The sequence below is a fragment of the Pholis gunnellus genome (assembly GCF_910591455.1).
Source record: "Pholis gunnellus genome assembly, chromosome: 5".
In the NCBI taxonomy this organism is placed as follows: domain Eukaryota; kingdom Metazoa; phylum Chordata; class Actinopteri; order Perciformes; family Pholidae; genus Pholis; species Pholis gunnellus.
The window spans coordinates 1,789,539-1,861,627 of record NC_136531.1 but is presented as its reverse complement, the minus strand read 5'-3'; the positions used below and the strand labels follow the sequence as shown (position 1 = coordinate 1,861,627).

The following is a 72,089-nucleotide window of genomic DNA, read 5'->3' as shown; positions in this document are numbered from 1 at the left end:
TGCACTAACAACTCCCTCCATCCCTGCACTGGGCCTCAGTTTGCTTAATTCGCCTTTCAGTTATCGGTCGCGGTTCGCTGCTGCTGTTGTCTGACAGATATGTCGTCTGTTTGTCCCAAGCTCTTATCTGCTGCTCATATTATTACGATTTTAATTAGTATTTTCTTCTAAAAAAACTAAATTGAGGGTTGTCTTCTGTTACTCTTAATTAAGGCAGCGGGGATAGGATTTTAATTAAGGACCATAGTATATTTTTGTTTTTGCTGTTGATTGTCCTCGGTTTCTGAATCTCCCGCTAATTCCGCTCCACATCGTTCCAATTGCCATCTCCATCTGTACGCTCTGTTCTTTTAAATGAGCAATTTAATGGTGATATTCTCAGTTTGTTTCTCATAATGTGGTCGTTTCCACGTAAAACTTCAGGTCTCATTATGTGTCCTCGAAATCTACATTCATTCTAGGTCAGCTCCAGGTTCAGTTTCTTCAATTATGAACCCAGAGAATCTCTGGGTTCCAGCTCGGAGGGTAGATTGTGAAAAAAGACAGTCTCCTCCAACAATTACACGGAGAAATTAAAGCATTTAACCAAACACAGTTATTGTATATTGTTAATGTTTAGTGTTATTTTAACTGCAATAGCAGAAGAAAGTCAGGCGGCAACATCCAGTTCTGAAAAATCAAGCAAATGCTGAAGTGCCTAAAACCTTCTTTCATATTCTTTCAACACAGATTCCGGTCTCCGTATCAACTCCTTTACACCAAACATTGGCATTTGGGGTAAAACAGGAGATGCAGAATTGTCCAATATAAATGTAGTTTCTGGAGCTACTACGCTGTGGGCGAACTGCTCCATATCCTATTCTCTTTTAAAAACGTTCCTATAACTAAATATCAGTACATAACGCCGCTGTTCAGGCTAAGACTCTTTTCTCTGGGGTTTTGATATTTTGGAAGTTCAGGCTTTATTGCTGAAGTTCCACCACTGTTGTGGGCCTCACAGCGCCACTTCACAGCTGAGATCCCTCGTCAAGCTCATTATACCTGAAATCTCCCGCCACGCTCACTTCCGTTGCGTCTCTCTCTTTCTTTGTCTCGACCCATTCTCTCATCCTTCCTTCGTCTTATCTGTCCGTCTACATCAGCACAGGTCGACTAAGGGAAATGTTCTGTCTCTTCTTCCACTCATTTTCCCCTCCATCCTTCTTTCCTGCTGTTTCCCCCCCTTCCTTTTTGCTCATGGCCCTTGCATCAATAATTCACAGTCCCCTGTAGAGACACCCGCCTGGTGGACTGATTAAACATGAGAGAGAGAGAGATAGACAGAGAGAGATTGCAGAGGTGCGACGGAGATGCAGGGGAGCAGGAATGATGACAGGGAAGATGAATCAATGTTTGAAACTTTGAAATGCACTAAATACAGACTCGAGATGTGCAAGTGAGTAGAAATGAGTATATTGTTGATGTCACAAGACATCCAAACAACCTCTGTGAGGACATTTTTATGAAGTCAGTCCGGCCGATTGATTCATGGTGCGGATGAGTTCAGGGTAAACATTAGGTGAGGGTTACGGATCTGAGGTGAAGGGATGTAGATTGTGTGAGTGTGTGTGCGTGTGTTCTTGTACTTGCTACGTAGTGAGGACTAGTTCTCAAACCAGCAGAGTGAGGACATTATTAGTAAGCGAGGACATTTCACTTCATCAGAGGCCTGTTGAGTATTTAGACTTGTTTTTATAATTCAGGTTATAGAATAAGGTTCAGGTTAGGGTAGGGGTTTGGCATTTAGTGGTGATGGTTAAGTTTTGGGAATGCATTATGTCAGGGAGGGTCCTCACAAAGATATAAGTACAGAGAATGTGTGTGTGTGTGTGTGTGTGCCTCAATCTGTGCTCAACCCAGCCATCCAGAAAGCCCAATATTATCCCCGTCACAAAGTGGGCTTGGGCAGCATAACTCAGCCATCTCTGATTTACACAGCCTCGCTAATGCCCCGTCGTTAGGTGAAGGAGGCATCGCATTAATATTGTCTCCTCTCTTTAAATCTGCCACATCCTCTCCTTCCCATTTGCCAAGCAGTCACCCATGAAGGAGCTCCTAACTAAAATCTTGCAGTGCTGCAGTTATTTTCTGTACTTGCTACGATCGAGACAACTTCCTGTCGGGGGAGGTGATTATCTAAACGATGCATGGACGTGCAACATGCTGTACAGGTAGCTCATATGTTCGAGGTCTGTGATAGTCAAACATTCGGCAGCAAAGATGTGTCTGTCTTTTGGATGTGAACTTTCTTATTTTAATATTTACTATCATTGTGTGTCGTATTTTTCCATCCGTTGGACATTGATGCGGCTAAATGGCTCCATTTCTCTCTCATTGACTGTAAATCAAGGGGAATAGGGATGCCTTTGGTTGAAAGTAATTACATTTGAGCTTCTAATGATTTTTCTAAGATGTTTAAAATGTTATGATTTGAATGGTTTGGTGCCTCCCAACACCTTGAAGACCCACAGAGTCAGAAACATGTTTTATCAAGCCTCCGTGCCGGCGACAGCCGAGGCCGGATATATATCACAGAATTCATGGAGGGGATTTTTTCTCATTTGAAATTTGGCACAAACATCCACTTGGACTGAAGGTTGGAACTGACATGTGGTGGTCACAGATCAAAGGTCACTGACCTCATAAAACACGTGTTCAGCCATAACTCAAGAATTGAATATGCTAATTATGATGATTTCACACAAGTGATGATATTTTGAACAGACGAAACAAAAACTAAATTAAAGGTGGTCTGTTCCTCTCATTTAAGGCAGTTTGGACAGGATTTGAATAAAAGGCCATAATGTATTTTTGTTTTGGCTTTTTATTGTCCTCGGTTTCTGTATCTCCCGCTAATTCTATGTCTCGCAATCACATCGTTCCAATAGCCTTGTCTCTTTTAAATGAGCAGTTTAATGGTGTAATTCTCAGGCCTTGTTTTTTAATATTGTGGTTGTTTCCACAAAATCTACATTTATTCTGGGCAGAGAAGCTCCAGGTGAATTTGTTTCGATTACAAAGCGTCTCACAGAGTCTCTGTCTTTTTTAATTAACAATCTACCCTCCAAGCTGGAACCCAAAATCTCCTCCAATTATATGGAGGAATGAAAGCTTTTAACCAAACACAGTTATTGTATACTGTTAATGTATGTTTAGTGTGTGTTTGAATGGTGGACGTTGATCTCATAACATGCACAGTATCCACCGATTGAGCAACACAATTCATTTACATTGTGTGCTAATTTCCCCGTTGGGTCTACAGACACAACTTTAACTGCAAGAACAGGAGAAAGTCAGGCGGCAACATCCGGTTCTGAAAAGTGTCTTAAACCTTAATTTTTTCTAATGACCATCGACTCCTCTGGTTGTATAGAAGTCTATGAGAAAATGACTCTACTTCTCTCTTGATTTATTACCTCAGTAAACATTGTAAACATGAGTTCATGGTCTCAATCTCTAGTTGCTCTCATATCGACTGTGAATCCAGACGAATAGGAATTTCTTTTGTTCAAAACATTTGAACTTCTAATGATTTTCCTCAAATGTTAAATTATTATGATTAGAATCGTTTGGTGCCTCCCAACAGAATCAGTCAAATGTTTTATTCTGCGCTGGCGACAGCCGTCGCCAAAGAGATATCTCACAAATTTCCTGGAGGGAATTTCTTCAGATTTGGCACAAACGTCCACTTGGACTGAAGGATGAACTGACATGTGGTGGTCACAGGTCAAAAGGTCACTGACCTCACAAAACACACACATTTCACACAAATGTCTACAAGACTAAAATGATGAAGTGATTTTGAACAGACATGGATGTAAACTACAACTTGACTGGTTGGCGGAAGCATACAACTGCAAGGTGGTAATTGTAGTTGTACTTAATTAACCTGCTCCATTATTGGTACCAAGTTGTACCCACACCGCTAACATACCGGAAAAACCACTAGCCGCAGAGTGCCATGCAAACACCGCAAAACTTTAATAAGCAAGTATGCATATGGCTGAATGCAATATTCATCCTAATGGAAGAAGAGCTTTGTGTCTGGGAGCCTGGCAACTCCTATTTAATGAGGGGTTTTAAAACGTACCACCTGCTTGGGAGCCTTGGAGGCGAAGCACAGGGATTCATATTTATCGGTGTTGCATTGAAATCTGTGGCGGATGATAGAAGGTTATGTTTTCCCTCTGCCCTGCAAATTTGTCACCATGACTGTTAATAATTCAGCAGCACACACACACACACACACACACACCTCTCTTAAATGACTTGGAATGCACCTGTATTGTAACACACTTATGTGATAAAACATTCAACTTGATTTCTGTCCCTCACACACACTACACAGTTAAGCAATTACCACAAATAGATTGTCACACACACACACACACACACTGGTTTATACTACCAGGCCCACTTTTACGGGACTGTGAGAAGTCATTGGCCCTTAATGATTCCTGCCAATGCCCTAGGCTGCAGATGTATTAATGTCATATTAGGAGGAAATGGAAAGAATTCACCCAGGGGGGCTTAATATTTCCATTTATTTATGGGCCCGTGAGAATGGTAATATACTGTATCTGACGTGGAAACGATGCTAGAGGCAGGTAGAGTGTGTGTCTCCCTGTGTGTAACACTCTACACATCTCCGGTCTGATGTGTGTGTGTGAGTGTGTTTAGAGAGGAAATCATGATTGCATCTGATGGACAGACACAAAGAGGAATATGCACAATCCTCAAGATCAGACGTCTTCAACCTTTTTGAATTGAGACCCATAATGAATCTACTTGTGACCCCTTGTCAAAACCTTCATATGAGCATCTATCTGTGATTTGTTTTTCAAATAAATTGTATTAAATAATATCCAGTATTAAGTAGTAAGAACAAATATGAAAAATTGAATATGATTTTGTGCAGCAGAACATTCTTTTTGTTTGGTTTCTGTAGTAAACTGAGAGGAAGTTTCTGTCTCATTTGCATAAATACTCACAAGTAATATACTTCAAGTGATAAGCCACCCACAAAGTAATACGTGTATATATGTACTTGCATGTATTGTTTGTTGTGTGTGTGTTTGCACTTTGCTCTGATTCATTATTGAATAAATCCTGACGACCGCTATGGCCTTGACAAAGTATTGTAATGAATCATTCCCTCATCAATAATAGGTTTGTGAGGTCATCACTGTGTGCGAGGCTGCAGGACTCCGGGGTCCAATTGAAAGCCGAGAGATGAAAGCTGTTTAAAATGAAGCTACGGGAGGACAGAGGGCACAGAGTCATAGCTGTCCGCTTCATGATCAAACTCAAAACCTTCTGATGCAATGGCAAAATATATATGTAGATATATATTTGTATCTCTAATATTTTGAATGTTGTGTCAATTAAGCGGAATTACAAGTTCTGGACACGTGCTTCTTCAAAAAGGCAGAATTCACTGTTGCGCTGTCCTGCTGGAGGCTGACTGATGTGACAAAACTCTGGCTCAAAACGAAACATCTGTCAGTGCTTTAATGCCTCAACCTCTGAATAACCAATGCTCTTTCAAAGTCATCCAATACTAATTTTAAAATGGTCAAAAGTATCTTTCTCCATATTGTGCTTTTTAATGTCAGCATCTCTGCTTCACTGAAAGCACACAGTGTCAACAGCTCACTGTTTGTGGCGACTCACGCTTTGTACTCGATCGTCTGCCGGCTCGTACTTCTGCCGGCCGTGGCTCTAATAGCAGGTTAGACGGCATCAGTTAAAGTTATCCATAATTTTTAATTCCTGGAATGTGGGAGCTGGGTAAGCTGAAAGGTTGCAATTATTCAGCATATACAGTATGTTTAAATTGACATACATCCATTGGCCCCTGGCAGACATTGAACAAATACAAATCCACATCTTGTATCAGTCTGATCTGTATGCCCACAGGCAGCAGCAACAAGTATCCAATCTTCCCTAATGGGATGTAATAAAGCAGTTTTATTCAATTGACATTATGTGATGTTGTCTTTGCCAGTAATTCTTCTCTGGGCCAAGGCTCACCAACATTAGATGCACAAATGTGTATAATTAAAACGGGGGGAAAAAGTGCGCTTTCGTTCTCCCAGTAGCTTTCTATCCACAGTTACCAAAGAGTATCAGTGTAAGTTCTTTGCATCTACTATCCCCAGTAAAGGAAATGGTGGACAGTGGAACAGCTGCAGTAACTGTGGAATACCAAATGCCCCGTGCCTTGTGCAGCGTTCACAACTCTTTTCCAATGAAAGTAGCCGGCACTCGCTCTAAAAGTCGCCAGATGACGGCGTATGCTCATTCGCAAATTGGCGACACCATCGTGCAGACATTTGAGAAAATGTCAGTGGTTGTGTCGGTTGCATCGAGTGAGAGATGGCAAGTGTCCGCACGTTATTAATGGTACAATGATGGGTCACACTTCTAACATTGATCACAGGGTTTGGATAAGTTTCTCAAACTCTGAGCAGTAAGAATCCTTCATCCCAGAGAGAGTTAAGCACTCCCGCCTGTAAAAACATGAATATCACCACAGTGATATCTCTAAGGATTTTAAACCCTCTCTGCAAGAATTGAATTCAGCCAGGATAGAACAACAATGTCTCTGCAAACGCAATCGTTTCCTCTGACTATCTCGCCATCTCATCAAAGAATCCATTTTGTTCACCACAGGGCCATTTTGAAGTGTATGAAATCTATTCATATTTCAGATCTAAATCCCTGAAAATGGTGTTCAACCAAAAAATGGCCTCTGTTTCTATCTGTCTTCTTCATGTGTTCCATGAAGAAGACATTTTATACGTGGAAATTGAGAAAAGACTCAAAAGAAAATACATTCTATCAACAGAACAGCTTGTAGCTTTGATTATCTGATCTAAGCGATGTTTCATCTTTAATATTTGTCTTAGCAAAATTTGATTTACACGGTTTTAAAAGAGTTCCAGCTCATTTATTGTACCAGACGTAGTCCATGTCGAACACTGTAGGACCTTAAAGATGCCTTCAGCATGTTGTCCACAACAACAACAACAACAAATGGGAACTGCAAAAAGAGGAGAAAACATCTGTAATGTGCTTTTATCTCCCTCTTGTGGGGCCAAATAGATCTTCTGTCACACCGTGGTCCAAAAGCCTCATTTAAAGTGCTCTTTGCTTTTGGTACAAGCTGTCGTATAGTCTTCTTTTAATCATTTCTAAATCACACATGCAGTCATAGCAGGTCTTTGGGGCAAAAGTGAATGGATGCTAATATGCTCACAATGACAGCACTTACATGCTCATGCTAAGCTGATACTATGGTTACCGTGTTTACCATCCTAATTAAGCATGTTTACATGCTAACATTTGCTAATTAGCTTTGAGTACACAGTAGAGAGTGAATATCAATACCGGCTGCAATGCGCTGGTATTGTTTTTACCTTGTGAGGTTGTGTGTGTCATCATGGCAAAATGTGGTTTATGAGACAACAACAACAGAGTAACATCAAATGTTTTCCCCCATGATGGTGTTCGAGGAATATTTAAGGGACCACCAAAGTTATCACAGATTAACCTAAAGGGGGCATGAATGTGTGACCACAAATGTATGGCAATGGTGGCGCAAGTGCAGTAACAAATGTGACCTCATGTAGAGGTAAATCCAGGTGGACCGACCGACAGGATCCATGCTGCTAGCGTGAACGTATTGAATTCAATATCAATGTCCAGAAACAATTACATGCTGCCGATACTCTGGAAGCTCAAACTCCATTTTAAAATATGAATGAGTGTAATATTCAAAAAGGTCAAAATACTGAAAGTAAATGTTAAGCCGTTTGGTACAAGTGGTGGAAGGAGAAGAATGTGGAAGTAGATCAAGCAAACCCAGGGGATGTCAAAACCGGGCAGATTTGATTGGCCGGTATTTACATCTCATGAACAAACTACACACAGCGGCCCCTCTGCTTCTTGTCTCGTGGTATTAAATGAATTGGAAACCTGCGCCTAATGTTCCTCCATTTACAATCCGCACCGTTGAAAAGCGATGAATGGAGAAGTTTAATTGATGGCCTAAATGTTGAGTTGTTCGTTATTGTGATTGAACACAGACAGAAGGAAATCAATAGAGATTGTTAGAGAGCTGGGAATAAAGCGGCTGCTTTGTTCTATGTAGCTTTCTTTGAGGCATTCAGTAAATATCAGATGAAAAGAGAGACGTCCTCAAAATGCAGGAAAAAGGTATCGTTCATTTTCAAACAATATTGAGGCATATGTTGTTTTTTTCAGATACCGGGACCGCTGTCACAGCATCGACACAAGCCGACAGAGACTTAACCCAGGGAACGGGGGATAAGGATGGAGAAGCAATACTTTAATGATCAGGTCAGCGGTTTGATCCCTTAAAGGAACTAATGAGGACAAAACTACAACAACATCTCTTGTTAAAGTGTTCTTTAGAGAGAAACGGAACCCTTTCAAGGCTCACTCACCGTATAAGGCTGCCAAATTAGACTCTTTTGGAGATGAATTATAAAAACATACTCTGACACTGAAAAGCATCACAGTTAAGGGAGAGAAATGTGTTAGTGAAGCCCTAATCTTAGCCCACTCAGTGGGACCCCGAACCAACGTTTGTCTCATTTTGATAAATGAGCTGTTCTGTATGACTTCAGATCATTTGACGAGTGTCCACTGTAGTCTCGGTTCAACATTTAATTAGGACAAATCCTGTCAATAGAGTACCGAAGAGTCATTTATTTTACTACCATAAAGTTTAGGAATTTGCAAAAGACTACAGACGGTATATAAGAAGTGGATGCAGTCACAGTGATGTCACCCATTGGTTTGAGGACTACGGGTTTAAAGCCTTGAGTTCGGCATTTTGTCTGTCTAAAGGCGAAAAAACGGACAACTCCCAGACTGAACAATGCCGTGGTAGCGACCTGTCAATCTGCTTTATGGTCTGTTTGACTCTAAATGGACCATCATTTACTAAATGAACATCATGCTGTATTGAAGAAGACTTGAAACTAGAGATTGAGACCATAAACTCATGTTTACAATGTTTACTGAGGTAATAAATCAAGAGAGAAGTAGAGTCATTTTCTCATAGACTTCTATACAACCAGAGGAGTCGCCCCCTGGTGGACACTAGAGAGAATGCAGGTTTTAAGCACTTCTGCATTAGCTTCAGAACAGAAATAACAGTTGAGGTTGATGGAAATAGTTGAACATTCAGAATGATTACACATCCTGAGAAAGACAAGAATGTCTGTGCCAAATTTTGGGAAATATTCACTGAAAACCACAATTGCCAACCTCATGGTGGTATAGAAGAAAGGTCAAGGGATCACCAAAGACTTTAAGGTTCTTCCCCTGGGGACCACGAATCTCTGCACCAAAACCCACCGTGATCTATCTGATGGTTGTTGAGATATTTCAGTCCGGCCCAAAGACGTGCGCTGACATTTCCATCTCTGGAGCCATGCCAATAAAAAGAGTGATCAAAAGCAACGCTGTCTTGGGTCAAGGCTCCAAAAAAATATAGATCGGCCGCTCTTTCAATAATGCAACTCGATAGCTCTTTTTCATTACATCATTCCATTTGGTAAATGCCCACATCTTTCATAGCTCATGCCAGCGTCACAATGCTGGCCTCACGATAAAGGCAACAGACTGAAAAACGCTGATATGGGTTATTTTCGAAGGCAGTGCCAAAAAAAACAAAACATGATGTCACTGATAGACTGAGTGAGTAATGATTCAAATCTGTACGCTTTAAGTCAAGTATGTGATGTATAGAGCTATCTAAAGTAAAGTGTGTCAAAGGTTTTTGAAGTAATTATTTTCCTTTCTGAGTGTTGCAGTAAAATAAGTTAAAATGATCGGTTTATAACTTCCAGGCTCACTTCTCCTGGCAAACAGTAGTTCAATAAGAAGAGATCAATTGGAAGTGTGTAAAAATATCTGTTGAGGTTTGCAAGAGAAAGAAGTTTTGGCAATATGATGCCATCGACATGAAGCCTCTTCATTAAGCAAAGGCCGATGTGAAGATAGGAGATGGGACGGGGAGCCCTCGGAGTCCATAGATCCATCAGGTGGAGGATTTAAAATTTTACTTGAGTCTCTCTGGACATCCTGGGGGTCAAAGTGGTGATTGGGTGGAGGTGGGTTCCACGATAGTAAGTACGAAAGACAGAAGAGGAATTAACTGGGGACTGTAAGAACGTGGACAGAAAGGTCATCGGTCAAATATGACGGATTTGCAAAAGTATAGATTTTAACATCGTGGAAGTGAAGCAACGGAGAAAAGTACAACAGCAGGGAAATAAGTGTCATTCACCCACAGAAGACTAAAGGAAGAATGTAATGAAAGACTGAACTAAAAGTATAATCCGTTGCATTGTTTTTGAGTTAACATACATTTAATAGAGTGAGGAAGCATTAATGAAGAAAAATAAGCACAGTACACTCATCAAAAGTGAAGTTAAACATTAACTATGACCATGGACATAACCAGCCTCCAAACATTGTTCTCCAGACATGCACCAAGAGACCTCCTGTTTGAGAAGAACTATTGTTTATGAACCATAATCCCTTCAGTGCAGAAATCGGATTGCGTGTTGATTGACAATAACATAGCTTCGCTGCTCTTAATACATGCGATGAATATCCGTTTACCACGAAGGATTCACCAGCGTGTCGGCAAGGGGAGATGCCAACATGACCTCGAGAGGATAAAAAAGGAGAAGTAAGAGAAGGGACAAGATGAAATGTATTTTTATTGAACCAAGAGACAAACTTGAGCGTCATTTTACACCAAACAAGTCCAAAGAACACACTCGTCACTAGTGCTAACTAAAGCAATGAACAACGTAAAAATATAATCCAGCCCGACTGATGACTTGTGAACAGATTGTTGCTCCGATACCAGTTTGGGAAATACCTCTGATCAGGTATTAGCAAATACACGAGTCTCTGCACCTTATCATATCATTCATCAGCCCAAAAAATGGTGTCAGTACATACGCTTAGTTGAGAAGGCTGGAGATGATACAGATGCCTCCACTGCATTATACCATCAGGCCCCTCAAGGCATTAGTGAAACACACCTGGAGAAGTGCTTTGCCAAGGCAGGTCTCCTGTAGCTGGCTGCCTACCTCTTGTCTCACATCACAGGGCTCAAAAGGTCCACCAGGCTCCCCGGGGCGGCGCTTGTAGTCCATGTAGAAGGCAGCTTCCTCTTCATCCGCAGACACTCACTCCTGGCTGGTAAACAGAGAGCCACACAGGAGCCAGATGAGGAAAAAAGACGTGCAACAAAATAAACTGACAACAGAGATGTGCATGAGTACCTTTTTCTTTTCTTTTCATTCATGCGATTTGGGGCAACTTTACTGGAGAAAATTCAACAGTTTACCCAAACGCAGGTCACGTCTGCCTTGAATACACAGCTTGACTGAAATGCAATTTCCCTACAAAATATTACTTTGGAAAGCGAGGTCAAAACTTTGAGAGATTGTTGACGGAACAGAGAGCGTTCTTACACACAAAACAGCCATGAATGGATAACCAACTGGGTCTTCCAGGTACAAGCCCAGGGGCCCAGGGGCCCCGCCTCGCCCTGAACATTGTACCTTTGTACATGTCGTGGAAGTCTCAGATACCCCCGTGTCTGGGTTCATAACATTATCCAGAGGCGCTCTGTGAATTGCACCGATCTGTATCCACTGAATCTAGCTGGTTCACTACAGCTGAATGAACCCAAAATAAAGATTTAACCACAATAAATGGATAAAATAGGCAAAATAACCACCTAATGATGCCGTATAAAGTCTAAATTCATATTTTGTTAGTTCTCTCCGCAAGACGACAAGCAAACAACGTTTAAAATGCTTGTTTCCTGAATGGGGTTTGGATCGATTAGTGCTAGGCTATGTTAACATTGTAACAGCTCCATCAACACTGCGTTGTTATTGTTTGTACCATATGGTTTATACACATAGAGCTTCAAGTGTCGAGGGGAGACCTTTTCAGGGGAGAGCCAGGCCGCTGGACTTCTGCTGCTGCTAACTTTCTGCAGCAAAGTCCCACCAAAAATGAACTGGATCCGGCTTACAATCAAAAAGTATTTAATTAACATGAGAAGCTAGAACAGTTGCAGACAGAATTACTCTATCGATATCAATATGTCCCTTGGGGCTGAGTCCTCACTTGCCCCACCTAATTGGCCAGCCCAGCTGGTCAACTCCCGAGTGGTAACGGCGCGAACAGAACCCAAAACTCTCTGGAACTCTCCTATATTAAAAAGTCTCTGTCCGAATGTTTAAATGTCCAGTATCAGCCTCTGTGATTGGCCGAAATACAATAAACCCCTAATGGCTTTGGCCAGTTATCAGCTCAGTGTTTGGTTGAAGTCGTCCGGACTCCTCCTGCTCTGTTGGTCATCTTTCCAGCTCCTCTGTGTCCCCTTTGATGTCCCCTTTGATGTCTCTGGTCCTCGACCTATTCCCTTATATGGTCGTGAAGAGCCTGTCCTCTGCATTCCTCACTGACCCTATCTCCCCTTTGATCTCTCTGCCTCATGGCTCAGAACCCCCTAACCTATGTGACTGTACTTTGGTTCAATACTTCCAATGATTATGTTTAAGACTCCTACAAGTAAACTTATTGCAAACATATTATATCTTCTATAAGTAAACATCCTGTAAACCTATATTACATTCCATAAGTAAATATATTGTGACTCTTAACATAATTTACATTCTCATCATTGTGACGATTTTATTCACCACTAGGGGTGCTATAAATTCTACTAAATAATGCTTCTTAATACTGTAATTCTCCACAAATCCCCCCTAATTCGCTGTTCACAGCGAATTAATCAATTCCCTGGAAATACACAATCCCTCTCTAATGGACTTTTATGGTCCGAGGGTGAGTTTCCTTAACTAAACAATAGTCATCTATCTCTCAAGTTCATCCTATACACTTAACTGATTGCCCTACATGTTTGTCTCACTGAGCGCAGTATCAATAAGCCTCTGTACAAGTCCACGGATGCTAGGAATGGAACAGCATCCACGAAGGACAAGGACTATCTGGGCTGCCTAGTTGGAACATGGCGTGTGCATGAGGTTGGCGATGGAGGAGATTGTGAGGTTGCTGGCAGGAGGGCTGGTTGGAGATGGGTTGAAGTCAGGCTCGCTTGGTGTGGGTGGTCCTTGCTGGTGCTGCTGGACCAGGTGGAGGACATCCATCGAGGTCAGGATCCATCCTGTGAAGTGAGGGATAGAGAAGGAGATTTCTGAGAAGCTTTGTCTGCTCTTTTTACAAAAAATTCTATTTTCTAATTCCTTGCAATTTTAAATCCCAATTTGACATCAAAACAAAACATAAACAAAACAATTTCTCAGAGTAAATTTCCCAAATTTCAGTATCTCACCGGATGTTTTAGAAGTCTTTCTGGACTGAATCAGGTCCTTTAGATCCCAGTGAAGATGATCAGGCGCTGTGTTGTTTGGAATGGAAGTACAACAGGCAGATTCTGCAAACTCTGCTAGAATCATATTTTAATGCCGTCCTATTCTGCAAGGCTATTAAACTAGTTTTCTCTAGCTGTGCTTAAAGTCCTAATATGGCGTCGCTAGTGAAGTTTACAAAACGCTGTTGGTTATATTATATGTAATTAATCCAAACGACATTTTCATTGATTGAGACCCTTCAGAAGAAATCTGATTTCTGGCTTTAAATTAATTAAGCACCCCCCCTTGGTACTCATAAGTCATCAATGTAAACTTGGCTATAAAATGAGCCTCTCGGGCTATCAGCATCTCTTTGGATCTTCTGTTGACCTGTGTGCGTAAGGAAATTAATTCTTCATAAGTCGTGTCGTTTACAGGTATAATATAAAATGGCAATATAAGTTGCACAAACGAGCATGTGCCTGTCCAATTACTAGGCAACATTGGATCTATGGTTCTGTTTGTTAATTCTAGCTTCCCACACTAAGTTTGAAACTACTGCTACTATTGAAATTAAAAAAGAATAATAACTGACTTCCATAACCCACTGAATCTAGGTTTCTGAATGGATGTCATTGTTTAAGCTGTGGGGGAGGCATCGTTTCTAGTGCCATCTAACCCCTCTGCTTGTATGCTTTCAGATTCAAAATATTGATTGTGCGATGTTCAATCGAGTCTCTGCGATGGTTCGACTCGGTACCTTAATAGAACAGGAGCCTGCTTTCTCCCGTCAGTGGCTACCTCTGTGTTCGCCACCTGTGAAAACAAAACTTGACTAATTTTAGTTAGCGCCCTAGTATATTCTTCAATTTCTAGGGTTAGCAAGTCTAGGCTAGGACCATGGCTGCTGGACCTTAGTGGGCCAGACATTGGCCTGCCTGTGAGTATCTCATGAGGTGTTAAATGAGTACTGTTGTGCTCTGTGTGTATTTTTAAGGGGTGACACATACCTATGTATGCGGTCTTTTGGACAGCCCTAACTATTGCTGCTAGGTGTCTGATGCATCCTACCCGTCCTAGCTTTATGGGGTCTAATTTAGAACTGTGGTAAGTCAGAACTGCTCTTCCCTCTCTCCTCATCTGATATAGGACCGTTTACTACACCCTGCTTTTCCCCTTGGCTGTTGATCCATGGCTTACAGTCTTGATATGTTTATTGACACAAGGCTGTTCCCTTTCTCCTGGTAACAGTCTGGCCCAGAATACTTGAGTCTTTTCTTCTGGTTCTTCAGCATTTGTCATTAGGAGAATTCTTCCTCCATGTGTCTGCCATGGGGTGAGTGTCCGGCCTTTGAATGCGATTCTAAGTCCGTCAGCTGAACATTGAATTTCAGCTCCGACTCTGGTCATTCGATCTCTTCCCATTAGATTGACAGGGCATTTGGGTGAGGACAGGAACTGATGGAGCAAGCGTTGTCTTCTTAGTGTGGTTTCCAATGGTGTTGTGAATCTCTGCACCTCTGTTGCTGCGGCACCAGAGTCCACCATAATTTCAATGTCAACTCCGACCACGCTACAGGTCACCACTGGTTCTGTCTTCCTGTAAACCACACCTGCTTCTAGGCCTCCTCAGTACTCACCTGGTTGGTAAGCCCCGTCCCACTGTCTGGTGACAACATGGGCATCTGTTGATGATGGGAGGTACAGGTGGTCCTGGCGGACCTGGTCTTGAGTACTGCTGATGTTGTGGTGGGAATGGAGCCCGTCGTGGTGGTGCATTGGACTGTCTTCCTCTTCTTTTATGTGGGCAGAGTCTTGTCCAATGACCTTCTTTTCCACATATGTAGCATGTATCTTTACTTGCGGGTCTTTCACACTCCCCTTGCTGAAGTCCTCTTCCTCTGTACTGTGGAGGTGGTTGGTAGTACACCACTGTAGGGGGCGGGACTGCTGGATATGGTTGATATGGGGTCGGGGGTGCTGCTAGATATTGGGGCTGTTGAGGGGGCTGAGCCTCGATTACTGCCATCTGTTTCTTACTTATTTCTCTGTCGGCCTCTGCTATTTGAATTTTCAGCAGCTGCTTCTTCAGCTTTTTCAGATCTTCCTCTCTGCTTGTCTCATCAGTTTGGTGTCTTTGGTTGTGGTGGGTGAGATATTCTCTCCACATGGCATCTTCCATGCTGCTCAACCCTACCACTCCTTCCAGCGCTGTTTGTACTGGTAGGGGCAGGCCTTTCTGTACAGTATGTCTCCATACAACAGTAGTAGCTTCATGGCGGTCATGTCTGCACCCTGTGGCCACAAGCCACTCTTTTTCCGCTCTTTTTAAATACTGATGCATTTCTTCTTCTGGTTTTATTTTCAAGTCAGTGAGGGGATTCATGTTTGGTTTCGTGGGCCAGATACTTCGCATTGATCCCCAGAAGACTCCTCTGAAGTTGTTGAAAGGGGTCTGGTCCGTTCTGGCGGAAGTTCCTGTTCTCGCTTCCAGGGCATTTAATTGAATTGTTCCCTCTGCTCGGATTATCATAGCCCGTATGTCCCCCAATGCCAATTTATCTGCTGCCGTGAGCTTTTCAAAGAGAAGGATCCAAGGGCTGGCTCCTCCTCTAAGCGGTGGCAGTGCCTTCTCCAGTGTGTCCATGTCTCGATGTCCCCATGGCACAAACTCAGCTTGACCATTGGATTTCATCAGTAGGGGGTACTGTTGGGCTTTGGGCAGTGGTGTCCTCTCACCTATTACAGGACAAACCCAGTCTCCATACTTATTTGAAGACTTCTTCTCTCGGGTGGACCGTCTGAGAAATGGACGACATCCAGATGCACCCCTCATCCCTTCATCACCAGTGTTGTTAGGGTATTCATCATCATCGCTTGGGGATGTTCTACGTCTCCAGGGCAAGACTCCCATTGCCTCAAACTTCTCTCTCTCATCCTTTTTCTTCTTCTTTATCTTTTCTTCTTCACTTCTTCTTTGCTCTGTCTGCAGTTGCAGATTCTTTCTGGCGTCTTCCAGTTGTATTAATTCGTCTTCCTTTTTCTGTCTGTCTCCTTCATACTCTCTTTCTTCCTGCTCCACTATATTCATCACGTCCGATAATGTCATTGTTTGTCTGTAGACACCATTGCTGTGCCTTGTGGTCTCTCTTTCTTCTTCTCTCTTTTTATTCTCTTCTCTTATTTTGTACAAGATTGTTTGGATTGAGGGTTTTTCCAAGGAGGGATTGGTTGTTCTTTGCTTCTTCTTCTCATACTGTGGGAGAAGTTCAGACTGCTCGTGTGCGTCTGTTGACAATGTTGGATAAACCGGTGTGTGGACAGGGTTGTCAGGTTCGGGAGTGGTGGTGGTCTTGTGGGGCCTGAAGTCTGTCACTCCTACTTTCAGGACCTCAGGGAGTCCCACAGTAGATGCAGGAGTGGTTGTGTCGACGGCCTTCCAGTAGGTGAGCAGCCGTTGAGTGTCTGCGCACCTCTTGTCTTCTCTGTTGAGGGCTCTTTTTCTGCCGTATCTGCTCATGCGACTGGCTCCTTCGTAATCAGCAGTGGCATCGTTTCTGGCCTTCACAGCCTCTCTCCACACTTTGTGTCTGTTTTCAGCTATGGGGGCCGTCACTGTTGGAAACCACCCGTTCTTTTGCCATCTCTCCAGATATTTCTTCATTCTTTTCCATTCCTTTCCCCTGTCTTTGGGCTTCGTCTTATCCTCCATCCTTTCTCTGGCTCTCCCCAGCATTTCCTGAGTGCTTAGTGTGACCATCATGCAGCCTAAGAGTGTTCACTGACCTCTCAGCTACCTCTATCCTATGGATCTCGATTCTGACTGTAGCTCTTTCAAACTTTGAACAAATCAATCAATAGAATTTCCTAAAAATCAAAATCTCAATCAAATTAAAAATTAAAAACCTATATCCAAAAATAAAATTAAAAATTAAAAAAATCAAAATCCCAATTAAAAAATCAAATACAAAATTTAAAATGTTGGATTAAAATTAAACTCCTTGAATCAAAATTTAAAATCCAAACCCTAAATCAGGATTAAAAAACTCTGAACCAAAACTATAATTAACTATGGAAGTTAAAATACTGGATTAAAACTAAACCTAAAGAAATGTAGATCCAAACGAATATTGAGTCAAAAACAATGATTTTTACAAGTTTATCACCAAAACTCACTTTATTGTAATTTATCTACCAATCTACTGGGTGACGTACTTTTATTTAACTACTTTGTAGTTCTAGGTTTTCTGGGTAGTGGAGTTTTCTGTAATTATCTAGCAATTACTCCTCCTGTCCGCTAGTTGTGCGAAGTTGTCTTCTTCTTCTATGGTTTTTTTTTAAACCGGATGTGACCGGAAACAGTTTGGCGCTAATGATAACAGCTACCTCGCTGCTAACGCAACAAGCTAAGCTAACCAGCGAAAACGTCTCTTCAGTCAACTTACAGCACCGTAGTTTTAACTCAATAGCATTTCATACACTTTATTAGACTAGTCCGGGCCGTGGCCTTCCACCACCGTACCGGATATCTTCTTTATTATCTCCTTTTCTATCTATTTATTTAAAGCTAAACACCGGAGCTAACCTGTATGGCTCATGCTCACTAGCATTCATGCCTTACTTCAACACAACGATCTTTAACAACGCTATTTTCAGCACTGCAACAATCATTTATCGCAAAATACAACAGTTAATACAATGTACTATTATCCCTTTATTTCTCATTTATCCACCCCAGATTATAATCCCCTGAACTCAAGTCAATACCAGCGTTTCGCGACAGCTAGCTTCCAACCAGCGGAGCTAACAAAACGTGACCCGTTCTTTCGGCTTTTTTAAGCTTGTATTACATTTATTCCCTCCCGTATATTTGAGCCTTTAGTTTACTAGACCCAAGACGCTAATGCAATAACCAGAAGAGCCGTGACCTTCTCCTAAGATACGTCGGTTTGCGTCTCAGTCCGCCTTAGCTTACTAAATGCTCCGATTATCTCGCTTGAACTACACAACTAAAAGTTACCAACTCATCCAAACTTCTCGTTTAGGCTACCAACTTAACATCATATATCAGTATTCGTAATTCAGCCTGCAAATGCGTCTCATACAGTAGTACAGCTACTTTAAGTTTCCAGTCAAAACAACATTACCAGTTTACTGCGGTCTCTCCCTCTTTCCACGCTTTCAGAGACACTGACCACTCGATACCTTCACTAAGTTTTCCTATAAACTAACTATACAGATTTTATTAAAAAGGTTCTGTTTACCTGTTTGTCTGTGGGCCCAGAAGGTATCTAGTGTCAACAAACTCGTCCAGTCCGTGTTCGAGGTCCAATATCATGTCCTGCCAGCGGTTCGCCAAATTGTCGAGGGGAGACCTTTTCAGGGGAGAGCCAGGCCGCTGGACTTCTGCTGCTGCTAACTTTCTGCAGCAAAGTCCCACCAAAAATGAACTGGATCCGGCTTACAATCAAAAAGTATTTAATTAACATGAGAAGCTAGAACAGTTGCAGACAGAATTACTCTATCGATATCAATATGTCCCTTGGGGCTGAGTCCTCACTTGCCCCACCTAATTGGCCAGCCCAGCTGGTCAACTCCCGAGTGGTAACGGCGCGAACAGAACCCAAAACTCTCTGGAACTCTCCTATATTAAAAAGTCTCTGTCCGAATGTTTAAATGTCCAGTATCAGCCTCTGTGATTGGCCGAAATACAATAAACCCCTAATGGCTTTGGCCAGTTATCAGCTCAGTGTTTGGTTGAAGTCGTCCGGACTCCTCCTGCTCTGTTGGTCATCTTTCCAGCTCCTCTGTGTCCCCTTTGATGTCCCCTTTGATGTCTCTGGTCCTCGACCTATTCCCTTATATGGTCGTGAAGAGCCTGTCCTCTGCATTCCTCACTGACCCTATCTCCCCTTTGATCTCTCTGCCTCATGGCTCAGAACCCCCTAACCTATGTGACTGTACTTTGGTTCAATACTTCCAATGATTATGTTTAAGACTCCTACAAGTAAACTTATTGCAAACATATTATATCTTCTATAAGTAAACATCCTGTAAACCTATATTACATTCCATAAGTAAATATATTGTGACTCTTAACATAATTTACATTCTCATCATTGTGACGATTTTATTCACCACTAGGGGTGCTATAAATTCTACTAAATAATGCTTCTTAATACTGTAATTCTCCACACAAGTGAGAAGCTGGCTAGCTAGCAGCTAGCTGAGACAGGTTGGTTTAATTCTCTCTGTAGTTAAACTAATATATTCAACAAACAGACAACTTGAAATGTCAAGATCAGGACCGGAATCCAAAAAAGTGGTTCGGGGGGTTTAGTTGCTCTTTGACCTTTTAGATTACCGTCCCTCTCATCTCGTCATGTAAACAAACCGGACTCATCAAACTGTGTCTAACAAGCAATGACGCAGCACTTTCTCTTTGCAAACAGCTCCCGTCTTATTCGTCTCACAGTTCACGAAGTGAGTAAGCGAAGAAGAACGTTAGAGGAAGAGATCTCGCCTCCAAAAAAAAGAGTTTATTCATTTGAATCTAGAATCAACCGGAGACTAACTGCAGCGAGCGTTCACCGCTGTCAGCAGAGCCGACTGCACATATTAGTGATTATTAATGAGAGCTGAAGAGCTTCTCCCAGTCAGCAGTTTCTACACATCCCAGAAAAAGAAAGCATGTGCAATTTACTTCATATTTACTCCGATACCTAGATAATAACTCTTGTGCTGATCATACACAGCAGTGTGGTCAAGTTATTGATGAAGCAGTTAGTTGATGGATTTAACATCAAATAGCTGCAAAAGGAGGAATTCATTGTGATTAAATAAGACTTTTAACTATAATTAATCACGACTTTTCACCACTTATTTACATTTTTTAATCAAAGCCAAGGTAAATCTGCATAATAGGGTTGTGGCTCTTTGTGCTTTATTTCTTTAATGAGTAGTTGTGATGACATTCAGGCTTTCAGGTTATTTCAATACTCTTTGCAGGGAGTGTTGTGACCTGCAGTTCTATAATCGGTTGGTTCTAAATAACGGCACTGAATCTATCTGCCAGCTCTCCACACACACACACACACACACACACACACACACACACACACACACCTGTAATGAGGTCTCTTCTGACAGTGCAGAGGTCTGACGTTCTGCTCTGACTGTCAGAAACGACATTTACTTTAAGGCAGAGATCAAAACGGATCAATAGCTGTGACCAATGAAAGGAGTGAAATTAGCTTTTAACGCTACAAACTTAATTCAGGAACGTATGAGCTGCTAACACTGTTCATAAAGGTGTCATCTCTACACTGTGGCGTGTTTCCGATATTGAGGGTTTCCTTATTGATATACATTACACGTGTAACGTTTGGTGTGTGTAAGAGCTGCTGAAGTGGAGATTTATCATCAGAGTCTGAGAACAAACTCATTGAGAGAAAACGTCCTTTAAAGAGACGTTTAGTTCATTACAGACATTTAGAGACTCTACAGGTTATAACTAATGTACATCACCGTTTAACTTCCCCAGTGGATTACTGCATTACGGTTTCACAAACGTTTTGTTTAAATATGTAAATGAGGCATTATCTAATGGTAGCTTTTGGGGAATTTAGGAGAAATCTACAGACACAAATTACAAAGTGATAAAATAAACGACTAAATGTGTATCTTGGATGTTTTCTTTCCACTAGTCTGGAAGAAGACTTGATGTGGAAGCAAAAGAATCTCAGAGTTATGATAAAACAGTGTTTCTGCCTGTAGTGTCTCGCCTTATTAAAGTGCTTTTGATGACTTCCATAATCCTAAACGGACACACCCCTTCATACCCGCGTGATCTCCTTAAACCTTGTATTCCATCGTGATCTCTCTGCTCTCAGGCTGCAGGGATTCAGTCAATCCCCAGAGTTCAAATGAAGTCGGCTGGCTGCGGGGCCTTCTTTTCCTATCCTGCCGCCCTTCGTCTGGAATAAAACTCCAACGCTGACATCAGTCTGACTCTGTGGAGGCCTTGGAATCCAAACTTTTCGCCTCTTACTTTCAGCGAGTTGCTTATTCTTTTGGTTACTTCGAGCCTCGTAGCTGTTACCGTCATCCTTCCGGCGCGTCGGTCTCTCAATGAATCATTAAGCCGAGTGCTTTGTCCTGCTGTCAGGACTACTGGAAGCTTTTCTAAAAAACCACGGCCTCTCTCTAAAACCGTGTTTGTTTCTGTCCCACAAGCTCTCGAGCATCCAAGCTGTGTGCCCCATCGCGCTCTGTATTTTCTCCTTGTCCTCTCTTTTCACTCTGTCTTCTCTTTACTGGACCATTGCCCATCCAAGGATCTCTCTCTCTCTCTCTCTCTCTCTCTCTCTCTCTCTCTCTCTCTCTCTCTCGTTCGCTCTGTCTCCCCCGGCTGTTGGTGCAGATGTTTTTTGGATCTGGATCTTCGTCATCCCGTTGTCTCCCTCTGTGACTTCTTAAACTTTCTGAAATTGAAGTCTCATGTAATACGCTCTGAAATCCCAGAAGTCATCCAATTTGCACTCCTCTATTTAATGATAGTCTCCTTCATTTGGAGGAACGGCATCAAGTGCAGCTATAAAAGGCTCTTTAAAAAGAGAGTCCGAGCCTTTTCGACATCATTGCGACACCAGTTCTTCTCACAAAGCCTCCGTTCAAACCTCTCAGCTCTGTAATGCTTCGCACAGCGGAACATAAGAGAGCGATGATTTAAATCTCATGACAACAAAACAATCACAGCATGATCACTGAAAGCAATATCAACATAACTTCCAACCTGGCTGTTAACAGACACTCTAGTTGCTTCAAGGAGTATTTGTTGCAATCTAAGTTTTGCAATGCGATACACTTATTACAAGACGTCTCTAGAAGATGCCGATAAAAATGGCTTTAGTCTTGAGAAGCAGCACTTCGATCCATGCCGATTCCAATCCTTCCGCCCGGAAGACGACTTGCAGATCGAATAATAAATCAGTCCTCATAAACAAACATAACCCAACTCCTTTTGTTGCTGGTGAGCTCAATTCCATCCATACATCTTGAATCGAACTGTCAAGCCTTGTCTCAGACGGATTACTGCAAGGTGCTCGATCTCCTCAAGTTCCTCACATGGTCGTGAATGAAGTGAAGTCCTCTCCTGTGCAATAGATCATCGAGAGCTTATTCTCTACTGAAGAAGACGTTGTCGCCTGGATCCAACACGTCTGTGAGACACATTTCCTTCAAGCAAGAACCGCAAGGAGTGACGCCGACATTCCCCTGGTGTGCAATGCACAAGAGGAATGTCGGCGTCTCTCCTCGCTGCTGGATCAGAAGACTATTGCCGTGATGTTTCCACATTAACCGTGAACAAAGTCACCACAGAGATCATTAGGGGTCGTTCACATCACTTCATGCTTCTCTTCGTCATCGTCATCGTAGCGTGCAGGTGTTGTTTGCTTTTGATGAAAGCGGTTTCATGGCTGGCGTTTTCCACGGGGTTTAGGATTCATCTTCTTGGCACCACGGACATCTGCACCAAGCGGCAGTTCCTCGAACGCCCACTCGAGGCCGGCTTCAGAAGCAAGTCGATCTCCATAGACCCCCCCCCCGTGTTTAAAATGTCATTGCTGTAAGATGGCACAGCTGGAGCTTCCAACTTTGAGCTCCACAGCGGCTCATCAAAAACATCACAGAGACTACGTCCATATTCTATACAGTCTATGATCTGTACCAAACTTCATGGAAACCCAGCAGGTTTGAGACATTTGAGTCTATATGAACCTCAAGTTGGTGCAAGAGGAAGGATGAGTAGGATTCTTCCTCTGGGAACTGTAAATGTTTTATGGTAATCCATCAAATAGTTGTTGAGATATTTGAGTCTGGACCATTGTTTTTATGATTTAAGGGAGGCAGTTGATTGAGCAGACGTTAAGGGAAACAGCGCAGTGTTCCCTGGAAGAGAACTGAAGATGGAAAAACAAATACAGAGCACTGGACATCTTGGAGAAAGAAGAGACAAACACGTTGAGGGAGGAACAGAAGACATAGAAAGTAAAGATTCAGACAGATTCAGAGCTCGGATGCAGAGTCACATCCTGGCTGGCTGTGCTCCTCTTAGCCCCTCTTTGTCTCTGGATGCTCCAACAGAACTGGACAAGAGGAGACAGACAGCAGGAGTGTGTGTGTGTGTGTGTGCGTGTGTGTGTGTGTGTGTGCGTGTGTGTGTGTGTGTGTGTGTGTGTGTGTGTGTGTGTGTGTGTGTGTGTGTGTGTGTGTGTGTGTGTGTGTGTGTGTAACAGCTGAATCAGGGAGAAATGAGGCCAAAAGTAGGAGCCGCCCTCACCTAATGAAGCACCCTAAATCAACTGACAACTTCCCTTTCTCCCTTTCTTCCTCCTTTATCTGCGACTCTCTCTTTCTCTGCCAAAGTCTGTAGAAACAATACACACACACACACACACACACACACACACACACACACACAGACATGCACTTACCAAATTCTATATTCAGTAGCTGCCTTTACAGTATCAGCTTTACTGGGGATAATACTATTCCATGGCAACATGCCAGACCGACGTCTCCCTTCACGCTCAAGCACGCTGGCAAATACTAATGACTTGAGACTGGCTGCGTTCTCGTGCAGCTGTATTTGAATAAATCCTTACGCAACAATGACACCTGCTGGCCAACAGAGACCTGATCGACACAAGAAGAAGAAGAATCTTTGTGTGCTCAGTATGCGGACAGTTTGGTTTTACACACGAGAGACCACACGTGAAGTTAAGACTGCATCACTTTAGAGAAAAGGAACAAGAGCAAAATGAATCTGAGAGCACATTCAGCCTTCATGAGGCGTTATACTGGGAGGATATACTAGATACACTCTAGTTACACTGCTTTGAATGTGCTGTGAAAAATAATACATTCATCCTCATTTTTTTAACAGGGTCATTTTGTGCTCTGCCAACTCTGAATCATCGCATGGTTTTATCCCATCTTGTTTACTGCGGAAGCTCCTGACTAATTAATCCTGAATCTCATTACGTAATTCAAAATCATTTAGAATGCAGGATTTTAAATGGATGCAAATGACGAAACCGTGTAGCTCCAGTTTTTTTAAAACTCTTTTCAGACTGAAAGTGAGATAATCGGTCCATCAAAACAACTGGCAATCTGGACTTCATCTGAACCTCTATGGATGATTAGTGAACGGGCCTAACGGGCACAGGCCTGGCCTTAAGCTACAAAACATTAACACAAAGAGGCAGGAAGCAAAGAGTAAGAGACCAGAACTACAGAGATGCATAACAGCTCCTAAGAGACTCACTTTAAAAAGGGGGAAAAATAACCTCAAAAAGCTAAAAGCCAACTCCAAAGAAACTCAAATCAACTTCAAAGAGACAAAAAAACAACTACAAAGAGACATAAAACGACCATAAAGAGACACAAAAGCACAGAGAGATGCGTAACAAGTAAAAGAAACACAACACAACAACAAAAGGAGGCTGAACAACAATAAAGACTCTCTTTGTGTTAGCGAGGTGGTGAGGCCTTTTGCATTTCTGTGCCCAGTGTCTCGTGTCCGGCCTTTATACACAGCAGACATGAATCCAGCCAGAGTTCATGAGGACAATGACAAAGACGTCTGTGTTGGCTGTCAACCCGTCAGCCCAAGAGCTCTGAGCAGCATGACATATTTAAGGTCCAACAAGACATGTCTTTTAGGCTAATAAAAGATACAACAAGGTTGTTGCAAAGTGTCTTGAGGATAAGGTATAGAAAGAAAAGGCAAAATCATCACATGAACTGTGCTAATGGAGTTATTAAATCATTTCAAGCATCACCAGCTGATTGAAAGAAGAGAATCAAAGGTGTAATAGATGTGATGTGATCTGTCATTTAGTATTCTTCCTGTTTCGACCTCTGAGTCTAATTCAATTAGATTTTCCCTCAACATGTTTATGCTGCCGGGAGGAAAAGCTGCTCAAACAGGATTCCGACTGTGATGAAGTCAAATCCAAACTAATGAAATTCATTCTCAGTTTGCAGCTTTCTGGGCGACTGGATTTCACAATGAGTGTAGAGAACTTGAGTGAGTAAAGGCCGGTGAAATCCTCCTGTTAGTTCCTGTCCTTGACTGTATGAATGTGACTCTGACCGGCTTTTGTGCTGAGCGGCTCATTTCACCAGCCTTTATCCCTTTCATTGGTCATTCCCCCCAAATCAGCAAGTTTAGCTTTATCGACTGATGCAAAGCATCGGCTTAACATTAAAGGATATATTTCTCAGACGTTGCCTTATCGCTATTATCCGACATAAAACCCATCTGAAAAGAGTTTTTGTTCCTTCTTTTGAAGAATGAAGGAGTTCTTTGAATTGTCACTGAAGCCTTTATGCTCGTTGAGTTACCCATTGGGACTTCATTGATTTTCAAGGAAGGAGGCCCATGAAGGTCCTTGAAACATTTTATCTGTAAAACCTTTTTCTTTCACTTGGTTTCCAAGGGTGAAATGAGAAACGTACACTCAGTATAACAGGTTAAAGGCATACGAGGCAGGATTTGTTGCTTACTGTTCGTAAACACACCATCGGAAGTTGGCCCCTACTTAAACTCCCCCCCCCCCCCCCACACACACACACACACACACACACAGCCCAATGCACCTCCTGCAGCATCCAATATATCAGCCAAAGTGAAAGCCAACCACGGGTAACTGTCGTTTTGGAACAGGCGTCTTTCGCATCTTGGATGCGTACTTCAGCCCAGCAAAATATGAAGAAAATATGAAAGCACAGGCAGCGAGCAGGGCCACTGCTCGTGGGTCAATACATCAATACATTCTTATTAATATAATATTCTTAATATATACAATATCATAATGTATTTGTGGATTTATTTTGTATTATTAAATAGGTAGCAACTAAAGTTATCAAATAAATGTAGTTTAAAGTACATATTTGCCTCTAAAATGTAACGAAGTAGAAAAATAAAGCAGCTGAAAATGGAAATAAGTAAATAGAAATGTTTCAAAACTGTACTTAAGTTCAGTAAAGTAGTAGTATAGCATGTTTCTTCCAATATGTCTTCCTTTGAAGTGTGTTTCTTCTTCTCATATATTTTTATCCATGATTCATCATCTGACCTCATATCTACAACGTATACTTTCTTATCCGTTCTACAGTTACATGGTGTCCAATGTTCTCTTTTTTTCTAACTCACGCTCCATCTCATTGTCTCTCTCCTCCAGCACATGTTTTGAATCAATACACCATTCCTTCTGCCAGCCTTTTTCTCCGTCTGTCTCTCAGTCTGTTTGTTCTCCCTCTCTGTGCAGTATATCACAGTTGGCTTGCACCACTTCCATTCCTGTTGCTCTTCTCCGGCAGATTGCCGTGTTTGTCATACAAACCCTTATTGCACGCTGCTTCTTCAGAGCCAGAAATCAGTGCATTGGCTGAATTGAACCTCGATAGGATGGAGTCAAGTGAAGTGCAGTGTAAATATCAATGGAGCGAAAGCCCACTGAAAAGACAATGGCTGACATGGAAGCTTGGAGAAATCCACTGGAACTGAGAAATCCATGACAGGATTTGGGCAGCAGAGAACTTGTAGTTCCCACAGTGAGGCACAGAACACCAGTAGTGACTCTTGGACTGTTGGTTGGAAAATGGGTGGAATTAGTTATAGCTAACGTTATTTTACAATCCAACTAGCTAGCACTCAAAATAACAATATGTCAAGCCTGTCATGGATGTATCTGTTCCACAGACAGCACTTGGATCTCACTATAAAGCCTAACTATAATGTCTGTGTGTCCTTTGCATGGCTCAAGAACCGTTCATCCGATTAACTTCACACTTGGTGGGTGTATTGCCGGGAACCCAAGGGAGTGCTTTGAAATGAACAAGCGACAGCGGAGGCCGGGGCTACGGTTCACTTTTGCTGCTGCATGCTGGATGTCCGTTACCTTACAACCAAACGCTTCTTCACTTTCATGGGGTCAACGAGCGACGAGCAAAAGCAGTCTTTATTCTTAAACATTAAACAGATTCAGAAAGTGATATCGTACTCCGTTCATATCGCCACTGGCAGGCAGCAACTGTCTACCATGATGACGCTGCCACCTCGTGGAGGTTTCCGCCTTAATAAGTGATCTAACTGGTCTAGTGCCTTCATTAAGAAGTGGAAAGTGCCCAGGTAACAACAAATGGATTTCTGTGCCTGTGCTCTTAAATACATTCATCGCAAACAACCGATGATTTATGCAACAGAGAAGTGAACATGAAGCGCGATTGACAACAGCTAAAGTGTGATGTCCCCGGAGCTACATGATGATGGCTCAGAGCACACGCTGCCGATCAATGCCAAGCCGAGAGACTTGGTCAGTGTGAGTGATGGTTCGTACCCCTCGACCGCCACAGGGGACAGAAAACGAATGCGTTCTCTAAAATACCCTGTGTGGGTAGAAGAATGCTTAAGATGGTTACATAGGTACACTTCATTAAAAAACTACTACGACTACACAACACAGTACAAAAACAATCAATAAGAGGTCGAGGCAGTAACAGGAAAAAGGAAACACGTTGATCAATGCGGTCTCTCCAGATTGGTGCAGTCCATTGGGAAGGACCAAAGAAGAACGACTGAACATGAATATTGGATGAACAGACGCTCTGGGATGAGACTTCTTTCTGAATTTGAACAGACAGCAGCAGAGCAGATGCTGTCACAATGCCACGCTTTGATTGTGAGGAAGAATTTGGGCTGTACCTGCCTCCAGACTAAGGGTCTAACTCCAAATCCTCTTCTTCCTGCCTTCTGCTGCCTCTTGTTTTTCTTTTAGAATATGTAGGGAACAAAATTAGTTTGGCAAAATGTAGTTTTAGCACAAAAAGTGTCACGTGTCCCCATTGTGGGTTTGATACTCATGTTGTAATAAAACACTAAGTCTGAAACAATGAGACACCAATCAATCACTAACTTTAAATTTGGATACCTGATAATACCTTATTGGAAGAACATTTCTCATGATATCATGATCTTGGTTTTATTTAGTTTGTTTCCTGTTTTATTTTGAAGTTCCCTGCCTCTTGTGTCCCGCGTTTGCTTGACTTCCTGTGCAGCAGTTGTGTTCAGTCTCGTCCTCTTCCATAGTTAAGTTTCTTTATTTTTGTTGTTTCAGTATTCCCTGTTTTATGTTGTGTTCCTCTCCTCTTCTTTCAGATCACTTTGAGTGTTTTCCACCCACTGTGCTTGTCTGCCCCTGATCGAGTCCACCTGTGTCTAATCCCCTACAGCTCCCAGTGCATTTAAACCCTGTGTTCCCCGTCTCTGTCTGTCTGCTACGCTCCTGTTCGTAGCCCTCGTGCACATTTTCTTTGAGTTTCAGTTACTATATTTGTACTCACCTGCATGTAAGTGTTGTTTTTCTTTATTAAAATCCCCGTTCATTAACCTTCTGCTCCCCGTCTTTTTGCTCTATCGTCAGAATTGAGGCACATTTTAGAGGAGTAAATAACTAACGAGACACTATCACAGAAACATTTACTTTATATATTTAGAGATATTTCAATTTCTTTTTGCCAGGCATTAGTTGTTGCATCTTGGAAGTGCCTCTTGATGCAGCTCCATTAATGTTCATCAGATGCAGGATCCTAAACTGGCTTTAACCTGAAGCAAATGTGGAGGAATATTATGTTTTTGAAAACCTAGACGGGGCAAAGTGCAGGAAAACAAGCTGCACGTGGCAATAACCCAAACACAGAGGTTATCCGGTCTTACATTGTGAGGCTTGTTTCAAACAGTTCATACTGTATATTTACTGGAGCATAAGCTTCCATTGGTATCTTTCCACCGGTAAAATGTAACTGTACTGACATAAACTAAAGCATCCCTGTCATATGGAATGTAGAGACCTTTGTATTCTACAACCTCATTCAAAACGATGAGCATTCAGGCTGGCACTGAACGGTGCCAGTTGGTTTCTAACTAATTGGATCCCTTCTTGTGCAAAGAGCCACCAGTTGAGCAGGAAACACTCTGCCGAGACTAATTAAAGGAGTTGGCCTCTTATCAGAACAAGCTCATGTCAAAATAGAGATAAGCTCTTTTGGTCATGCGCTAAAAGCAATTTAATGGGTTTTATTTCCCATTAACTTACCACAATTACTGACATTTAACGGTGAGTAAACTAGACACATGGTGTCACTTCTGTTTTCTGTACTTATTCAGTGATGTAGAATGATGGAGTTCTTGTTATTAACTGTAGGATCTCTATCTGCCATTCCTCAGTATCTTTATTAATGTACAAATTCATTATTTCAATGTCTTTGGAGGATATGAATGTCTTTGTATGGGACAGTATTGTTTAAAAATACAATGCAAATTAAACAGTGTTAACAAAATGACTTGCAGCACTTCTGGTTTAGACTAAAGGACATTCCTCTTTGTTTTGTGTTCTTATAATAAAGACTTCTTGCTACATAATGATTATGTACGTATGGATTTTGTGTTTAAAAAGTAGCACTAACATAAGATGCCTTATAGGTAGTGAGACTTACGGCTAATGGAAGTTATAACTACCACTGGGAGCGACTGGGGCTTAGTGGAGAGCAGGGTCGTCCTTCAATCAAAGGATTGGCGGTTCGATCCCCGGCTCTGCTGGTCGCCTGTCGATGTGTCCTTGGGCAAGACACCTAACCCCAAAATTGCTTGTGTGTGTGTGTGTGTGAGAGTGAATCTTAGTTAGTCCTGATGGTGGGCATGGTAGCCCACCATCAGTTTATGAAATGGGTGTGAATGGGTGAATAATGACAAGTATCGTGAAAGCGCTTTGAGTGGTTGGAAAGACTAGAAAGGCGCGATACAAGTACAGTCCGTTTACCATTTAACTACGTCATGAAAATAATTTGGCCAAAAAAAACTTGATAAATTGTAAGCAGACACCTGTAGCTGTTAAAAGGCACAATTTTGTTAAATGTTTAGGGCATTTCCCCAAAATTCTTTCTCCCAGTTGGGACCGTGGGTCAGCACCTTTTTATTTACAATATCACCTGTTCAGGCTTCTTTGAGATAAAGAGAACATTTTGTAAAATTGTTATATTTCCATAAATTATGAAGGTTTTATTGGGCAATAAAAGCGTTCTGACTGTAAACATTCACTCTGTGACGTCACCTTGGGTCACATTCAAAGAGCCTTTGTCTTGATCTGAATACTGTGTGTGTTGGATATTCAGTATGTTGCATTGAGAAAAGGTTGTAGCAGCAGACTCCAGTCGACTGCTTGAAGTAGCTTGCAGGCTTTACTTCAATTAAATCTCAATGTTACTGCAATTCCCTCTAGTTCTCAACAGAGGTCTGTACATTTCTTAATGCCTGTTTAAGAGGTAAGTAAGGCCTCTTACAACCACTAATGTCCTACAGACACGGTCAATGAGATCAAATCTCATCTAACCTTTTGTCTATAGGGCCAACTGTTTTACATAATAGAGTCAGTCATGGATCACCAGAAATGTTCAGCAAAGTTGTATGAATTTGATCACCTATTAGCTCCAGTAGTTGTTTTACTTCTTTAAACTTTTCATACACATGTGAATGTTGCTCCTTGATTTAAAAAAAAGAAGTTTAAAGTTGCCTCGAAGTTGTATCTACTTCAGTTGCTGCAGCTAAAACAAAACTTTATTTGAAAACCAGTGTTGACGCCAGGGGCTCAAGGATTTTAGTGCCCAACAATGAGACGGATATCCCATCGCTATAAACACCTAAACACCAAGTTTGTAAGCAGAGCATTCGACCCCTTGTTGAAGATTTTGCTTTGAATGTACATGTGCATCTCATTGCTTTGGTAGCTCATAAAACCTGTTAAATAAAGAAACAAAACTTTGATTTCTCACAGCTCGAAGCTCACTTTTTTGGCAGCAAACATTGACCGAAAGAACAAGGTCGCGGCTACAAGCGGCCGAAATGAGTTTCCTTCGTAGGGTGGCCGGGCTCAGCCTTAGAGATAAGGTAAGGAGCTCGCACATCAGGAGGGAACGTGGAGTTGAGGCGCTACTCCTTCGCGTCGAAAATAGTCAAAGTTTAGTACTTCAAAAAATGTAATTGAAAACATCATATACATACCGATATAAGTACATGATCACTGTCTCTTAGTTGTACAAGTTTACCTGCAGTCACTTTGCTCTTGATGGAGAGCACAATGATGATGAAGGATGGGCTCTGAAAACAAATTGGCTATTCGATCCCCCGCTCTTCCAGTCCGTGTCGATGTCTGATTGCACCTTGCATGACCTCTACATGTTATACTTAAGATGAAAAGGCTCCCCGACCACCACGGAGCCCAGCAAACAAACAACACAGCGTAAAAACGGGGTAGCAACAAGTATAGTGTGTCATTAAAAGACAATCGTTTAATTATTTAAAAAAATAAGCTAAATCCTAAATAACAACATTCTTATGAAATAAGAAAAGCCTTAATTTTAAACAAATGAAGTAAAATCATGAAGTACAACAATGAGCAAAATAGTAAAAATTCTTCATCACAAATAAATGAGTTTTTAGGGGCTGATCACAGCGGGACGTTGTTCATATTTGTATTATTATGATTATCTTTTAGCTAAATGTTGTCCTGCTGCCAAAATCTTGCTCACTACAATAAGTGAAGTGTAACGCACGTTCTAAAAAAAAGAAACAAAAAAAGACCTTCTGTTTGAAACGAACAGAAGTGAACGAGGATCCATCAGAAGTATGTGAGCAAACTGATCGGACCTCGCCAGCGACGGGCAGACCCGGTCTGCCGCCGGGGTGACCACGGCTCCACGAGACGCGTGTCCCGATGTCCGGTCGCCCTCTGTGAGTGCCCCTGGTGCAGGAAAGGACTGCGAGAAGGAGAAGAGAGGCGGAGGACCAGTTCTCTCTGTATATGACACACTCACCTGGCCTAGTAGGGGAGCCTCTCCTGCGCACCGCGAGGTCTGCACTTGGAGACGTTTCACCCCTGCGCACTCACCCGAGTTTGCCTCGGTAGCCTCTGCTAAGGGAAACCTCTACGTCCGATTGCACCAAATAGTAATAAATCACCAATATAAGCACACGTAGTTGCTCGTTTGTGTTCTTTCCTTTAGGGCAATGATCTACTCGTTAGTATAATCTATCGCTCGAATAGCCGTCGGTTTTTTAAAGTCATTTTCTAACCCTGCTCAGAGCCCAACAGATATAAAGCTCTTCCAAACTCACGGCCGTTATAGGACCGGCTTGAAGCGGGACTCCCCCAGGTCTCTCTTAACTGTAGAAACAGATGTGAGTATGTGTGTGTGTGTGTGTGTGTGTGTGTGTGTGTGTGTGTGTGTGTGTGTGTGTGTGCAAAAGTTGCATCAGTCGTGTGCCGTGCTGGAAATCTGCCAATTTACCAAAGGGGCTGCAGGTCTCCCCCGGAGAGGAGACCCCTCTCTCTGAGGGCCGATGTCCCCGAAAAGATGAGAAAAAGAGTCCATTTTTACTTGTTTATTTCATCCAATTCAAATATTTATTTTGGTCCAAATACAGAGAAAAATGGATTAACAAAAAGTTTAAAGAAAAATAAAAAACCTGAACTCAGTGAGCAAGCTGTTTGCAAAAGTCCGGAGATTTGAAGAATTAAATTTCAACCCCACACAGGTATAGACCCGGTGGACTTCTCCCCAACTACTGCCCCGATCTTCTACAAACCGTGAATATTTATACTCTGGATACATGGGGAAAGTTTCAACCCCCCCTTTTCAATGCCTTCCTCGTGAGGCATGACATGGGCAGAGTAAACCCCCTTCATTCTAGTCGTGCTTTCAGGGACATATTGTTATCTACCACAACGCCCTCTACGGTACTCAGGACGTATGACACGCTGTGCTCACTGGTTGATCATTATACTCAGACACGTATTCCTCATCGTATGCTTTTTTCAACAGGTTACAGGGTTACATGATAATACATCAAAAAATAAAAGATACAAAACATAATACACCTTTTTGCCCAGCGTAAGATTAATAACTGAGTATTCTCAAATATACGTACTCATCTGCATAAAAGACGCTCTTGTCCTTAAGGGGCAAGAACGCGGACCATGACCTTTGTACGAGGTGGTCCAATGGAGCCTAACCTGAAGCCTAGAGGAATAATAAAAACGTAAAGTGAAAATGTGTATAAATGTGTAAAAGTGTGTGTTGGATGTCAGCTGCTGGCAGACGTCAGCAGAATCATTAGGTATGTATCAAGGGTGAATGCATGGCCAATGCAGATGACCACAGGCTTCAACGCATATTGTGAGTAGTCTATCCTTGCGCTGTCACCCGGAAAGTACCGTACATACCTTACAACCTGGTTGATATCATCTTCAAAGCCCCTACAAGCCCTCCTACAGCCGTATGTGACCCTGCACGTTGGCTCGAAAGCCGTATGAATGTGTGTGTGGGCGTGCAGGTATGTTACAACTGCACGTCCGTGCAGCCGGCGCCATCTTACGAGAGACACAGAGCCCTGTGCCTCTCTAAGTTACATTTTTGTTGTTATATCTTTTTTAATTCATTGTTCTGCTGAGCAGCAATACGGTGCCTCTAACACCTAATGACCACGGCATTCCGTCTAGAAGCAATTCACAATTTCGCAAACGATTCAGCCCTTCCAACAGAAGTCATGAGGTTCATTATATGTTTTAAAGGACAAACAGCAAATTGTGAACATTGAGTCTCGTTCTACAGAATGTAGCAGATAGAAGTCAATGATTCATGTTTATTCTAATATCTCACATTAACATTGTTCCTGATAGTCTTTGGTTTCTGCTTGGACTCTGTTAAACCTGCTCTCAAGTCTAGTTTTAAATTAAACTTTATATCTGTGAGGTGTTTTTAAAGATTCTTCAGCAGGAACCAATGGGCTTGGAGCTGAGAGCCACAGACAGGAAGTCAGAACGTGTGGAGAGACCAACACATTGTTGAGAGTAAGAAGGACAGGCTATAATAATGTGAGAACATATTCAGCCTTCTGGTTTCAAGGGATCATGCGTATAAAAGGGAGCTGATGGTGGTTGTGTGTTGGAGGAGCTACTCTGCTCCCTGAGCTCCTTCTTCTTCTTCTTCAGCTGCAGGAACACCCAGGTTATAATGAACCAGCTCAGTGTTCTTCTGTCTACACGGCATCCGCCCCCTGTTGGCCTGGAGAGACATGACAGCACAGTCCTGTCTTCAGTTCACTAAACACAGAGCGAGAGCTTCATTTCAGTCGCTGGTCTAAACAACAGACGTGTGTCCGTACCTTACAGTAGAAGTAAAGGGCAACGTTCACCAACAGCAGAGCCAGCGGCAGGACGACCGCTTTGATGATCAGAGGAGTTGGATCTGAACAAACACATGGACAGTCATCACATCACACGACATCATGAGTCCAACAGCTGCCATTGACCCTGAAATCTACAATCACTGACAAGTATTACCCTTCATGTTCACTGTTTGAACCACAGCCGTCGTCGTGATTTCACTCAATGGTTTACGGACTGTGGCCGACGCCATCTTGGTTTTTACAACCAGTGAGCAGGAAGTGACCATATCTGGACTGAGGAGGAGTGACGTATTGACGCCGTATACGTCTCTGGTAGAGACCTGTCAATCACTGTGTAGCCCCGCCCCTAAAGCATCCCCTGCTTTATGGTCTGTTTGACTCTAAATGGACCATCATTTACTAAATGAACATCATGCTGTATTGAAGAAGACTTGAAACTAGAGATTGAGACCATAAACTCATGTTTACAATGTTTACTGAGGTAATAAATCAAGAGAGAAGTAGAGTCATTTTCTCATAGACTTCTATACAACCAGAGGAGTCGCCCCCTGGTGGTCAGTAGAGATAATCTGGTTCATCTTGGTTTCACGTTACAATGATGTCATCACCTACGTCCTCTTTTCATCACCAGAGCTACTGGTCAGAGCTGGATCATGCTACGCTGTGATTGGCCAGTCAGCGCTAGAGGGCGGGACTTAGTGAAAAGTCAATTGAAAGCGTAATCGGTATCATTAACGACTGTCTCGTTTGGTTTCCAGGATAACCCTGGTTCTCTGAGTGAGGTATTGGAGCACACCGGCCTTCTTGCTTCTGATTGGTGGAGGAACTACACCTGAAAATGGCGAGTTGGGGGCTAAGGGGTGTTATGACGATGTGGTGGCGGTGGAGCTTTTGTGATTGGTCACATCAGAAGGTGCTTCAGTTCTCAGAGAACCAGAGTTATCCTGGTAACCAAACCTGCTCTGTCCTACAGTAGATTGTTAGCTGTTGCCATTTATAGACTGTGTTTAGGTTTGGTTTCTATATGACATGTGTAACACAATGACAGCAGTCAGAGTCATTCCAGAAACAACAACATGGACTCTGTGGTCAGCTGATTATCTTCAGTCAGTTTGGACCAATCATCTTCAAACCTGCATGTAAACAGTCAGCTTACCTAAGACAGTGATGGAGAGCAGACGGCTCTCAGAGGAGAAGGTATGATTAAAAACATAGAGCTGATAAACACAGCTGTAGCTTCCTTGGTGGGCGGGCTCTGCAGCAGGAAACAGGAAGTGGGCAGAGTGATTGACAGCTGGCTGGGTGTAGTTGTGTGCTGAGTTGGAGGAGGTGAAGGTGAGCTGGAAGGAGCCTCCTGGGTACTGTGGCTGGATGGAGCAGCAGATGGTGAAGTTGGAGCTCCTGAGCACCGGAGCCCCCTGCTGCTGGGCATCAGAGACCCCGTACATCGAGGAGGACACAGTGATGATTGGCTGAAGCAGCAGGTCTATAAACACAGAGTGATGAAAGTTCATGTTTACCCTCCATTTAACAAGATGGACCCTGAATAAGGACGTGATGTCACAGGTCTGACAGACAGACAGACAGACAGAGACAGACAGGTGAGTCCTCTCAGGTGGAGCTCAGCAGTCTATGGAGGGTTTGAAGCTTCCAGAAACAAGCCCACCTCTCTAAACTTCAGGATGTCGTTGTCCTGGTTAACATTACAGTTCAGTCCAGTGGGAACCCACTGACTGTCACTGTGACAGAGGAAGGAACATACTGGAAACATTGCTGTCAGAGATGATGTCATAGATGATGTCACTAATGGGCTTACCTGAGCAGGTGAAATCCGCGATGGAGGAAGAGAAAACTGATTTTAAACAATCTCTCAGAGCAGATCCAGACTGAACACAGTCAGAGTAGATCCACCACACAGATCTCCATGAGGACTCCTCTCTCTCTCCAACATAAACAGCAGAGCCACAGTCTAGATCTCTACAGGCAACAGCTGCTTTCTTCAGGGTCCAGTCAGTACCATCTACTGGTCTCCAGTCTCCTTGATGTTTCACCTCCAGTGTTCCTGCACAGCGACTGTCTCCTCCCACCAACCTGACAGGTTCTGAACAGAAACAAGAGAGTCGTCAGTAAAGAACAAAGTGAGTTTCAGTAGAACAGAAATGAACCAGATCAAAGCTGCAGCTCCTCTTCTACCTGAGCAGGTGAGTCCAACAGCTTTACCAGGTGAGCAGGTGTTTCTATCTGAGCCTGAGCTTCTACAGTCCAGGAGAGCAGACTCATGGCCTCCACACTGGAACTCTTTGGTCCACATTGGAGCCTCCACTTCTCTATAGAGCGCCCCCTGGAGGACTGAAGGAGCCCCACAGCCAAGCTCCCTACAGACCACCTGTGCATCCTGCTGGTCAAAGTCATCTTCACACACTGAGGACCACCACTGGTTAGACTGGTTAGACTTCACCTCCAGTCTGCCTGAGCACAGACTAGTCCCATTCACCAGCCTGACAGAGTCTGGAGAGATGATAGAAGATGAAAGAGAGAGAGAGGTAATAATAATAATCAGTAACCAGCTAGCTAAGTTAGCTCAGGGCCTGCAAAGCCTTCTCTTCTGGCCTAAACAGAATCACAAAGTTATAGCTATTTTATAATTTAATATTTTTTCTTAAATACATTTAATTTTTTCTTATATGTATTATAATTTAAAAAAATATTTTTCCCATTATCTTATTTTCTCATTGCACAGCTACTGTGCTCCTCAGTTGCTCTGCTTCCAGTGCAGCTTGTTTTAAGTAGAGCTTTTATCCAATCAGATTTCACCTCTGTGTCTCTAGTAAGAAGAGAGGCCCCAGCCTGCAGACTCACCCAGTGCTTCCATGTGCAGTTTAAATTGAATGGGGACGATATTGTTGATTGACATAGTCTTCAACCAATCAGATGTTTAGTTTGAGATTCATGGACGCACCAGAGCGGTTTGCAGGCCTACAGTTACGTCAGCATTACTGCAGCTCAGAGTCCAGATGCCTCTCTGCCGCAAGGTGCAGAGTGTGCTGTGATTGGTCAGTGGGCGGGCACGTGACTATGTGCCCGCGAAACATAATGCTTGCTAGCAGAGCTTTGGTTGTAGCAGACAGAGTTCAAGTGGAAATATTTGAAAGACATTTTACCTAGCTTTGTTTTTTTAATATGAAATGGCGGAAGGAGGAGAAACGGATTTAGTGGCGGAGTTACTGGGAACGCTTTTCTCAAGAAGGACATTCCTGAACAAACTGGACATAGTAAGAAACACCCCACAGCTAGCAGCCCTGACCAGCCAGGAAAAGGATTTGTATGCAGCGCTGGAGAAGCGTTGCACATGTTATGGCTGTGAATGTGTTTCATTTTAACTGAGAGTCGGTACTTTTGGAGAGACTCGAGTGGATCTACAACTCAACGACCACGTTCGCAGGGAAACAGCTCCACAACCGCGGCCCGCCCTTCGCCAGTCCACGGCCGAAGACGACCACCGAACGGCGGCGGAAGACGGACAACCGACCGGCGGCGGAAGACAACCGAACGGCGGTCGAAGACGACCACCGAACGGCGGCGGAAGACGGACAACCGACCGGCGGCGGAAGACCGACGACAACAGGTGAAATATAACTGGGGAGGCTCGACTGGCGTCAATGAATGGAGAAGGACTTCTTACTGGAACTGATGTACTGGGATTAAACTCTTTGTCAACAAAGAAAGGAGGATAGACAGCATTTGGTAAGTGAACTTCGTTTGTTTACCTCTACTGTTCATTTGTCTATCGTGGCGTTTTTATGAATAATATTTGAATGGCTCGTGCTCGTGTGGTGGAATGCGTGGATCCGCTGCGGGTCTGCTGGATTGATTTGTTGCTTTGTTGTGATACGAATATATGCGACTGCTCTTGTGAGTTTGTCATTGTGTTACATTGATTTGGACTGTATTGTCCGGTAATGACGCAGCGTCCCGTCATGCTCGTATTCATGTATCTGCACTCTGCATTTCGTGTTTTGTATGCTAGGTGTTGAACTTCATGTAACATTTTATTTCATTTGTCAAATGTTGCAGTGTTATGTGAATATGCGGCTTTTACACGAAACAAATAATAACCCGTAGCTGTGACGTCATAATGAGGATATTAGAAGTGTAGAACAGCACTGAAGGCCCAGGTATAAAATCCACGGCCCGCCACTGGAGTACACACATGTAGTACAAATCACTTCTGAGAACGAATAAATTGATATTTTAAAATATTTAAAAAACGTACATGACGAAGAAATTCTGATAAAATGGACCATGTAACCTATTTTAATCACTCAAAAACATATATTTACACAAAGTACTTCAAGATACTACAAGTACTTTCACAATTTCACCTATTTCTCGCCAGGAGAAGGCGAGCAATGTTCACCGTTATCGATCCCAGCCGCGATCTACGGCACTTTCTCACACACACTGCATATCCTGCATAGCTTCTGAATTCTTCTACTTCTCACCATTACAAAGTTACAATTATTCTCCCGCAGATCATCACACAGCCCATGATCATGAATATTGAAACGCTCCGTACCTTTTAGATGTTTTTCTGGAAGAAAATCGCCCCCAAACAAATGTAATCCCTTTCCTCATGTGCAGCAGCTCTCTGTCCTTCGTTCTTCGAAACAACTGAGTCTCTACGAGCTTCTATGACGAATGAGTAATAATTTCAGTTTTGGCCAATCGGTTTGACCCATGGGGGCGGATCACGGTTTTCGATTATTTTATTGGCTTAAAATTCTGTCAAACAACTCAAAGAACACATCACTACAATGCCCACACTCTTCCGGATTCAGATCTGTGTGAAATGCGCAAATCGGCCAATCACAGGCCGTGTGAGGTTCAATTACATCCCGTAAAACTGAAACTCTGACGAAAATGAGCCATGTTTTACAGGTTTCTATATGGTCAAGGCTCTCAAAATGATGCCAAACTGCTGTATTAGATAAGATTGAACACTATTAGTGATAAAAGAAGTGAAATATATAATTATATCGTATATAAAAGTACAATTAAATGGCTATATGTGCTGCTTCCGAAATCGGAATTGACGTTGGCTGACCTCAGCTGACCTGTACACCAGCAATGATTTCTCAGGCATTCTTCACTTAATCAAAGCCAATTTGTTTTTTTTAAAGGACTGCTGACGTGTTGTGATATGATTTGGGAGATTTTAGGCCTTCGTCTGCATCATTTCTAATCAATAAAAGTGCTTTTTACGCAAAGAAAAGGCGAACCTGAACATTTTCAATTTCAGCTGTGTGTAACATTCGCTTCATCATTTACCAGTAACATATACAATGATATGTACACATATTAACAAAGCTCACATTTATTTGTGTTATATTGCCATTTAAATTATTCAAATAGACCTTGTAGTTAGAGATTTACACTCTCTTGAGTTTGGGTATGACATTTTCGAGCAGAGGTCTCAAAATAGGCCTAGGGTTCAAGAGGTTAATTTAACATGCAAAAAAGTCACGTTTGAAAGCAGACAATGGGGAATCTAATGGTACACCGAAAAAGGAAGATAGGCTAATGAAGGGATGGAGCCACCTCAGAGAGTGTTTTGGAGACAGATTCCCAGGATGTAGTTAGGGAGGGACTGGACCAAAACATATGAAGTAGATTGGCACATAGATGATGTCACTGATGGGCTTACCTGAGCAGGTGATATCCAGGATGGAGGAAGAGAAATCTGATGTTAAACAATCTCTCAGAGCAGATCCAGAGTGAACACAGTGAGGGTTGATCCTCCACACAGATCTCTTTGAGGACTCCTCTCTCCATCCAACAGAAACAGCAGAGCCACAGTCCAGATCTCCACAGGCAACAGCTGCTGTCCTCAGGGTCCAGTCAGAGCCATCTAGTGGTCTCCAGTCTCCCCGTTTCACCTCCAGTGTTCCTGCACAGCGACTGTCTCCTCCCACCAACCTGACAGGTTCTGAACAGAAACAAGAGAGTCGTCAGTAAAGAACAAAGTGAGTTTCAGTAGAACAGAAATGAACCAGATCAAAGCTGCAGCTCCTCTTCTACCTGAGCAGGTGAGTCCAACAGCTTTACCAGGTGAGCAGGTGTTTCTATCTGAGCCTGAGCTTCTACAGTCCAGGAGAGCAGACTCATGGCCTCCACACTGGAACTCTTTGGTCCACATTGGAGCCTCCACTTCTCCATGGAGCGCCCCCTGGAGGACTGAAGGAGCCCCACAGCCAAGCTCCCTACAGACCACCTGTGCATCCTGCTGGTCAAAGTCCTCTTCACACACTGAGGACCACCACTGGTTAGACTTCACCTCCAGTCTGCCTGAGCACAGACTAGTCCCATCCACCAGCCTGACAGAGTCTGGAGAGAAGATAGAAGATGAAAGAGAGAGAGAGAAAAGACACCAGACACTAAATAACTTTCAGTCTTATATTTCTGAGAAGATCTGTGACCCACAATATGAATCTGATGGGCTTACCTGAGCAGGTGAGATCCAGGATGAAGGAAGAGGAACCTGATGTTAAACACTCTCTCAGAGCAGATCCAGACTGATCACAGTAAGGGTTGATCCTCCACACAGATCTCTCTGAGGACTCCTCTCTCCATCTCATAGAAACAGCAGAGCCACAGTCCAGCTTTCTACAGACAACAGCTGCTTTCTTCAGGTTCCACAAAGATCCATCTGCTGGTCTCCAGTCTCCCAGATTCACCTCCAGTGTTCCTGCACAGTGACTGTCTCCTCCCACCAACCTGACAGCTTCTGAACAGAGACAAGAGAGTCGTCAGTAAAGAAATGAGTTTAATTAATAAAATATCAAATTAAAACTTGAATGCTGATTCTGCTTCACTGGTTCATTATTTCTCTTTTCTTTCTCTATTTACCTGTTGATGTGTGATTTCCTTCAGCCTGGAGTTCTGGAGAAATACAATGTAAAAAAATACACAAATATTTGTTTTTAAATATATTTGCAATTTTCATCTAAAACTTATTGTGATGTTGTTACATTTATATTCAGTTGAACCTGCATTTAAGGACTGATTTTTTAAACGTCTCCTTCCTTTTCAGCCAATCACAGAAGAGTAGATTCAAGGGTAATATTTGTTATGACAATACGACAAAAACAAGAAAGAAAATTGAAAAAAAATGTAATTGTTAATTACATTTTTAATTCTTATTCAACCCCTTCCCTCAGAAGGCAGAGCGTCCTGAGGGGAGGGGCTAAACAAAGAGAAATGTCCAAAGTTAAGAAGACAGCAGCTCACATCCAAACATTTCCAACACACACACCATTACATCACAACAAGCATTGTGTTGCTGGAGTTTACTTCAGTGTGAGAACCTTTCAGACAGAAGCAGTCATTAGCTGAGAACAACAAAGAATGAATCCACTGACAACAACATGAACAAAATGGCTGCTGTCTTGTTTCTTTGACACGTTTTTGATGGGAAAGACTGTCACGACTCGCTGGGCGCATCTACCCACAATGCCTGGTGGAAAGACCCGCCCCCTACTCTGCCTCCGATTGGCTACACCCTTCCAGGCGTGTCTGCTATATGCTAACGTTAGCCTAGCTAAGGCGGAAGGAGAGTGAGCTTATTTCTTTGTTTCAGTAGTCCAAAGGTAGACGACCCAGTCCGGAGACACCAGAGGGCTGAGCACCAACGCAGCAGAGAAACAGAGCAGAGAAGTACGTTTTCTATAAGTTTCATATATTTCATCATTAAATTCACCTCTGAGAATCTTTAACTGTGTAGTTGAGAATATTGGCAGCGTGACTGCTCGTTTATCCAGATAGTTAGTACGCTTTTATCAATTTCACTGAAATAATCTGTAAATATAAATGAATTTCCCTCAGAGGATTAGTAAATACAAATGAAGTTCTTTTTATTTTTGCTTGAGAAATTTATTTGGAAATACTTATTATTTTTGTTTAAATTTAGTGAATTTATTCAAAATGTTTTTATCAAATTTGTAGAACTTAAAATCTATTCAATTATATTAAGTGTCACTTTATTGCCATACTTTTTTTAATAAATGTGTATGTATATGTATATATATAAATTAGTGCTGGGCAATGATTAAAATTTTTAATCACGATTAATCGCATGATTTTCTGCCTTTTCTTCTTGTGATGGTGCGTCTTCAGGCTCATATGTGCCGTCATTCGTTGCAATCCTAAGAACGTTCCTCAGACCCACATCTTCCACAACACTAATCAGCTGCAGTTTGTCTCCACTTCTCTGTAGCATTTGTTAGCTTGTATTGCTTTTGTTTAGCTAAACTTCTCCCACACGCTGCATCAACGTGGTCTGAAGACTTCCTCCACCGCTGCCAGTGAGCAACGGACTTTCAAAATAATAAGAAAGAAAGAAAACTCTGTTAATGCGCGATAAAATAAGTGTCAGTGTTAATTAATTAATGCGTTAACAAAAAGTCCACTGCCAGAAACTTTGAAGTAGTTTTTGATTCAGATTCAAACTTCAAATCACAAATTATAACCATCTGTCTGTTCCAAAGTCGAGGCTCAAATTAAAGGTGACCGTGCTGATGCCTTAAGGACCCCTCGGCTTTGGAACGAGCTGCCTGAGGAGATACGGCTCTCAGAATCAGTAATCTCTTTTAAATCACTTCTTAAAACAAATGTTTACATACTGGCTTTTATGTGATTATGTCGTTTTTCTGTTTGATTTCTGTTTGATTTTCATTTGTTGATTTTTTAAATTTATTTAATTTTTATTTATTTATTAGTTTATTTGTATCATATCGACTGTCTCACTGAGTTTTCTCTTATTGTTATTATTGCCTTGCTTTTAATGCTTTGTCTGTCAAAGCACTTTGTAAACTCTGTTTTAAAGGTGCTATATCAATACAGTTATTATTATTATTATTCTCATGTTGTGCTAACATAGAGAATGTTCCTCTACTTCCTTTATTATCATGTAGAATTCACCAGCAAGCAGTATGGTGGAAGATGTTAAACATGAAAGAAGGGAGGGGTGTTGCCTTGAAGATTGTGAGTTGTGTTGGGACCAGGACTCTACAGAGAACGGTATTCTGGACTCACTTGGAGGAGAAGGGCTTTGAACACAGAGACCTACTGCAGCACACTGATGTATGATGGCTGAGCAGAGGAACATTGTTGACATTCAGTGAGACTTTCTGAATATTTATTCATGCAGAAGATGCACAGCTAGAGGACTACCAGTGGCTTCTGGATTCAGTGTTTGTGACAGATATCCCTTTACTGTTCAACGAAGCTGGTTTAGAGCTGCAGGACTATGATGAACATGTCATCAACAGGATCAGTGAAGGAAACACGTTTAAAAGACACAACTGCTGTCAAGTAGGCTTTAACACTGTGAACTTTCCTCACATGCAGACGGAAGTGAAACATCAGGACAACGACATTGTGCAGCTTGACTTCTATGAGGAGCAACACGAGAACATCAGAAGAGCTTTACTGAGAGCTAAATAGTATCAGTGTTCCACCTGGACAGCTTTGCTGCTGAGAAAGAGATTCTCTCACTGCACATTCACACTGAGATCAAATCAAGGGAAACACCTGCATGAATGAAGAGTTATGGGACGTACTGATGAACACAAGTATCCACACCTCAGAAGATGTGCCTTGAACTTGATGAAGAAACATGTCTCCACTTCAGCAACACCAGGTGCTGAGCCAGTAGAGTTAAACATGCAAACAAGTCACGTTTGAAAGCAGACAATGAGGAATCTAACGGTACACCGAATAAGGAAGAGACAGGTGAGGCTCATGAAGGGATAGAGCACCTCAGAGAGTGTTTCATAGACAGATTCACAGGATGTAGTGAGGGAGGGACTGGACCAAAACATATGAATTAGATTGGCACATAGATGATGTCACTGATGGGCTTACCTGAGCAGGTGATATCCAGGATGAAGGAAGAGAAATCTGATGTTAAACAATCTCTCAGAGCAGATCCAGAGTGAAGACATTCAGAGTTGATCCACCACGCAGGTCTCAGTGAGGACTCCTCTCTCCGTCTGACAGAAACAGCAAAGCCACAGTCCAGATCTCTACAGACAACAGCTGCTATCTCCAGGGTCCAGTCAGAGCCCTCTAGTGGTCTCCAGTCTCCTCGTTTCACCTCCAGTGTTCCTGCACAGCGACTGTCTCCTCCCACCAACCTGACAGGTTCTGAACAGAAACAAGAGAGTCATCAGAAAAAGAACAAAGTGAGTTTCAGTAGAACAGAAATGAACCAGATCAAAGCTGCAGCTCCTCTTCTACCTGAGCAGGTGAGTCCAACAGCTTTACCAGGTGAGCAGGTGTTTCTATCTGAGCCTGAGCTTCTACAGTCCAGGAGAGCAGACTCATGGCCTCCACACTGGAACTCTTTGGTCCACATTGGAGCCTCCACTTCTCCATAGAGCGCCCCCTGGAGGACTGAAGGAGCCCCACAGCCAAGCTCCCTACAGACCACCTGTGCATCCTGCTGGTCAAAGTCCTCTTCACACACTGAGGACCACCACTGGTTAGACTTCACCTCCAGTCTGCCTGAGCACAGACTAGTCCCATCCACCAGCCTGACAGAGTCTGGAGAGAAGATAGAAGATGAAAGAGAGAGAGAGAAAAGACACCAGACACTAAATAACTTTCAGTCTTATATTTCTGAGAAGATCTGTGACCCACAATATGAATCTGATGGGCTTACCTGAGCAGGTGAGATCCAGGATGAAGGAAGAGGAACCTGATGTTAAACACTCTCTCAGAGCAGATCCAGACTGATCACAGTAAGGGTTGATCCTCCACACAGATCTCTCTGAGGACTCCTCTCTCCATCTCATAGAAACAGCAGAGCCACAGTCCAGCTTTCTACAGACAACAGCTGCTTTCTTCAGGTTCCACAAAGAGTCATCTGCTGGTCTCCAGTCTCCCAGATTCAGCTCCAGTGTTCCTGCACAGTGACTGTCTCCTCCAACCAACCTGACAGCTTCTGAACAGAGACAAGAGAGTCGTCAGTAAAGAAATGAGTTTAATTAATAAAATATCAAACTCAAACTTGAATGCTGGTTCTGCTTCACTGGTTCTTTATTTCTCTTTTCTTTCTCTATTTACCTGTTGATGTGTGATTTCCTTCAGCCTGGAGTTCTGGAGAAATACACAAATATTTGTTTTTAAATGTATTTGCAATTTTCATCTAAAACTTATTGTGATGTTGTTACATTTATAGTCAGACAGTTGAACTGTTTTTTTAAACGTCTCCTTCCTTTTCATCCAATCACAGAAGAGTAGATTAAAGGGTAATATTTGTTATGACAATACGACAAAAACAAGAACATTTTTTTTTAATTGTTAATTTAATTTTCAATTCTCATTTAACCCTTGTCCGGAGGCACCAGATGGCTGAGCACCAACGCAGCAGAGAAACAGAGCAGAAATGTACGTTTTCTATAAGTTTCTTATATTTCATCATTAAATTCACCTCTGAGAATCTTTAACTGTGTAGTTGAGAATATTGGCAGCTTGACTGCTCGTTTATCCAGATAGTTAGTACGCTTTTATCAATTTCACTCAAATAATCAGTAAATTTAAATAAATTCAGAGGATTAGTAAATACAAATCAATCAAGTTCACCCAGATATTGAGTAAATCAAAATTACTTTTGCTCAGATCCTTAGTAAATATGAATCAGTTTTGCTTGAGGAATTGATTTTGGTATTCTTATTATTTTTGTTAAAATGTAGTGAATTTATTCAATATTTTTTAATCAAATTTGTGGAATTTAAAATCTATTTAATTATATTAAGTGTCACTTTATTGCCATCTTTTTTTGATATATGTGTATGTATACATATATATAATTATATCCACAATTATATGTATGTTTATATACTTATATATATATATATATATATATATATAATTTGTATTTTATTTTAAATGGAAACAAAAAAAGCAGGATCGTCATATTTGGTTTGATCGTAAAAATACTATAAAGTGAAGAACCGGATTATACTATACTATAGTATAATTATACAATAGAATAATATAGATTATACTATACTATAGTATAATTATACTATACTATAATATAGATAATATAGATTATACTATACTATAGTATAATCCATACTTCCAAGTACACAAGTCCGTACTTGGCGTACTTGGTATTGGGAAAGGCCCGAGGCTAACGACTGGAACGCCTGAAAGGGTTCAGCCAATCAGAGGCAGCGAGTCATGATCGTCTCTCAGTACTCAGTGATGAACACATTGTTTCCTGTGAGTTCTTCACAATAAAAGCCCCCATTGTGATTGTCTAGTTGAAGTGTTTTAATGTGAAGCAGCAGTAAATGCTGAGTCAGCATTAGCAGTAAGTTAATGCTGCTCTGATCCGTCTGTAGGAGAGTGAACAGGAAGCAGTGAAGCTGATATCAGATACAAACAGCCTCACTGATCACATGCTGCATCGTTTACTGTCTATTAGTCACGTGTGTGTGTGTGTGCGTGTGTGTGTGTGTGTGTGTGTGTGTGTGTGTGTGTGTGTGTGTGTGTGTGTGTGTGTGTGTGTGTGTGTGTGTGTGTGTGTGTGTGTGTGTGTCTGAAATGTTGACCGTACATGGTTCAACATGTTTTGAAATATTTTGACACAAGTTCTAAAATCATTGAAGTATTTTTTTGAATCAAATTTAAACATGTTTGTGTTTCTGTTAAATCACAATCCACTTGTATTTAGTTTGTAGTGTTGCATTCCAGTTGCTGAGCATTTTAATGTAATATTATATGTCATGTTATATGTCATGTTAATACATTTGATGAATGCATTTGGATATTTATAAATTAGTTTTTTTTAAATGTCTTGCGCTGGTGTTACTTTATGAATATATGAAAATAAGACTTTATTGTTGCTCAATCACAATCCATTACAGTCTGTCCATCTAATCAATCTAATGCACTGTATGTACTGAACATGATTACTATGATACTATGAAATATTCACTATTAATCCTGTTGTTGTTAATGTTGTCAGGTGGCCCAACTGCTAAATGTGGTGGTGGAACCAAGTAAAACATTAATTTAGAGCAATAAATATTAGGTTAAAGTGACCAAATGGTTGATAACTATGACGTGAATAACTATTATATTCCATGTATTCATTTGTACATTTCTATTATTATTTTTTTCAGTTTAAATGTAAAATCGGATGCTTAAGATGCCAACAACCTGGCCAGTAGAATGCAATAATCTTAATCTATTATAAATACTTATTTTGTAAATGTGTTTTGTATGTTAGGCTCTGTAGACACTCTGAGGGAGACTTGTCAAAGACTTTAGTCATAATGAATAGTATATAAATATATATATATATATATTTACAAATATGTGGTGGCGTTAAAAAATACTGTTAAAAATACATTTAACCACTTTGAAAAGTTATTGAACAAATGAGACTCATTCAAACACATTGTTCCACACTCAGAAATGTGCTTTACATCCAATTTGAAAAGACTTATTTGTCGTTGACCCGAGTGTTTGTTCTGTGATTTAACGATCCAACAGAAGTATTGAGATAAAGCACATCCTCTCTAGAGCAGAGTCCTACCTGAGCTCCACACCAGCAGCAGCAGCAGCAACAGGTGCTCCATGACGTCCAGGCAGACCGTCTCTCTGCCGTCTGTCTCTCTCGTAGTCTCGTGCGCTGTCCTCACTTTATATCTGCGTTCAGGACGAGGTGGAGCTTTACTGATGCTTGTCTTTAGCTTTACAGATCATATTCACACCTCTCTTAACCCTGACATGCTGATCGGGTCAATTTGACCCGTTTTGACATTTGACAGCAGTACAAATACCCTAAACGTCATTCTTTTAGCCCAAAATACGCAAAAAAAGAAAATCTTTTAAAATGTTATACTTTTGTTCTTAACACTTTTGTAATAACATTATAAAGGCACCATTTCAGTGACATCATGGCAGCTAGATTCAGTGCAACAGGCCCTCGATCTGTTCCTCCAACATGAGGAGGCTGAGAGTGATTTGGAGGATGAGTCAGAGCAGGACGACAATAAGCATTTTATTATGTCATGTTTTGTGTTCCATGTGGTAAATGATGAATTAATATTGATAGTTATGATTTCTTATGATATGTGAGGACAGTGTTTAATGGTTGCAATGATTAAACGTGGTTATATTATAAATTCCAACAGTTCCAGAATGTTCATGCCATTTTCAAATTCAATAAAACATATTTAAGTCATTATGGCGTTTATGTTGTTATGTCTCATGTAAAACAGGACATGATAACGTGTAATAGTAGAGGTTTTTCATCCAAAAACAAATGTTGTAAAACGTATAAAATACACTCTCCCTGCTCTCTGAAACATGTAATAAGGATTAATCAAACATGTATTAATGAGACATAAGCTATTTATACATTCTAAATAGATAGGTCTACTGTGAAGGCATTAGATGTGATCAGTATGTACGAGTTGAATGCGGTTGTGTGAAACTGATTCTATCTGATTTCACAAGAAGCTGCGGACTGATTATAGATGATCGGAGTGTGTACGTGACAGGCTGAGATGTTCCTCTCAGATTAGTGCTGTCAGTCTTTTCTCATCATTTTTAATAGATGTGTTCTCATCACAGTTACAGCTACTAACTACTTCTACTATCCATCCATCCGTCCATTTTCCTCCGCTTATCCGGGGTCGGGTCGCAGTGGCAGCAGGCCAAGCAGGCTGACCCAGACTTCCCTCTTGCCTGCAACATTTTCCAATTCATTCTGGGGGATCCCGAGGCGTTCCCAGGCCAGCTGGGAGATATAATCCCTCCAGCGTGTTCTGGGTCTTCCCCGGGGTCTCCTCCCAGTTGGACGTGCCCAGAAGGAGGCGTCCAGGAGGCATCCTAATTAGTCCTAAGTTTCCTCCTGATGTCCGAGCTCCTTACCCTATCTCTGAGGCTGAGCCCGGCCACCCTACGGAGGAAACTCATTTCGGCCAATTGTACCCGCGACCTTGTCCTTTCGGTCACGACCCAGAGTTCGTGACCATAGGTGAGGTTAGGAACGTAGACCGACCAGTAAATTGAGAGCTTTGCCTTCCGGCTCAGCTCTCTCTTCACCAAGACGGTCCGGTGCAGCGCCTGCTTTACTGCTGCAGCCGCACCGATCCGCCCCGTCGATCTCCCGCTCCATCTTACCCTCACTCGTGAACAAGACCCCGAGATACTTAAACTCCTTCACTTGAGGTAGGCACTCCGTCCCCACCTGGAGGGAGCAATCCACCGGTTTCCGGCAGAGCACCATGGCCTCAGATTTGGAGGTGCTAACTCTCATCCCCGCCGCTTCACACTCGGCTGCAAACCGCCCCAGTGAATGCTGGAGGTCACGATCCGAGGAGGCCAACAGGACCACATCATCTGCAAACAGCAGAGAGGTGATCCCGAGACCCCCGAACCTGACGTTCTCCACCGCCCGGCTGCGCCTAGAAATCCTGTCCATGAAAGTCACGAACAGGACCGGTGACAAAGGGCAGCCCTGGCGGAGGCCAACACCCACCGGGAACGTGTCTGACTTATTGCCGAGAATGAGGACACAGCTCCTCCTGCAGTCGTACAGAGACCGGATAGCCCGTTGTAACGGGTCCGTCACCCCATACTCCCGCAGCACCCCCCACAAGAACCCCCGAGGGACCCGGTCGAAAGCCTTCTCCAAGTCCACAAAACACATGTAGACTGGTTGGGCAAACTCCCAGAACCCCTCCAGTAGTCTTGCGAGGGTGAAGAGCTGGTCCACTGTTCCACGGCCGGGACGGAATCCGCACTTCTCCTCTTGAATCCGAGGTTCGACAAACGGTCGGAGCCTCCTTTCCAGCACCCTGGCATAAGCTTTCCCCGGGAGGCTGAGTAGTGTGATACCCCGATAATTCGAGCACACTCTCCGGTCCCCCTTTTTGAAAATGGGAACCACCACCCCGGTCTGCCAGTCCATGGGCACTGATCCCGACCCCCATGCGACACTGAAGAGGCGTGTCAGCCAAGACAGCCCTACAATGTCCAGCGCCTTCAGCATCTCAGGGCGGATCTCATCCACCCCTGGCGCCTTGCCACCAAGGAGCTTTTTGACTACCTTAGCGACCTCTGCCAGAGATATGGGTGAGCCCCCCAGGTCTTCAGGCGCTGCCTCCTCTGCAGAGGACATGTTGGTCGGGTTTAGGAGTTCCTCAAAGTGCTCTTTCCACCGCCCGACGATGTCCCCCATCCGGGTCAACAGTTCCCCCCCCCTGCTGAGAACAGCCTGGGGTAGGCCCTGCTTTCCCTTCCTGAGCCGTCGGATGGTTTACCAGAACCTCCTTGAGGCCAACCGAAAGTCCTTCTCCATGGCCTCCATGAACTCCTCTCATGCCCGAGTTTTAGCACCCGCGACCACCGCAGCTGCAGTCCTTCTGGCCTGCTGGTACCTTTCAGCTGCTTCAGGAGACCCCCGGGCCAGACAGGCCCTGAAGGCCTCCTTCTTCAGCTTGACGGCTTCCCTCACCTCCGGTGTCCACCACCGGGTTCTCGGGTTGCCGCCACGACAGGCACCGATGACCTTCCGGCCACAGCTCCTAGCGGCCGCGTCCACAATAGAGGCTTTGAACATGGTCCATTCGGATTCCATGTCCCCAATATGACGTTCCCGGTTCACCCTCACTATACGTTTGGGCTTGCCGGGTCTTTCCAACCGGTTCCCCTGCCATCTGATCCAACTCACCACCAGATGGTGATCAGTTGACAGCTCTGCTCCTCTCTTCACCCGAGTGTCCAAGACATACGGCCGCAGATCAGATGATACGATTACAAAGTCGATCATTGATCTCCGGCCTAAGGTGTTCTGGTACCAGGTACACTTATGAGCCACCTTATGTTCGAAACATGGTGTTCATTATGGCCAAACCATGGCTAACACAGAAGTCCAACTGCGGGTGGTGGGTCCACAGGGTGGCTGCTCCATGTTGTTTCTTCGGGCTGAGCCCGACCGGGCCCCATGGGCGAAGGCCCGGCCACCAGACGCTCGCCTACGAGCTCCCCTCCTGGGTCTGGCTCCGGGAGGGTGCCCCGGTTTCCCTGGTCCGGGCGAGGTGGCTGAAGACCGTGGGCTGCTTATCATCAGGGTTCTTTTGAACCGCTCTTAGTCTGGGCTCTCCCCTGAGACCTGTTTGCCTTGGGAGACCCTACCAGGGGCTACTGCCCCGGACAACATAGCTCCCGGGATCACTGAGCCACTCAAACTCCTCCACCACGATAAGGTGGCGATTCACGGAGGAGGAAATACTTTATTAGCTGTTGATATGCTCATATTCGGTTCGAATTTGGTTCGAATTATTAATTTGAATATTAATCAAAGTTCCAAATTGATGGTTTAGTATTCTCTTTATGGTTTAGAAAGGTGATTTAATGTTAATTGCATTATATTATTTTGATAAAAAAGAAAATCTTTTAAAATGTTATACTTTTGTTCTTAACACTTTTGTAACAACATGATAAAGGCACCATTTCAGTGACATCATGGCAGCTAGATTCAGTGCAACAGGCCCTCGATCTGTTCCTCCAACATGAGGAGGCTGAGAGTGATTTGGAGGATGAGTCAGAGCAGGACGACAATAAGCATTTTATTATGTCATGTTTTGTGTTCCATGTGGTAAATGATGAATTAATATTGATAGTTATGATTTCTTATGATATGTGAGGACAGTGTTTAATGGTTGCAATGATTAAACGTGGTTATATTATAAATTCCAACAGTTCCAGAATGTTCACGCCATTTTCAAATTCAATAAAACATATTTAAGTCATTATGGCTTTTATGTTGTGATGTCTCATGTAAAACAGGACATGATAACGTGTAATAGTAGAGGTTTTTCATCCAAAAACAAATGATGTAAAACATATAAAATACACTCTCCCTGCTCTCTGAAACATGTATTAAGGATTAATCAAACATGTATTAATGAGACATAAGCTATTTATACATTCTAAATAGATAGGTCTACTGTGAAGGCATTAGATGTGATCAGTATGTACGAGTTGAATGCGGTTGTGTGAAACTGATTCTATCTGATTTCACAAGAAGCTGCGGACTGATTATAGATGATCAGAGTGTGTACGTGACAGGCTGAGATGTTCCTCTCAGATTAGTGCTGTCAGTGTTTTCTCATCATTTTTAATAGACGTGTTCTCATCACAGTTACAGCTACTAACTACTTCTACTGTAGTCAGGAACTCTGAAATACTTTATTAGCAGTTGATATGCTCATATTTGGTTCGAATTATTAATTTGAATATTAATCAAAGTTCCAAATTGATGGTTTAGTATTCTCTTTATGGTTAAGAAAGGTGATTTAATGTTAATTGCATTATATTATTTTGATAATAAATAATTACTTTTAGTAGACATTTTAATTCCTTTTTGAGCTACATTATTTTGGTTCATTAGGGCCCGAGCACCGTCGGATCCGCGAGGTCCCTATTGTATCTGTAAGAATTATTATTATACCCTATGATGAAAAACCGTTTAAGGGTATCTGACATGTCCCCAACCTCCCCATATTTGGCGAGCATATCGGGACTGCGGGAAATTTTGATATTTTATGGGTCCAATGCTCGAGCATACAAAATTACTCGCTAGCGCCACCTAGATAATGGAAAGGCAAGCCCCAACAGCCCGTATGTCCAAATTACTTAAGATTTTACAGACATGAGCAACTGAATGAGTTCTACAAAAAATCCTCTTGGGACCCTAAGCTCCGCCTACCAACATTTTCCACCATTTTGAATTTTGTAAAAAAAAAAAAAAAATCACTTCTCCTAGACCCTGGGTCTGATTGGTACCAAATTTGCTGTGAATCATTATTGGATATATATCATCAAAAGTTATGAAAAGTTTCTTGATATCTTATTGCATTAAGAATATATGGACCAATGAATTTCATGAGGAGTTGGCCTTCTACAGCAATATATATAACTTCAAAACCATGTGGCTTATCATCACGAAATCTGTAGCATATGTTCACATTGTGTCCTGTAACATACCCTCAAATTTTTATTCCATACAACCACTAGAGGTCAATGCAGTAATACTCTTATTTCTTTGCATTTTTCGGCATTTTTCATAGTTTTCAGGCATTGTACTTTAACGAACTCCTCCCACAGAATTTATACAATCAACTTCAAATTTGGTCTAGATGATCTAAAGACATTAATGATGAAAAGTTACTGAAATGGTGTACTGACATTGAACGACCTTCGTTTTATGTGGCGCCCATGTCAGGCACATTTCGTGCCGTTCGCCATGAAAGAGGAAGTTGTTGTAACTACAAGGTACTTTATTCAATCTGCCCCAAACTTGTTTTGCATGATGCTGGTCCAGGCCTGAACACATCTCCATGCCAACATTTTCACAAAGTCATAGCGCCACCTACTGGCACAAGGAAATGACAAGTTTTATACTTTGATGTACTTCGACTAGGAAGTTGCCCAGATCACTCTCAAATATGGCAAGGTAATTTGTAAGACAATGATGATGCTTCATCATGAATATTGTGAGTTGTCGTTAAACTTACTTTACTTTTAAAGTTACTTTTTTAGTTACTTCTTTTATGTTGAAGAAGGGAGTTGCTGCGGAGTTATAAACAGCATAGTATAGGATGTCGAAAAAAGTCATGAAAAAGTCAGTGTACCATGTCGAAAAGTCATAACTTTACTTAAGTTACTTTATTTTTAAATTTGCTTTTTTAGTTACTTTATTTTTAAAGTAACTTTTTTAGTTACTTTACTTTTTTAGTTACTTTTAAAGTTACTTTACTTTTTTAGTTACTTTTTAGCTACTTTACTTTTAAAGTTACTTTTTTAGTTACTTTACTTTTAAAGTTACTTTTTTAGTTACTTTACTTTTAGAGTTACTTCTTTAGTTACTTTACTTTTAAAGTTACTTTTTTAGTTACTTTACTTTTAAAGTTACTTTTTTAGTTACTTTACTTTTAAAGTTACTTCTTTAGTTACTTTACTTTTAGAGTTACTTCTTTAGTTACTTTACTTTTAAAGTTACTTTTTTAGTTACTTTACTTTTAAAGTTACTTTACTTTTAAAGTAACTTTTTTAGTTACTTTATTTTTATTTGAAAAACTCTTATTCCGTATTCCTGTAGTGTTGATTCAGAGTAAGCACTGCATTAATTACAACACCTTGCACATTTGGAAAACCAAAACTACACATATCTTTAATTTCAACCAACATATAAACAGTACAGTACACTGCCTTACAGGTTTGGCGAATAGAAGTCTGTGTTCAGTGCATAATGTGCATGGCATGGGAGATGCCCTCGTCAACAGGCTCGTTATTTCCGTTAGCGATGACCTCACCCTATCAACCTTGATGATTTGGAACTTCTGCGTGATATCAGCTGGGTTGGAAGGCAACCTGGACTGGCCAGAGACGAAACGGAGGAAAAGCACTCGCTCCTCATTGGTGAACTCCTCCAGGCTACCTAATGTTCATCAGGCCTTATCCCGCCTTTCTGTCCTGCTGTAAAACTGTCACCTTACTCTCCTGATATCAAGGCCTTTTTGTACTACTGCACCTGACCTGCATATAGTTTGATTTATTTATAGGTACTGAAGTTGTAAAAGTTCCTTTTAAAAGAAAATGCCTTTTCTAAATAGTAATTACTGCAATTTAAATATTTTCCTTTATTGTTTTTATATAATGCATATAAGAACATGAAAGTGTATTTTATTACAGACGTATTGTTTTTACCTTGTTTTCATCGGTCAGTTTATGTATTGGATGCTTCTGGACTTCCGTGTGTTCAGTGAATTATGTGCAAATGCAGTAAAGAAAAGAATTTAATGATGAAACCCAATTGTGTTTTTTCAGTTTGTTCTACTGGGGTTAAAGTCGAAAAACAGTCAAAAAAGTCATTCAATCAGGAGAGACTTCATTAGAATTTCACAATAATTTATTACACATTGTACAAATGTGAATAGTGCAACGTCTTTGGCGATTGGACTCCATCCTGAAGGAAGACAATCAATGTTGATGAAGGGAGTTGCTGCGGAGTTATAAACAGCATAGTATAGGATGTCGAAAAAAGTCATGAAAAAGTCAGTGTACCATGTCGAAAAGTCATAACTTTACTTAAGTTACTTTATGTTTAAAGTTGCTTTTTTAGTTACTTTACTTTTAAAGTTACTTTTTTAGTTACTTTACTTTTTTAGTTACTTTTAAAGTTACTTTACTTTTAAAGTTACTTTTTTAGTTACTTTACTTTTAAAGTTACTTTTTTAAGTTACTTTACTTTTAAAGTTACTTTATTAGTTACTTTACTTTTAAAGTTAATTTTTTAGTTACTTTACTTTTTTAGTTACTTTTAAAGTTACTTTACTTTTAAAGTTACTTTTTTAGTTACTTTACTTTTAAAGTTACTTTTTTAGTTACTTTACTTTTTTAGTTACTTTTAAAGTTACTTTACTTTTAAAGTTACTTTTTTAGTTACTTTACTTTTAAAGTTACTTTTTTAGTTACTTTATTTTTATTTGAAAAACTCTTATTCCGTATTCCTGTAGTGTTGATTCAGAGTAAGCACTGCATTAATTACAACACCTTGCACATTTGGAAAACCAAAACTACACATATCTTTAATTTCAACCAACATATAAACAGTACAGTACACTACCTTACAGGTTTGGCGAATAGAAGTCTGTGTTCAGTGCATAATGTGCATGGCATGGGAGATGCCCTCGTCAACAGGCTCGTTATTTCCGTTAGCGATGACCTCACCCTATCAACCTTGATGATTTGGAACTTCTGCGTGATATCAGCTGGGTTGGAAGGCAACCTGGACCGGCCAGAGACAAAACGGAGGAAAAGCACTCGCTCCTCATTGGTGAACTCCTCCAGGCTACCTAATGTTCATCAGGCCTTATCCCGCCTTTCTGTCCTGCTGTAAAACTGTCACCTTACTCTCCTGATATCAAAGCCTTTTTGTACTACTGCACCTGACCTGCATATAGTTTGATTTATTTATAGGTACTGAAGTTGTAAAAGTTCCTTTTAATAGAAAATGCCTTTTGTAAATAGTAATTACTGCAATTTAAATATTTTCCTTTATTGTTTTTATATTATGCATATAAGAACATGAAAGTGTATTTTATTACAGACGTATTGTTTTTACCTTGTTTTCATCGGTCAGTTTATGTATTGGATGCTTCTGGACTTCCGTGTGTTCAGTGAATTATGTGCAAATACAGTAAAGAAAAGAATTTAATGATGATACCCAATTGTGTTTTTCAGTTTGTTCTACTGGGGTTAAAGTCGAAAAACAGTCAAAAAAGTCATTCAATCAGGAGAGACTTCATTAGAATTTCACAATAATTTATTACACATTGTACAAATGTGAATAGTGCAACGTCTTTGGCGATTGGACTCCATCCTGAAGGAAGACAATCAATGTTGATGAAGGGAGTTGCTGCGGAGTTATAAACAGCATAGTATAGGATGTCGAAAAAAGTCATGAAAAAGTCAGTGTACCATGTCGAAAAGTCATAACTTTACTTAAGTTACTTTATGTTTAAAGTTGCTTTTTTAGTTACTTTACTTTTAAAGTTACTTTTTTAGTTACTTTACTTTTAAAGTTACTTTTTTAGTTACTTTACTTTTAAAGTTACTTTTTTAGTTACTTTACTTTTAAAGTTACTTTTTTAAGTTACTTTACTTTTAAGGTTACTTTATTAGTTACTTTACTTTTAAAGTTACTTTTTTAGTTACTTTAATTTTTTAGTTACTTTTGAAGTTACTTTACTTTTAAAGTTACTTTTTTAGTTACTTTACTTTTAGAGTTACTTTTTCAGTTACTTTACTTTTAAAGTTACTTTTTTAGTTACTTCACTTTTAAAGTTACTTTTTTAGTTACTTTACTTTTTTAGTTACTTTTAAAGTTACTTTACTTTTAAAGTTACTTTTTTAGTTACTTTACTTTTTAGTTACTTTTTTAGTTACTTTACTTTTAAAGTTACTTTTTTAGTTACTTTACTTTTTTAGTTACTTTTAAAGTTACTTTACTTTTTTAGTTACTTTTTTAGTTACTTTACTTTTAAAGTTACTTTTTTAGTTAATTTACTTTTAAAGTTACTTTTTTAGTTACTTTATTTTTATTTGAAAAACTCTTATTCCGTATTCCTGTAGTGTTGATTCAGAGTAAGCACTGCATTAATTACAACACCTTGCACATTTGGAAAACCAAAACTACACATATCTTTAATTTCAACCAACATATAAACAGTACAGTTTGGCGAATAGAAGTCTGTGTTCAGTGCATAATGTGCATGGCATGGGAGAAGATACATTCATCACCAGGTTGACCACAGCTGGCCGCTTCACTCCTCTGTGTCGGAGCTGTCTGCTGCGTCGGTGTTGTGGGTCAGCATGTAGTTGTCGATGGAGGGGCAGTTGTGGATGGAGTAACGCAGACGCTCAGCGAGGATGACCTGGCTCGTGTAAGGGGGCAGGCGAAACAGGAAGAAGCAGGTCTGTGCAGTAGGGAGGCCGTTGACGGGCTGTAGGACATGATAGGGGGAAAAAGTTTAGTAGTTTGTACTATTGATATGTTTGCCCTCGTCAACAGGCTCGTTATTTCCGTTAGCGATGACCTCACCCTATCAACCTTGATGATTTGGAACTTCTGCGTGATATCAGCTGGGTTGGAAGGCAACCTGGACCGGCCAGAGACGAAACGGAGGAAAAGCACTCGCTCCTCATTGGTGAACTCCTCCAGGCTACCTAATGTTCATCAGGCCTTATCCCGCATTTCTGTCCTGCTGTAAAACTGTCACCTTACTCTCCTGATATCAAAGCCTTTTTGTACTACTGCACCTGACCTGCATATAGTTTGATTTATTTATAGGTACTGAAGTTGTAAAAGTTCCTTTTAATAGAAAATGCCTTTTGTAAATAGTAATTACTGCAATTTAAATATTTCCTTTATTGTTTTTATATTATGCATATAAGAACATGAAAGTGTATTTTATTACAGACGTATTGTTTTTACCTTGTTTTCATCGGTCAGTTTATGTATTGGATGCTTCTGGACTTCCGTGTGTTCAGTGAATTATGTGCAAATGCAGTAAAGAAAAGAATTTAATGATGAAACCCAATTGTGTTTTTTCAGTTTGTTCTACTGGGGTTAAAGTCGAAAAACAGTCAAAAAAGTCATTCAATCAGGAGAGACTTCATTAGAATTTCACAATAATTTATTACACATTGTACAAATGTGAATAGTGCAACGTCTTTGGCGATTGGACTCCATCCTGAAGGAAGACAATCGATGTTGATGAAGGGAGTTGCTGCGGAGTTATAAACAGCATAGTATAGGATGTCGAAAAAAGTCATGAAAAAGTCAGTGTACAATGTCGAAAAGTCATAACTTTACTTAAGTTACTTTATTTTTAAAGTTGCTTTTTTAGTTACTTTACTTTTAAAGTTACTTTTTTAGTTACTTTACTTTTAAAGTTACTTTTTTAGTTACTTTACTTTTAAAGTTACTTTTTTAGTTACTTTACTTTTTTAGTTACTTTACTTTTAAAGTTACTTTTTTAGTTACTTTACTTTTAAAGTTACTTTTTTAGTTACTTTACTTTTTAGTTACTTTTTAGTTACTTTACTTTTTTAGTTACTTTTAAAGTTACTTTACTTTTAAAGTTACTTTTTTAGTTACTTTACTTTTAAAGTTACTTTTTTAGTTACTTTACTTTTTAGTTACTTTTTTAGTTACTTTACTTTTTTAGTTACTTTTAAAGTTACTTTACTTTTAAAGTTACTTTTTTAGTTACTTCACTTTTAAAGTTACTTTTTTAGTTACTTTACTTTTTTAGTTACTTTTAAAGTTACTTTACTTTTAAAGTTTCTTTTTTAGTTACTTTACTTTTTAGTTACTTTTTTAGTTACTTTACTTTTAAAGTTACTTTTTTAGTTACTTTACTTTTTTAGTTACTTTTAAAGTTACTTTACTTTTTTAGTTACTTTTTTAGTTACTTTACTTTTAAAGTTACTTTTTTAGTTACTTTACTTTTAAAGTTACTTTTTTAGTTACTTTATTTTTATTTGAAAAACTCTTATTCCGTATCCCTGTAGTGTTGATTCAGAGTAAGCACTGCATTAATTACAACACCTTGCACATTTGGAAAACCAAAACTACACATATCTTTAATTTCAACCAACATATAAACAGTACAGCACACTACTCTACAGGTTTGGCGAATAGAAGTCTGTGTTCAGTGCATAATGTGCATGGCATGGGAGAAGATACATTCATCACCAGGTTGACCACAGCTGGCCGCTTCACTCCTCTGTGTCGGAGCTGTCTGCTGCGTCGGTGTTGTGGGTCAGCATGTAGTTGTCGATGGAGGGGCAGTTGTGGATGGAGTAACGCAGACGCTCAGCGAGGATGACCTGGCTCGTGTAAGGGGGCAGGCGAAACAGGAAGAAGCAGGTCTGTGCAGTAGGGAGGCCGTTGACGGGCTGTAGGACATGATAGGGGGAAAAAGTTTAGTAGTTTGTACTATTGATATGTTTGCCCTCGTCAACAGGCTCGTTATTTCCGTTAGCGATGACCTCACCCTATCAACCTTGATGATTTGGAACTTCTGCGTGATATCAGCTGGGTTGGAAGGCAACCTGGACCGGCCAGAGACAAAACGGAGGAAAAGCACTCGCTCCTCATTGGTGAACTCCTCCAGGCTACCTAATGTTCATCAGGCCTTATCCCGCCTTTCTGTCCTGCTGTAAAACTGTCACCTTACTCTCCTGATATCAAAGCCTTTTTGTACTACTGCACCTGACCTGCATATAGTTTGATTTATTTATAGGTACTGAAGTTGTAAAAGTTCCTTTTAATAGAAAATGCCTTTTGTAAATAGTAATTACTGCAATTTAAATATTTTCCTTTATTGTTTTTATATTATGCATATAAGAACATGAAAGTGTATTTTATTACAGACGTATTGTTTTTACCTTGTTTTCATCGGTCAGTTTATGTATTGGATGCTTCTGGACTTCCGTGTGTTCAGTGAATTATGTGCAAATACAGTAAAGAAAAGAATTTAATGATGATACCCAATTGTGTTTTTCAGTTTGTTCTACTGGGGTTAAAGTCGAAAAACAGTCAAAAAAGTCATTCAATCAGGAGAGACTTCATTAGAATTTCACAATAATTTATTACACATTGTACAAATGTGAATAGTGCAACGTCTTTGGCGATTGGACTCCATCCTGAAGGAAGACAATCAATGTTGATGAAGGGAGTTGCTGCGGAGTTATAAACAGCATAGTATAGGATGTCGAAAAAAGTCATGAAAAAGTCAGTGTACCATGTCGAAAAGTCATAACTTTACTTAAGTTACTTTATGTTTAAAGTTGCTTTTTTAGTTACTTTACTTTTAAAGTTACTTTTTTAGTTACTTTACTTTTAAAGTTACTTTTTTTAGTTACTTTACTTTTAAAGTTACTTTTTTAGTTACTTTACTTTTAAAGTTACTTTTTTTAGTTACTTTACTTTTAAGGTTACTTTATTAGTTACTTTACTTTTAAAGTTACTTTTTTAGTTACTTTAATTTTTTAGTTACTTTTGAAGTTACTTTACTTTTAAAGTTACTTTTTTAGTTACTTTACTTTTAGAGTTACTTTTTCAGTTACTTTACTTTTAAAGTTACTTTTTTAGTTACTTCACTTTTAAAGTTACTTTTTTAGTTACTTTACTTTTTTAGTTACTTTTAAAGTTACTTTACTTTTAAAGTTACTTTTTTAGTTACTTTACTTTTTAGTTACTTTTTTAGTTACTTTACTTTTAAAGTTACTTTTTTAGTTACTTTACTTTTTTAGTTACTTTTAAAGTTACTTTACTTTTTTAGTTACTTTTTTAGTTACTTTACTTTTAAAGTTACTTTTTTAGTTAATTTACTTTTAAAGTTACTTTTTTAGTTACTTTATTTTTATTTGAAAAACTCTTATTCCGTATTCCTGTAGTGTTGATTCAGAGTAAGCACTGCATTAATTACAACACCTTGCACATTTGGAAAACCAAAACTACACATATCTTTAATTTCAACCAACATATAAACAGTACAGTTTGGCGAATAGAAGTCTGTGTTCAGTGCATAATGTGCATGGCATGGGAGAAGATACATTCATCACCAGGTTGACCACAGCTGGCCGCTTCACTCCTCTGTGTCGGAGCTGTCTGCTGCGTCGGTGTTGTGGGTCAGCATGTAGTTGTCGATGGAGGGGCAGTTGTGGATGGAGTAACGCAGACGCTCAGCGAGGATGACCTGGCTCGTGTAAGGGGGCAGGCGAAACAGGAAGAAGCAGGTCTGTGCAGTAGGGAGGCCGTTGACGGGCTGTAGGACATGATAGGGGGAAAAAGTTTAGTAGTTTGTACTATTGATATGTTTGCCCTCGTCAACAGGCTCGTTATTTCCGTTAGCGATGACCTCACCCTATCAACCTTGATGATTTGGAACTTCTGCGTGATATCAGCTGGGTTGGAAGGCAACCTGGACCGGCCAGAGACGAAACGGAGGAAAAGCACTCGCTCCTCATTGGTGAACTCCTCCAGGCTACCTAATGTTCATCAGGCCTTATCCCGCATTTCTGTCCTGCTGTAAAACTGTCACCTTACTCTCCTGATATCAAAGCCTTTTTGTACTACTGCACCTGACCTGCATATAGTTTGATTTATTTATAGGTACTGAAGTTGTAAAAGTTCCTTTTAATAGAAAATGCCTTTTGTAAATAGTAATTACTGCAATTTAAATATTTCCTTTATTGTTTTTATATTATGCATATAAGAACATGAAAGTGTATTTTATTACAGACGTATTGTTTTTACCTTGTTTTCATCGGTCAGTTTATGTATTGGATGCTTCTGGACTTCCGTGTGTTCAGTGAATTATGTGCAAATGCAGTAAAGAAAAGAATTTAATGATGAAACCCAATTGTGTTTTTTCAGTTTGTTCTACTGGGGTTAAAGTCGAAAAACAGTCAAAAAAGTCATTCAATCAGGAGAGACTTCATTAGAATTTCACAATAATTTATTACACATTGTACAAATGTGAATAGTGCAACGTCTTTGGCGATTGGACTCCATCCTGAAGGAAGACAATCGATGTTGATGAAGGGAGTTGCTGCGGAGTTATAAACAGCATAGTATAGGATGTCGAAAAAAGTCATGAAAAAGTCAGTGTACAATGTCGAAAAGTCATAACTTTACTTAAGTTACTTTATTTTTAAAGTTGCTTTTTTAGTTACTTTACTTTTAAAGTTACTTTTTTAGTTACTTTACTTTTAAAGTTACTTTTTTAGTTACTTTACTTTTAAAGTTACTTTTTTAGTTACTTTACTTTTTTAGTTACTTTACTTTTAAAGTTACTTTTTTAGTTACTTTACTTTTAAAGTTACTTTTTTAGTTACTTTACTTTTTAGTTACTTTTTAGTTACTTTACTTTTTTAGTTACTTTTAAAGTTACTTTACTTTTAAAGTTACTTTTTTAGTTACTTTACTTTTAAAGTTACTTTTTTAGTTACTTTACTTTTTAGTTACTTTTTTAGTTACTTTACTTTTTTAGTTACTTTTAAAGTTACTTTACTTTTAAAGTTACTTTTTTAGTTACTTCACTTTTAAAGTTACTTTTTTAGTTACTTTACTTTTTTAGTTACTTTTAAAGTTACTTTACTTTTAAAGTTACTTTTTTAGTTACTTTACTTTTTAGTTACTTTTTTAGTTACTTTACTTTTAAAGTTACTTTTTTAGTTACTTTACTTTTTTAGTTACTTTTAAAGTTACTTTACTTTTTTAGTTACTTTTTTAGTTACTTTACTTTTAAAGTTACTTTTTTAGTTACTTTACTTTTAAAGTTACTTTTTTAGTTACTTTATTTTTATTTGAAAAACTCTTATTCCGTATCCCTGTAGTGTTGATTCAGAGTAAGCACTGCATTAATTACAACACCTTGCACATTTGGAAAACCAAAACTACACATATCTTTAATTTCAACCAACATATAAACAGTACAGTACACTACTCTACAGGTTTGGCGAATAGAAGTCTGTGTTCAGTGCATAATGTGCATGGCATGGGAGAAGATACATTCATCACCAGGTTGACCACAGCTGGCCGCTTCACTCCTCTGTGTCGGAGCTGTCTGCTGCGTCGGTGTTGTGGGTCAGCATGTAGTTGTCGATGGAGGGGCAGTTGTGGATGGAGTAACGCAGACGCTCAGCGAGGATGACCTGGCTCGTGTAAGGGGGCAGGCGAAACAGGAAGAAGCAGGTCTGTGCAGTAGGGAGGCCGTTGACGGGCTGTAGGACATGATAGGGGGAAAAAGTTTAGTAGTTTGTACTATTGATATGTTTGCCCTCGTCAACAGGCTCGTTATTTCCGTTAGCGATGACCTCACCCTATCAACCTTGATGATTTGGAACTTCTGCGTGATATCAGCTGGGTTGGAAGGCAACCTGGACCGGCCAGAGACAAAACGGAGGAAAAGCACTCGCTCCTCATTGGTGAACTCCTCCAGGCTACCTAATGTTCATCAGGCCTTATCCCGCCTTTCTGTCCTGCTGTAAAACTGTCACCTTACTCTCCTGATATCAAAGCCTTTTTGTACTACTGCACCTGACCTGCATATAGTTTGATTTATTTATAGGTACTGAAGTTGTAAAAGTTCCTTTTAATAGAAAATGCCTTTTGTAAATAGTAATTACTGCAATTTAAATATTTTCCTTTATTGTTTTTATATTATGCATATAAGAACATGAAAGTGTATTTTATTACAGACGTATTGTTTTTACCTTGTTTTCATCGGTCAGTTTATGTATTGGATGCTTCTGGACTTCCGTGTGTTCAGTGAATTATGTGCAAATACAGTAAAGAAAAGAATTTAATGATGATACCCAATTGTGTTTTTCAGTTTGTTCTACTGGGGTTAAAGTCGAAAAACAGTCAAAAAAGTCATTCAATCAGGAGAGACTTCATTAGAATTTCACAATAATTTATTACACATTGTACAAATGTGAATAGTGCAACGTCTTTGGCGATTGGACTCCATCCTGAAGGAAGACAATCAATGTTGATGAAGGGAGTTGCTGCGGAGTTATAAACAGCATAGTATAGGATGTCGAAAAAAGTCATGAAAAAGTCAGTGTACCATGTCGAAAAGTCATAACTTTACTTAAGTTACTTTATGTTTAAAGTTGCTTTTTTAGTTACTTTACTTTTAAAGTTACTTTTTTAGTTACTTTACTTTTAAAGTTACTTTTTTAGTTACTTTACTTTTAAAGTTACTTTTTTAGTTACTTTACTTTTAAAGTTACTTTTTTAAGTTACTTTACTTTTAAGGTTACTTTATTAGTTACTTTACTTTTAAAGTTACTTTTTTAGTTACTTTAATTTTTTAGTTACTTTTGAAGTTACTTTACTTTTAAAGTTACTTTTTTAGTTACTTTACTTTTAGAGTTACTTTTTCAGTTACTTTACTTTTAAAGTTACTTTTTTAGTTACTTCACTTTTAAAGTTACTTTTTTAGTTACTTTACTTTTTTAGTTACTTTTAAAGTTACTTTACTTTTAAAGTTACTTTTTTAGTTACTTTACTTTTTAGTTACTTTTTTAGTTACTTTACTTTTAAAGTTACTTTTTTAGTTACTTTACTTTTTTAGTTACTTTTAAAGTTACTTTACTTTTTTAGTTACTTTTTTAGTTACTTTACTTTTAAAGTTACTTTTTTAGTTAATTTACTTTTAAAGTTACTTTTTTAGTTACTTTATTTTTATTTGAAAAACTCTTATTCCGTATTCCTGTAGTGTTGATTCAGAGTAAGCACTGCATTAATTACAACACCTTGCACATTTGGAAAACCAAAACTACACATATCTTTAATTTCAACCAACATATAAACAGTACAGTTTGGCGAATAGAAGTCTGTGTTCAGTGCATAATGTGCATGGCATGGGAGAAGATACATTCATCACCAGGTTGACCACAGCTGGCCGCTTCACTCCTCTGTGTCGGAGCTGTCTGCTGCGTCGGTGTTGTGGGTCAGCATGTAGTTGTCGATGGAGGGGCAGTTGTGGATGGAGTAACGCAGACGCTCAGCGAGGATGACCTGGCTCGTGTAAGGGGGCAGGCGAAACAGGAAGAAGCAGGTCTGTGCAGTAGGGAGGCCGTTGACGGGCTGTAGGACATGATAGGGGGAAAAAGTTTAGTAGTTTGTACTATTGATATGTTTGCCCTCGTCAACAGGCTCGTTATTTCCGTTAGCGATGACCTCACCCTATCAACCTTGATGATTTGGAACTTCTGCGTGATATCAGCTGGGTTGGAAGGCAACCTGGACCGGCCAGAGACGAAACGGAGGAAAAGCACTCGCTCCTCATTGGTGAACTCCTCCAGGCTACCTAATGTTCATCAGGCCTTATCCCGCATTTCTGTCCTGCTGTAAAACTGTCACCTTACTCTCCTGATATCAAAGCCTTTTTGTACTACTGCACCTGACCTGCATATAGTTTGATTTATTTATAGGTACTGAAGTTGTAAAAGTTCCTTTTAATAGAAAATGCCTTTTGTAAATAGTAATTACTGCAATTTAAATATTTCCTTTATTGTTTTTATATTATGCATATAAGAACATGAAAGTGTATTTTATTACAGACGTATTGTTTTTACCTTGTTTTCATCGGTCAGTTTATGTATTGGATGCTTCTGGACTTCCGTGTGTTCAGTGAATTATGTGCAAATGCAGTAAAGAAAAGAATTTAATGATGAAACCCAATTGTGTTTTTTCAGTTTGTTCTACTGGGGTTAAAGTCGAAAAACAGTCAAAAAAGTCATTCAATCAGGAGAGACTTCATTAGAATTTCACAATAATTTATTACACATTGTACAAATGTGAATAGTGCAACGTCTTTGGCGATTGGACTCCATCCTGAAGGAAGACAATCGATGTTGATGAAGGGAGTTGCTGCGGAGTTATAAACAGCATAGTATAGGATGTCGAAAAAAGTCATGAAAAAGTCAGTGTACAATGTCGAAAAGTCATAACTTTACTTAAGTTACTTTATTTTTAAAGTTGCTTTTTTAGTTACTTTACTTTTAAAGTTACTTTTTTAGTTACTTTACTTTTAAAGTTACTTTTTTAGTTACTTTACTTTTAAAGTTACTTTTTTAGTTACTTTACTTTTTTAGTTACTTTACTTTTAAAGTTACTTTTTTAGTTACTTTACTTTTAAAGTTACTTTTTTAGTTACTTTACTTTTTAGTTACTTTTTAGTTACTTTACTTTTTTAGTTACTTTTAAAGTTACTTTACTTTTAAAGTTACTTTTTTAGTTACTTTACTTTTAAAGTTACTTTTTTAGTTACTTTACTTTTTAGTTACTTTTTTAGTTACTTTACTTTTTTAGTTACTTTTAAAGTTACTTTACTTTTAAAGTTACTTTTTTAGTTACTTCACTTTTAAAGTTACTTTTTTAGTTACTTTACTTTTTTAGTTACTTTTAAAGTTACTTTACTTTTAAAGTTACTTTTTTAGTTACTTTACTTTTTAGTTACTTTTTTAGTTACTTTACTTTTAAAGTTACTTTTTTAGTTACTTTACTTTTTTAGTTACTTTTAAAGTTACTTTACTTTTTTAGTTACTTTTTTAGTTACTTTACTTTTAAAGTTACTTTTTTAGTTACTTTACTTTTAAAGTTACTTTTTTAGTTACTTTATTTTTATTTGAAAAACTCTTATTCCGTATCCCTGTAGTGTTGATTCAGAGTAAGCACTGCATTAATTACAACACCTTGCACATTTGGAAAACCAAAACTACACATATCTTTAATTTCAACCAACATATAAACAGTACAGTACACTACTCTACAGGTTTGGCGAATAGAAGTCTGTGTTCAGTGCATAATGTGCATGGCATGGGAGAAGATACATTCATCACCAGGTTGACCACAGCTGGCCGCTTCACTCCTCTGTGTCGGAGCTGTCTGCTGCGTCGGTGTTGTGGGTCAGCATGTAGTTGTCGATGGAGGGGCAGTTGTGGATGGAGTAACGCAGACGCTCAGCGAGGATGACCTGGCTCGTGTAAGGGGGCAGGCGAAACAGGAAGAAGCAGGTCTGTGCAGTAGGGAGGCCGTTGACGGGCTGTAGGACATGATAGGGGGAAAAAGTTTAGTAGTTTGTACTATTGATATGTTTGCCCTCGTCAACAGGCTCGTTATTTCCGTTAGCGATGACCTCACCCTATCAACCTTGATGATTTGGAACTTCTGCGTGATATCAGCTGGGTTGGAAGGCAACCTGGACCGGCCAGAGACGAAACGGAGGAAAAGCACTCGCTCCTCATTGGTGAACTCCTCCAGGCTACCTAATGTTCATCAGGCCTTATCCCGCATTTCTGTCCTGCTGTAAAACTGTCACCTTACTCTCCTGATATCAAAGCCTTTTTGTACTACTGCACCTGACCTGCATATAGTTTGATTTATTTATAGGTACTGAAGTTGTAAAAGTTCCTTTTAATAGAAAATGCCTTTTGTAAATAGTAATTACTGCAATTTAAATATTTTCCTTTATTGTTTTTATATTATGCATATAAGAACATGAAAGTGTATTTTATTACAGACGTATTGTTTTTACCTTGTTTTCATCGGTCAGTTTATGTATTGGATGCTTCTGGACTTCCGTGTGTTCAGTGAATTATGTGCAAATGCAGTAAAGAAAAGAATTTAATGATGAAACCCAATTGTGTTTTTTCAGTTTGTTCTACTGGGGTTAAAGTCGAAAAACAGTCAAAAAAGTCATTCAATCAGGAGAGACTTCATTAGAATTTCACAATAATTTATTACACATTGTACAAATGTGAATAGTGCAACGTCTTTGGCGATTGGACTCCATCCTGAAGGAAGACAATCGATGTTGATGAAGGGAGTTGCTGCGGAGTTATAAACAGCATAGTATAGGATGTCGAAAAAAGTCATGAAAAAGTCAGTGTACCATGTCGAAAAGTCATAACTTTACTTAAGTTACTTTATTTTTAAAGTTGCTTTTTTAGTTACTTTACTTTTAAAGTTACTTTTTTAGTTACTTTACTTTTAAAGTTACTTTTTTAGTTACTTTACTTTTAAAGTTACTTTTTTAGTTACTTTACTTTTTTAGTTACTTTACTTTTAAAGTTACTTTTTTAGTTACTTTACTTTTAAAGTTACTTTTTTAGTTACTTTACTTTTAAAGTTACTTTTTTAGTTACTTTATTTTTATTTGAAAAACTCTTATTCCGTATCCCTGTAGTGTTGATTCAGAGTAAGCACTGCATTAATTACAACACCTTGCACATTTGGAAAACCAAAACTACACATATCTTTAATTTCAACCAACATATAAACAGTACAGTACACTACTCTACAGGTTTGGCGAATAGAAGTCTGTGTTCAGTGCATAATGTGCATGGCATGGGAGAAGATACATTCATCACCAGGTTGACCACAGCTGGCCGCTTCACTCCTCTGTGTCGGAGCTGTCTGCTGCGTCGGTGTTGTGGGTCAGCATGTAGTTGTCGATGGAGGGGCAGTTGTGGATGGAGTAACGCAGACGCTCAGCGAGGATGACCTGGCTCGTGTAAGGGGGCAGGCGAAACAGGAAGAAGCAGGTCTGTGCAGTAGGGAGGCCGTTGACGGGCTGTAGGACATGATAGGGGGAAAAAGTTTAGTAGTTTGTACTATTGATATGTTTGCCCTCGTCAACAGGCTCGTTATTTCCGTTAGCGATGACCTCACCCTATCAACCTTGATGATTTGGAACTTCTGCGTGATATCAGCTGGGTTGGAAGGCAACCTGGACCGGCCAGAGACGAAACGGAGGAAAAGCACTCGCTCCTCATTGGTGAACTCCTCCAGGCTACCTAATGTTCATCAGGCCTTATCCCGCATTTCTGTCCTGCTGTAAAACTGTCACCTTACTCTCCTGATATCAAAGCCTTTTTGTACTACTGCACCTGACCTGCATATAGTTTGATTTATTTATAGGTACTGAAGTTGTAAAAGTTCCTTTTAATAGAAAATGCCTTTTGTAAATAGTAATTACTGCAATTTAAATATTTTCCTTTATTGTTTTTATATTATGCATATAAGAACATGAAAGTGTATTTTATTACAGACGTATTGTTTTTACCTTGTTTTCATCGGTCAGTTTATGTATTGGATGCTTCTGGACTTCCGTGTGTTCAGTGAATTATGTGCAAATGCAGTAAAGAAAAGAATTTAATGATGAAACCCAATTGTGTTTTTTCAGTTTGTTCTACTGGGGTTAAAGTCGAAAAACAGTCAAAAAAGTCATTCAATCAGGAGAGACTTCATTAGAATTTCACAATAATTTATTACACATTGTACAAATGTGAATAGTGCAACGTCTTTGGCGATTGGACTCCATCCTGAAGGAAGACAATCGATGTTGATGAAGGGAGTTGCTGCGGAGTTATAAACAGCATAGTATAGGATGTCGAAAAAAGTCATGAAAAAGTCAGTGTACCATGTCGAAAAGTCATAACTTTACTTAAGTTACTTTATTTTTAAAGTTGCTTTTTTAGTTACTTTACTTTTAAAGTTACTTTTTTAGTTACTTTACTTTTAAAGTTACTTTTTTAGTTACTTTACTTTTAAAGTTACTTTTTTAGTTACTTTACTTTTTTAGTTACTTTACTTTTAAAGTTACTTTTTTAGTTACTTTACTTTTAAAGTTACTTTTTTAGTTACTTTACTTTTTAGTTACTTTTTTAGTTACTTTACTTTTTTAGTTACTTTTAAAGTTACTTTACTTTTAAAGTTACTTTTTTAGTTACTTTACTTTTAAAGTTACTTTTTTAGTTACTTTACTTTTTAGTTACTTTTTTAGTTACTTTACTTTTTTAGTTACTTTTAAAGTTACTTTACTTTTAAAGTTACTTTTTTAGTTACTTCACTTTTAAAGTTACTTTTTTAGTTACTTTACTTTTTTAGTTACTTTTAAAGTTACTTTACTTTTAAAGTTACTTTTTTAGTTACTTTACTTTTTAGTTACTTTTTTAGTTACTTTACTTTTAAAGTTACTTTTTTAGTTACTTTACTTTTTTAGTTACTTTTAAAGTTACTTTACTTTTTTAGTTACTTTTTTAGTTACTTTACTTTTAAAGTTACTTTTTTAGTTACTTTACTTTTAAAGTTACTTTTTTAGTTACTTTATTTTTATTTGAAAAACTCTTATTCCGTATCCCTGTAGTGTTGATTCAGAGTAAGCACTGCATTAATTACAACACCTTGCACATTTGGAAAACCAAAACTACACATATCTTTAATTTCAACCAACATATAAACAGTACAGTACACTACTCTACAGGTTTGGCGAATAGAAGTCTGTGTTCAGTGCATAATGTGCATGGCATGGGAGAAGATACATTCATCACCAGGTTGACCACAGCTGGCCGCTTCACTCCTCTGTGTCGGAGCTGTCTGCTGCGTCGGTGTTGTGGGTCAGCATGTAGTTGTCGATGGAGGGGCAGTTGTGGATGGAGTAACGCAGACGCTCAGCGAGGATGACCTGGCTCGTGTAAGGGGGCAGGCGAAACAGGAAGAAGCAGGTCTGTGCAGTAGGGAGGCCGTTGACGGGCTGTAGGACATGATAGGGGGAAAAAGTTTAGTAGTTTGTGCTATTGATATGTTTGCCCTCGTCAACAGGCTCGTTATTTCCGTTAGCGATGACCTCACCCTATCAACCTTGATGATTTGGAACTTCTGCGTGATATCAGCTGGGTTGGAAGGCAACCTGGACCGGCCAGAGACGAAACGGAGGAAAAGCACTCGCTCCTCATTGGTGAACTCCTCCAGGCTACCTAATGTTCATCAGGCCTTATCCCGCCTTTCTGTCCTGCTGTAAAACTGTCACCTTACTCTCCTGATATCAAAGCCTTTTTGTACTACTGCACCTGACCTGCATATAGTTTGATTTATTTATAGGTACTGAAGTTGTAAAAGTTCCTTTTAATAGAAAATGCCTTTTGTAAATAGTAATTACTGCAATTTAAATATTTTCCTTTATTGTTTTTATATTATGCATATAAGAACATGAAAGTGTATTTTATTACAGACGTATTGTTTTTACCTTGTTTTCATCGGTCAGTTTATGTATTGGATGCTTCTGGACTTCCGTGTGTTCAGTGAATTATGTGCAAATGCAGTAAAGAAAAGAATT

General features: G+C 40.2%; 1 protein-coding gene across 1 annotated transcript; it reads right to left on the bottom strand.

The window, feature by feature from the left end:
* Positions 1 to 35,620: 35,620 nt before the first annotated feature.
* Positions 35,621 to 48,446, bottom strand: LOC306696213 (scavenger receptor cysteine-rich type 1 protein M130-like; the record flags this gene model as incomplete). The annotated part of the gene is made up of 10 exons (XM_079159766.1): positions 35,621 to 35,626; positions 36,087 to 36,280; positions 36,776 to 36,895; positions 36,988 to 37,302; positions 40,499 to 40,780; positions 40,873 to 41,178; positions 41,297 to 41,578; positions 45,091 to 45,396; positions 45,515 to 45,796; positions 48,404 to 48,446. The coding sequence occupies 10 exons, from the start codon at positions 48,444 to 48,446 to the stop codon at positions 35,621 to 35,623; spliced, it is 2,136 nt and encodes a 711-aa protein (XP_079015892.1).
* Positions 48,447 to 72,089: the final 23,643 nt, after the last annotated feature.